Source organism: Xenopus laevis, chromosome 1L (assembly GCF_017654675.1).
Source record: "Xenopus laevis strain J_2021 chromosome 1L, Xenopus_laevis_v10.1, whole genome shotgun sequence".
Classification (NCBI taxonomy): domain Eukaryota; kingdom Metazoa; phylum Chordata; class Amphibia; order Anura; family Pipidae; genus Xenopus; species Xenopus laevis.
This window is the reverse complement of record NC_054371.1, coordinates 79,127,309-79,199,397: the sequence shown is the minus strand read 5'-3', so window position 1 is coordinate 79,199,397 and position 72,089 is coordinate 79,127,309. Positions and strand designations below refer to the sequence as shown.

The 72,089-nt window shown below is 38.4% G+C and overlaps 2 protein-coding genes across 3 annotated transcripts in view; both read right to left on the bottom strand.

Annotated features, from left to right (window-relative positions):
• The window catches only part of LOC108710849 (alcohol dehydrogenase 1), a 13,612-nt gene extending 521 nt beyond the window's left edge, over positions 1-13,091 (bottom strand). The window contains exons 1-10 of one of the 2 annotated variants that reach the window (XM_041590725.1): positions 12,687-13,090; positions 12,279-12,373; positions 11,317-11,418; positions 8,079-8,220; positions 6,848-6,935; positions 6,547-6,766; positions 6,165-6,425; positions 5,446-5,581; positions 2,198-2,336; positions 1-99 (exon numbers count right to left, since the gene is read on the bottom strand). The exon at positions 1-99 is cut by the window's left edge and continues 521 nt beyond it. In XM_041590725.1, the coding sequence (XP_041446659.1) occupies positions 75-99; positions 2,198-2,336; positions 5,446-5,581; positions 6,165-6,425; positions 6,547-6,766; positions 6,848-6,935; positions 8,079-8,220 (1,011 nt within the window). In that variant the 5' untranslated portion in view covers positions 11,317-11,418; positions 12,279-12,373; positions 12,687-13,090 and the 3' untranslated portion in view covers positions 1-74. Of the gene's footprint in view, positions 100-2,197; positions 2,337-5,445; positions 5,582-6,164; positions 6,426-6,546; positions 6,767-6,847; positions 6,936-8,078; positions 8,221-11,316; positions 11,419-12,278; positions 12,374-12,686 lie in introns of both variants that reach the window. The other variant, XM_018252029.2, reaches the window with a different exon arrangement.
• A 4,277-nt stretch (positions 13,092-17,368) lies between these two features.
• Positions 17,369-62,408, bottom strand: dapp1.L (dual adaptor of phosphotyrosine and 3-phosphoinositides L homeolog). The gene is made up of 9 exons (XM_018252020.2): positions 62,134-62,408; positions 30,340-30,462; positions 27,504-27,637; positions 23,345-23,475; positions 21,229-21,276; positions 20,446-20,508; positions 19,086-19,171; positions 18,264-18,351; positions 17,369-18,050 (listed from the first exon to the last, which is right to left on the bottom strand). Exons 1-9 carry the CDS (start codon positions 62,403-62,405, stop codon positions 18,024-18,026), a joined length of 972 nt encoding a protein of 323 aa, XP_018107509.1. The 5' UTR covers positions 62,406-62,408; the 3' UTR covers positions 17,369-18,023.
• Positions 62,409-72,089: the final 9,681 nt, after the last annotated feature.

Below are 72,089 nucleotides of genomic sequence, written 5' to 3'. Positions count from 1 at the left end.
TCCTTTAACACCATTTTCAAGTGCTGTAAATAAAATGAATGTATCAGCTACACGAAAGCTTCCAGTTCAGCCAATCAGAACATCAGGATAGTGCGGATGCTTTGGGAGGTAAAGAGACAAAGAAATATATTGGTAAAAAGCAAACTAACAATTGTGAAAAATAATTTTAGATTCTGAGAAAGTCATTATGGTATAGTTTTAACTTGTGAGCTAAGACTCTGGATATATAGTCCAGAATTCTATTGACCTGGGATTTTCTGGATTAAAGTTCTATCTACAACATTGGAGCACAAGGGCTTAAGACTACTAAGAAACAGTCAAAAATTCCACCCCCACCATATTCACTACATTTTCATTATCTGTTAAAAAAAAATGCAGAGGAGTGCTCTTCTGTAAGCAATCACTGACACTGAGTGTAGTTGAAGCACATGCTCAGGAGCACATTTAACAATGTGAGATGTGTCCTTGAACTTCGTTAAAAAAGAGGGCATATGGGGGGCACCATTTCCTATGGCCCCTGAATGCTTTTAGATTTCCTCCTGCTTTAACCTGCCCTGATGTCTTGTCATTTATATATAGCAGCAGCTAATATTTATTTATGCTTAATATATTTCTATAATGCTATAAGTAAACACTACGTCGGAGGTGTGCCTAATAATATATTAGGGATGCACTGAATCCAGGAATGATTCGGCCTTTTTCAGATGGATTCGGCCGAATCCTTCTGCCCGGCCAAACCGAATCCTAATTTGGATATGCAAATTAAGTGTGGGGAGGGAAATTGCATGACTATTTGTCACAAAACAAGGAAGTAAAAAATGTTTCCCTCTTCTCACCCCTAATTTGCATATGTAAATTAGGATTCGGATTCGGTATTCGGCCAAATCTTTGGTGAAGTATTCGGGGGTTCGGCCGAATCCAAATATGCATCCCTAATATATATATATATATATATATATATATTCGGGATGTATATATACATACACATATATATATATATATATATATACATACATATATATATATATATATATATATATAGATATACTATACAAACATAAAAAAGAGACCAGTACTCAAGGGGTTTCGGTGATCAGTTAATCCATATTCAGTGCATATACATTCAAATAATTTAATGTTCTTGTTTTTCTAAAAGCATTATAATTGCAAAATATGTTTAAATTATTTTTTAGTACCCTTATTTTTCAGGGCATTTACACATGCTTAGCACATGAAAGCTCATATACTTCAGGCCATTTCGGAAAACGGTGCTCCGCGTGTGCTTTAGTGCAGGCGACTTTTCATTATAGCAGATGGGAAGACACGAGGAGGCAGTTTGGGGATATTGTCGACAAGAAGTCGAGGCGATTAGTCGCCAGGCGACAAAATCTCCCCATATCTCCTTGTGTGAACTAAACCTTAAGGAGTACTTCTAAGGGCATTTTTTGTGTGCTTGCATCTGAGAAGCAGGTTTAACAAAAATGCATTGGCTAACTGTTGCCATTATATTCTGCGTAATTTATAGATTTTTTATTGCAGTCACGTTTATTTGTATTTGTATGGAACATGCTGCATTTTAAACATAATATTTGTGGGTTTTCATGCTCATTATGCATTTATAAATGCAAAAGAGCCTTAAAGGAACAGTTCAGTGTAAAACTAAAAACTGGGTAAATAGAAAGGCTGTGCAAAATAAAAAATGTTTCTAATATAGTTAGTTAGATAAAAATGTAATATATAAAGGCTGGAGTGACTGGATGTCTAACATAATAGCCAGAACACTACTTCCTGCTTTTCAGCTCTCTAACTCTGAGTTAGTCAGTGACTTTAAGGGGGCCACATGGGAAATAACTGTTGAAGTTTACAATTGATCCTCAGCATTCAGCTCAGATTCAAAAGCAACAGTTATGACCCACGTGGCCCCCCATCAAGTCACTAATTGGTAACTGCCTGATAACCAATCAGTGGAAACCAAGAGAGCTGCAAAGCATGATGTAGTGTTCTGGCTATTATGTTACACATCCACTAACTCCAGTCCTTATCCATTACATTTTCGGCTAACTGACTACAATAGAAACATTTTTTATTTTGCACTATTTACCCAGTTTTTGTTTACTGAACAATCCCTTTATGAACAGTTACAATTATTTATAATAAATGATAAGTATTTATATATACATAAAACAAAACAACTCACCTGTTTCCTGAACGCAAAAGCTCAAACCCTTTATTTATCTGATGAAAGGGCAAAGTGTGGCTCACCAATCCATCAAGATTAAATTTATTTGCCATGAATTCATCAACCAGACGAGGGACACTTTCCTTGCTTTTCCAACCTGAACCAAAAATAATATATACTGTATATACTAAGGGTATTGACTTCAGAGCAATACTATAAGAATTAGTGCATGAGAGATCTCTAGTGACCAACCGAGGTAATTGCCAAACTCTGAAAAAGTAAGGTAAACTACATAGTCCCCACAAAGACGCATTTCATGGTTACCTAGCACATAGGCAACCAAAAACAAACAATGTCATATACAATATATATATATATTCAAACAAACCCTCCCATGATTAAAGCATAATTTAAGACATGTGTTGCATAAACAGCTCCTAAAGCCGTCACAATCATTTTCCCAATAGGCAATCACTAGCAACAAGATCCAATATCCATATTTTGAGGTAAACTAAAATTTTTAAAGTTTTTTTTACAGTTCACAGTTAACAAAAAAAGCACGATCAAGGAATATATATTACCAAGCAACTCTAACTCTTTGATCATACAAAACAAGTCACATCAAAAGTAAAATTCATACCTAATGGTAGACGTGACTGTAAATAGAAAATCCAATAAACGTCCCATTTATTTAGAAGGGTTAAAACATCCCCCCACCTCTTACGCCTGTTCAATTGCCTGCACCAAGAAGTATTTCAGATCACTGCTATTACATTCCATAAAGTGGTGACATTTGTTTTATTGCAGAATTTAGTGGCTAATTTGATTGACATTGTCTCTAATAAGATATTTTAAAGAATGCATCGTACAACCCAAATATTGTTTTCTGCATTTGCAGCATGTGATTAAATAAATCACTTCTGCACTATTACAATTAACAAATTATTTATTTTATATTTTTTGTTAGTAACTGTGGACTGAAACTCCTGGGAAAACTCCAAAAATTTACAGGTGCTGCAGCAGGCGGCAGCTATCTTTATCTGCATACAAAATGGGCCTCTGAGGAAGCTGATTGGACCAGCGAAACGCGTCAGGCAGTGGGGACAAGACGCTGACAAGCAGGAACGCAACCACGAGGGATAGGAAAAGCCGGCTTTTCTATTCCTACCCCGGAAAGACCTGGGCAACCTGCAAAGGACAGCTGATTTTATAGAAATGCTTGTAAAATCCGATTAAAATGTGAGTGCAAAATCTTTTTATTTTTTTAAATATTTATTAAAACTTACTACACAATATAAGTCTCTATTCCATGTGGGAGTGATTGGATGAAGTGAGAGAAGAGGAGAGGGACGTAAAGCAATATTACATGTGAGCCAAAGATTAAGGTCTTGTAAGTAGGCACTTTAGCCATCTCTTGGTGGAAGGCACAGATGTTTGTCGTAAAGGGAAAGGAAAACACTATTATATGTGATTGAAAAAGTAAACGTCTTGTAAGTAGGCACTTTAGCCATTTTTTGGTGGAAGACTCACATGCATGTTGAAAAGTAAATATAAGTACAGCCCCCGAAGTGGAGGACCAAAATAAAGGGGAATTTGGAAAAGGGGAACTAACATAACACAATATAAATTCTGTACACAAGCACCTGGTGTGAAACTACCATTTCAAAAATACTACACTATATGTCGATTTATTTTTCCCCACTTTTCTTTGTTTCTGGAGAGTTCGACTCTGTTGCCAAAGGCGCTGATCCATTTTTTACCCTATATGATACAAAATGGGCTAACCTTTTTTAATAATACCTACTATTTTGTTATATTGCCTACTGTATCTTTTAATAAAGGATATTTTATTACTATACTGTTTATCTTCTCTCTTACTTTTAGGCATCAATAAAGAATCTCTATCAGTCCCAGCTGCTCTCAAGAAGACCTTCCTAATGTTGCTTTTGTCATAGTCTCTCTCACTAAAGTGATCACTCATATCTTTAGCCAATTTATAAAATTTCCCTTCAGTGGAACAGTTCCTTCTCAACTGGAGGAAGCGGTAAACTACCATCAGATATTATATTCCTAGGAGGGCATGCAACAGGGTATTCCCACTGCGCACTTTACGATAAATAGTACAATGGAACGCATTCCCCCTAGACATTAGTCTCACATCCAGAAATTCAATCTCTGTATGTGAGAATTTATCTGTAAAATGTAAATTCAATCTGTTATCATTTATGGTCTGTAAAAGCAACTGAGCTCTTCTCTTCCACCCTGCCATAGAAATAAGCAACTCATTAAAATACAGAATATGTAACTTCAAGTGTCTCTTCCACTCAGATGTGGGACACCTCCCACCAACCCATATATAGGTTGGAGAAGAAGGGGGCAAATTTGGCCCCCAGTGCTGTCCCACATCTCTGCAGGTAGAATTGTGCATCAAATACAAAATAATTGTGTTCTAAGAGATACTCTATAGCTGAGAGGAGGAAAGACTTGAGTTCTCCTGAATAATCGCTATATTTAGAAAAATGGTAATTCACAGCTTCTAAACCCTTTTTGTGGGGAATTGAGGAATATCACGTCTAGTGTAGCCCAGCTAAACCTCAGTAAAGAAAAATGCCACCATTCACTACCCTCCACTAGCCCCCCTTCCTGCTTCCTCCCTGCAGAGTCGGGCCAGGAGCCCTAGGCAACCTGGCTGGCTACAGCGCTGACTGGGTGTGCGCATGAACGAACAGACGCTGGAGTGCATGCGCGAATGGACGTGGAAGCGCAAGCAGACAGCCGACAGCCCAGAGAGGAGACCGGACCAGGGGTAGGAGCCAGAGAAGGTACGTGCACATGCCTACCCTTAGTTCCAGCCCTGCCTCCCCACATAGTTTTTTACTTGAAAAAGTGTCCCCAGCAGAGCTCATGGGCAAATCTTCAGTATCCTCGGATCCTATTCTTTCTCTTTGCTCCAACTGTGCATGTGACAAAAAAGCTCATTGTCGACGGTGCCTTAATAAAGAAATCCAAAGATGCAGAAGATGGCACCCATGAGCTCCCCTGCACTACTCGGATAGGTCAGCACTACAGCAAGGGACACTTTTTCAAGTAAAAGACCATGCAGGAGGGGGGCAAGTAGAGGGTAGTGGTCAGTTAATGGAGGCTTTTCTTTTTAGGGGGTTTCTTTCTCCATTAAAGCAAACATTGGTTGCTCTATGTCAGCAGAACCAATATATTGCTAATAGATTGCTAATAGATTGCCTAAGTATTAGTTTTTTTAGCTATACCTCCAAATATGCTCCCCTTCCATGTACGTCCTGTAAACAGCAATATTGGATCAAAAGAGATTTGTGCCGCTGATGGAGCCTCTCCAATAATCACACTGGTTCCATATCCTATGTGACAGCATTCCAGTGCTGCTTTCTGTCAATAATAAGGCAGATTTTAGGAATAATGCTAAAGGGAAGGTCACCTTTAAGTTAACTTTTATTATTTCACAGAATGTCCTAGTCTTAGCAAGTTTTCAATATCCCCTCGGATCTTCCTTTTCTTTTGCTCCTGCTATTTGCTTCTACTAACCACATTTTTTTCTTTCACCTTGCATTCCACAGTTAAAAAGCAGCGATTATATTTTTAATTAGTAGAAAGCTAATGGCAGCCCTTCAATGGCTATTGACCTTAAAGTTACATCAACAATCAACCAAGAATTCTTCAGGATCTAGCGTGCTATCATTATTTGCTACAATTGTACTGATGCCTATGCCATTGAGAATAGTTTTACATTGCCACTTTCTTCCTAAGCTTATAGAGGGCACAGGATGTTATATATAAAAAAGATCCTATAATCCTACCGTATTTCAAGAATTTTGCAAGTAAAGTTGACTGTTGTTGCTTAAGGTTATTGCTTAGTTATTCTTTAACTGGCAATGTACTCCTTATTAAAGATGTAAAGCCCCAGACAACCCTGACTTTTCTGTGAAAAATTATAGTACAGCAGGATGTTTACCATTGTATCTGTGTTTCCAATACATTCAAAGGAATAATGTACACCTCCATTTGTCATTTCAGTGATCACCTCCTGGATGGGCTTGGAATAATTCAGAGGATTGATACATTCTGTTGCCCCAAAATCCTTGGCGATATGAAATTTACCACTGTTTATATCAATGGCTATAATTCTTTCAGCTCCTGCAGATTTGCAACCTATTACAGTTGAAAGACCAATTCCACCTAACCCAAACACAGCACAAGTAGAACCAGGCTCCACCTACAGGAAAAAAGAAGATTCAGTACCATTAGTCACATTTTAATCACACATAGGACTGGAGGTCATGGTGCAAAGCAAAGTAGATATGATCACTCATACATGAAGGTGATATTTGTTCTACCTTAGCAGTATTGATGACAGCTCCATATCCTGTTGAAAACCCACATCCAAAAAGGCAGGCTTTATCCATAGGTGCTCTGTTATCAATTTTTGCAACTGAATCTACTGGAACCACAGTATATTCAGAAAAGGTGCTTGTCCATAAAAAGTGATAAGCGGCTTTGCCTTTGCACAAAAATCTAGATGTCTTGTCAGGCATTACATTTTGTGACTCACTGAGACTGTAAAAATATATGAACATAATTATATATCCGATGACAGTAACAATATGTAATATGCTATGACCTAACAAAAACACTTACTGAGTTTTAAGGCAGCAGTTTGTATTTGGATTAAGGCAAGAACTGCATTTTCCACACTGTGGGATGCAAAGTGGAATAACTTTGTCACCTTCAAAAAAAGAAGAGAAAACATGACAACCTGTGTATCCACTAAAACTGTTATTAACATGATTCACAGTTCCTGTGGGAAAAAGAGACTTTAGTTTAGCTATCTGGCATTCAATTTTCAGTAAATACCGTACATGTAATGATATTCGATCTTAAAGACAGTGATTCTCAACCAGTAGCTCGTAAGCAACATGTTGCTCTCCAACCCCTTGGATGTTGCTCTCAGGTGCCTCAAAGCAGGTGCTTATTTTTGAATTCCTGGCTTGGAGGCAGTTTTGGTTGTATGAAAACCAGGTGCACTGCAAAATAGAGACTCATTGTAGGTTGACAATCCACATAGGGGCTACCAAATGTCCAATCACAGCACTTATTTGGCACACCAAAATATATGTTGCTCCCCAACTCCTTTTACTTCTGAAAGTTGCTCACGGGTTCAAAAGGTTGGGGATCCGTGTGATAAAGCATAGGTTACATTGAACTCTTCAGTCTTAGCCAGGCAGGGGAAAGTTTAGTTCTACACATCCAGGTTCGACTGTGCAGTGGCCATGACCCACTGTGTGCAGATGCCCTTGAAACAATTGAATGTTTTTTCACTTAAGACCCAAATAAACCAATAAGCTGCAATAGTTGTCCAACTTGAGCATAGTTTGCAACTCCTTTGGATATATGCATCTTTGCCAATAACTACACAGATGCACAAGTTAAAACGGTATCATGAAGGCAGCCCTGACCAATGTAAAGATAATATTACCACACTATGAGCAGGCCCGGACTGGCAATTTGTGGGTTCTGGCAAATGCCAGAGGGGCTGCTGTATGGTTCCATAGAAAGTTACCATATAGTGGGCTGGTAGGGGGCTGTTTGGGCCTCTGTGTACTTGGAATGGCAGGGCCTAGTTTGACTCCCAGTCCAGGCCTGACTATAAGCACAGCATTTGGTCTAACTGGAGATGAAAGAAGCAGGAGTATGATTCAGGTATTCATATAGCGTCATTCCAAAGAAAACAACCAATATATATGGATTCTAGTGCTCTTCTTATAGGGACCTAAAAATGAACCTTAATGGCAAACTATAGCTTAAAGGGCCACAATGAGGTTTTCACCAGAATTCTGCTTATTATATGTTATCTGTCTGCAAACTGTACCTGGTTTTAGTCCTGTCACACCATCTCCAATGCTTTCAATTATCCCTGCTCCTTCATGGCCCAGAATGACTGGAAAATCAATACCTTTTAAAGCCCCTTTCAAAACATGGTCATCGGTGCGACAGATTCCTGTTGCAACCATCTGAAAGAATTGAGATTGAACAAACAAAAAATCTTCCATTACATGACCTCATTTTGTAAGTGAGTAGTATTATAATAAAGCAAATATGCTCTAAACATAACTGGTTTGTATTTATTTATACAAAACAAAAATTCTGAAAGCATTATTAACCCATCCACTAGCCTGCAAAGTAGCCCTAAAGTTTAAACAGACACCAGATACAGGCCCGGATTTGCGGCAAGGCAGCATAGGCCTGGGCCTAGGGCGGCAAAAAAATAGGGGCGGCATGCCGCCCAGCCGCATTATGGGGACGCGCTGCGCTGGCGTTTTTTCGCCAGCGCGCTGGGAAGGGGAGGTGAGGTGGGCGCGAGGACCGCGCGGCCGCCTGGTCGGAACGCGCGGCCTAGGGGCGCGCCTCATTTAAATCCGGCGTTGACCAGATAGTGTCTAGTTCCTTTGTATTATTGTTGATGGAGCTAACATTCCTCCCATCCTTGTGGGCAGATACACTATTTGTGGCCAATTAGCATTTGCAGTGTAATGCTTCCTAAACCTTAGAACAATGTCATGACTGTGCACCAATCATGTCAAACAATATGTGGGATGCACCACCAGATCACGTAAAGAACGGATCAGAGAACACATTAACCAAGTCAGCAATACTAAATTAAGTAACAAAACTAATGTCACTAGACATTTCAAAGAGTGTAATGGTAGTGACCTAAAGTATTTCTCCATACAAGGAATAGAACAGATTAAGACAGGTATCAGAAAAGGAGACCTTTTGACAAAACTGCGTAAAATGGAGGTTTATTGGATTTTCCACTTACAAACCAGGTTGCCACTTGGATTGAATTATACCTTTGATGTAACTTGCTATATATAATTATATTTATTAACTTTTTATATTGTGTAAATTGCATTTCTTCGTAACACCCCAAAACATGGATTGTTTAATATTTAGATCATCTGGGGATAACTAAAGAAATTGAGCCAAAAGCCCTGGTTCTAATGGATGATATATACAACACATGTGTAAGATTGTGATTGGTTTTATTGTGGGGAGGGTCTATGAGAGCTAGTATTTAAGGACTAAAAAGGAACTGATTTGTCAGAGATTGCCTATGACTAAGTGCTAGGTAAGCATGAAACGCGTTAGACGCCATGAGGGGATTATTTGATGTTTTATAAGATTTAATTAACTTGTACTTTTTAACTTACAAGCATGCTTTGGAAAATTTCTTAAAGGAGAAGGTAAGGCTAAAATTAAGTACGCTTTATCAGAAAGGTCTATATAAATACACCAGTAAACCCTCTGAGCCCTCTGTCAAAAGAAACACAGTATTTCTTTCCATCTATTGTGTACACATGGGCTTCTGTATCAGACTTCCTGTTTTCAGCATAAATCTCCAGGGCAGTGTTTGACCATGCTCAGTTTGCTCCTCTCCCCCTCCCTCCTCCCCTCTCTGCTGTAATCTGAGCCCAGAGCTATGAATGAGCAGGGAAACTCAGGCAGAAAGTGATGTCACACCAACTGAATATGGCAGCTGCTATCCTAAATAAACAGAGAGAGTGTCTAGAGCCGTTTACTCAGGTATGGTAAAGCATTCCGCAGGATAACAAGTGTTATAGCTTGCACTATTGTGGCTAATCTATTAACAATAAACTGCTGTGGTATCTTTCCTTCTCCTTTAAGCTATATAGCTATACCTCTCAGATCCATGTCGTTGCAGCGCACTCCAAAGTCAAAAGGATCGCTCAGATAGATTATTAGTTAAAAAATCATCCTTTATTGGTTTACATCAGTTTAAAAAAAGAAATGCTAGCTCATGGTCTGACGCGTTTCGTAACTATGTACTTCATCATGGGTCTCTGATGAAGTACATAGTTACGAAACGCGGATGATTTTTTAACTAATAATCTATCTGAGCGATCCTTTTGACTTTGGAGTGCGCTGCAACGACTTGGATGTGAACGGTGAAAACGTCTCCCTTAGCGACAGACTCGGGGCGGCAGCACCCGGGTCACCCTGTGGAGAGGGTAAGCTGATCCTTACTTATATTTATCTATGAATACAAACAACTGTTGGAAAGAACGTGGGAAGGATTGTGTAATAAACGCAGGGCTCGGGGCAGGCGCACCCGGGCCAATTACTACCAACGGTGATCGGATTTTAACCGCTGTAAATCTCTGTGCTATAGAGGATCAAGCGGACAGAAATTATTTATACCAATTTAGAATCTCAGAATTGGTGTTGGGATATACATTTTGGACTGTTATATAGCTATACCTCTGTTTGGTCACTAGAGGACTCCAGCATGCTACAACAATTTTACCAGGCTCTATATCCAAGTTAACTGAAATAGATTTGAATGACTACAAAAGTCATGCAGAAGATAAAATAATGATACCATGGTCATCCACTAGTCTGCAAAGTTGTTCTTAAGTTTAAACAGACACCAGATAGTGTCTAGTTCCATTGTATTATTGTTGATGGAGCTAACATTCCTCCCATCCTTGTGGGCAGCTACACTATTTGTTGCCAATTAGCATTTGCATTGTAATGCTTCCTAAACCTTAGAACAATGGCATGACTGTGCACTGGCTACAAAAGTCATGCAGAAGATACAATAATGATACCATGGTCAAGGATTACTGTCAAAGTCTATCTAAATATATGAAATATGAATTTATACAGATTATCTGAACTACTTTTTTCAACCTGATATTTTCTCAACCTGATATTTTGCTTCCCTTGCCTAAAAATTCTTAAATCTTGGCAGTTACACAAAAGCACTATCACTTTACCATTGAATTGTTTTGAAGTTATTGTATGCTGATACCAGAAGAAGATATGAGATGTATCAACTACTTCTATCAAATGGAAACAGTTTATGGAGTGGGTGACCCCCTTCCCAGAGCTGCTAAAAGAATAACGGAGGCTATGAAAAATGTTAGTTAAGCCAGTACCACATTCATCTAAGGACAGCTTAGAGCTCTTAATATTTCCATTAAACCAATAAAAAAAGGACATAGTTTGTGGTGAAAAGGGAATATTCAGTGCGATTTTATTTTTATTAAGGGAACATTAGCAATATTTTAATATTTGTCCCGTACCTTGATTCGAACTTCATTGGCTTTTGGTGCTTCGACCTCTATTTCTTCAATTGAAAGGGGTTTTCCTATCTCCCAGGCTACAGCAGCTTTGCATTTTATAATCTATTAGTTGGAAAGCAGACATTATATTAAGAAAAAATCTAAATAAATACCTAAAAAACATTATTAGGGAAATTATTCAATGTCCTAGAACTATGGCTGAATGAGCAAAGGGGTCCCAGACCAAAGGTTGGACCTCAAATAGGGACCTGAACTAAAAAAGCCTGACAATCAGTACTCTAGAATATCTATGTCAGGGGGCTTACCACCCCTGTTCAACACCAACTCCCTAATCGAAGATGATATAACTTGCTCCTTACGTCGTATGCTAATGGCACATGGGACTGTGTATCTGCTTTTCTTGCCTGCATTTTCTCTGCGGGTGGAGATGAGCCAAAGTACTCCCATTGCCTTATTTCTACAATAACAGGCATAGAGACAGACTGTGGTTTTTGCAACAATATTAGCTGGATGAACCCCCAATGTGTTGGTGCAAATATAGGAAGGACTGGATAGGAGTGCATCACCTTTTCTTTGCCTGTAGGGAAATGAAGGCAGAAAAAAAACAGACGCACAGTCCATGTACCATTAGTGTTAATCTTAGAGCAGGAGATATTTGGTTAATTAGGAGATAGAATTTGAATAATAGTTAATCTAATGTCCACAGTAGGATATTAAGGTTACTGATTTACTGAGCTAATGTTTATCAGAGTAATTCAGAAGCTCAAGTAAGGGAGCATCAGCGGGCATAGGTCGCCCTTTGGAAAGAGATAAGGACAGGGCAGTCCAATTTAGCACTAGGTGCAAAGTGCACCAGACCCTCAATGCAAGCGCACCCCTATAGTATTCGAGCATTTGCCTCCCGGGTCATATTAAAAGAACCTTATAGACTTTAATTTCAAAACAAACTTATCCACCCTCACCGACTTGTGACCTTTGCTGCAGTTGTTGTAGCTTACTGCCCAATGCACTGTCCGAAAGTCCACATGCAATCCAATAGAGCAGAATAGAATAGAATCTAACATGCAATAGAATAAAATAGAATTAAACACAGTAGAACAGAATAGAACACAGTAGAACAGAACAGAAGTGCATGCAGAACCTTATTCTATAAACCTTACACCTGCTGTGCTTTTTTATAATACAGGCATCAAGACTAGTTATATTGGTAAATACTATTTAAAAGTACAAAAGTACCATATAAATGCTCAGGCCTTGCTACTTAAATAGTTATGTTGTCTTTATCAGAGTAGGGAGATGATGCAGTGCAGACACAGTTCTCCTAACAGAGTATGTAAATAATACATAAACATTAAGATAACAGAACTTACTTTCCCTGCAGTGTCCATAGTTCCTCCTCCCCTGGTAAATTCTTCCAGCCAGTGCTCAGCTGTACTGTCTCATGCTTTCACTTCCTGGTTACACCCCTCCCTCCTCACCATGATTCCCTGTCCCTGCAGCTGAGGGGACAGTTTCTGCCTTACACTGAATTCCTGCCTTGCATTTCTGATAGATTCAGCTTTTACAGGGAATGTGCACACACAAATACTATTTACAAAAATAAAAACATATTGAAAATTCAGTAGTTTAAAAGTTGTTTGTGAGTGCCATTGAAAGCAGTATCTGCTTGGCTCTGCACTAATAGTTCTGACTCCTGAAACAATGTCAGCTGATTGACAGAACTTGAGCTGATCCCCCAGGACCATGAGCGAGTACAGAATAAGAAAATGGATAACCAAATACTGCTATTATCATACCTCCCAACATTTTTTTGGGGGGGGGACAGTCCCGATTTTGACAGCCCGCAGTCCCAGTTTCTTACTGAAATGTCCCAAGTTTCTCTTTGATCTCCTGCACTGAACAGCCAGAAAAAGATGTTTAAAGGGATGAGGTGGCACTCTAAATGCAAGTCCCTGTGAAAGGTGAAAAACATTACTTTTTACCCAAAAAACCCATGAAGTTAATATTAAGGTAAGAGTTCTTCCATTTACTATATGGAAACATCCTCTAGAAAACACAAGGGCATTCCCTGAATTCAGGAAAATAAAGGTTTCATCTCATGAAGGTATTATTTACCTTCTACCTGTTTACTAAAGTTCTACAGTACATATTAGCAAATAAAGCTGTTGATGAGTTTAGGGTTTGCAAGCATGTACAGAGGATCCAGCCTTCAATGATTTACTTTTCGCTGCTACTTTATAAACAAGTTTATGTGACATATTTTGATCTGGCTGAATGCATGAAATTGCATGATATCTGTTCAGATTCAGGGGAATCCTGTTTTGAGTTTTGTTAACTCATGTATATTATATTATTTGGGAACCATGTAAATATCCCAATTATGAAGGCAATTCATACATCTTATTATACTGGATACACTTTTTTTTAGATGATAGCAACAGGTACTGTATCTGTCGGCAACAGGAACTGTATCGGTTTTGAATGCATAGACTTTACTGGAGTCTTGTTATGCCACTGGTTGCAGCTAGCCCAGTTAGAAAATAAGCTTCACTCCAATCACTAAGCATCATTTAAAAGGATATGTTTTAGTTGTATTTTTCTTATTAAATAAGCAATCATGTAGCCCCATTGTAAAAAGAGGAGTTGTGGTCACAGAGGCCACAGACCAAGTGCTTTTATACAGCTCAAAAGAGTCTTGTTAGTTACCAGGAGCGGCATTTTTGCCTCATTGGTGGAGCGCCCCTGCCCTTAATACTGTGCCGATAATGGAAGCCAGTGTTAGCCACTCCCTTTTTACCGCAAAGACCATGTCCACATTAATAGCACACCAAAAAAACAGATGGGATCATGGCCAGGGATCATGGCCAGAACTAGGGGATCATGGCCAGAACTAGGATTAGGCAGCTGTCTAGGAAGCCATCATTGAGGGGCACACTTTTACTGTTTTTTTCATGTTTTCGTTTTTTTCAAGCGTTTATTTAATAATTTGTTTCAGTAATCATGGTCAATCAGTCGGGTGGAATCCCCCTCCTTCTACCTCTTGCCAGCAATTAATAGCTCCTTCTGTGCGCGACGTGAGTAAACGCGTCAATGACTTCACTTTTGCGGTTGGGTGGCAGAGAGCGGCCTGCTTGGTGTCTGCTCTGGCAGGACAGGGGGAGGGCTGATTGAAGGTCTTGCCTAGGGTGCCTCATATGTGAAAAAAGTTAAGTCATATTAAGACCTATATGCCTCCTCCTCCCCTGTGTATAATACAGTACCTCAGTATATGATTAAACACCTTAGGGGCCCCTAACAATAATTTTCAAATGCTAGCAACCCCCCAGAACAAATAACAGGCTTATGTTATGTTGCACAGGGTGCAAAAAACAAGCAAAGTATGACAAACATAAGATGTACTACATACAGTGACACAGTACTGGTGCTCCATTAGCATTTTGTATAAGGAGTGAACAGGTGAACAATGTGGGCAGTTTCAGTCTGGGTCTCAGGTGTGAACAGTACAGGGCTTTAGAGGTGCCACATGTGTGAACAATGCAGGTTGATGCAATATCATATATTTTGTCCTTTGTTTTATTTTCAAATCAGCAATTTACACCATTTTATTTGAATATATTTGCAGCCAACAGTGGTGTAACAACCAGGACTGGTGCCCTGTTCCCTACCTCACGCTCATGAGTGAGTCACGGGCCTACAGAGGGGGAGTTTTTTTGCAGCAGGCCCAGCAGTCTGGGCTGCCCTGTCCTCCCTCCCCCCCCCCGCGAACGCAGGGTGTGCTGTCTCTATAGTTACGCCACTGGCTGCCACCTAATAGGCATTTTCAGGAACAGATATCAGCATGAGACACTAAGGTGGCACTAGGATGGAGGTGTAACTACAGACTTGTATCCTGATACAAAATTTGGTCCTGGGCCCTCTTTTTAGTTCATTTCTCCATTATATAACATCAAAGGACTTTGGCATCCAATACATTCCATAACTCCCAACTGTTCCGTTTTTTCACAGGACAGTCCGATTTCGACAGCTCAGATTGCAGTCCTGCGTTTCTTACTGAAATGTCCAGAGTTTCTCTTTGATCTCCTGCACTGAACAGCCAGAAAAAGATACTTTGTTTCTGAAATGTAAGAGGCTTGTGTAATGACCCTTTAACCGCCAGAAATGTATTGAAACTTTCCATAACATGCCACATTTTGTAAACTGGAGAGCTGCTGAATATAAAGCTAAATAACTAAAAAAGCACAAATAAAATGAAAACCAATTACAAATTGTCTCTCTACATCATACAAAAAGTTAATTCAAATGTGAACAATCCCTTAGAGGCACTGAAAAATTGTTGTAAATATTAATGAAATAAACACCAACAGACATTGTCTTAAAAAAAACATGTACCAATTTAATAAACACAATTGCTACTGACAAAATAAAATACCATTTGATGTACAATGCTAAACATACAACAGTGAACATATATATGACTAAAACATTTAGCTTTGTTAAAGGAATTGTACAGTGTAAAAAAAACTGGGTAAATAGATAGGCTGTGCAAAATAAAAAAAATGTTTCTAATATAGTTAGTTAGGCAAAAATGTAATGTATAAAGGCTGGAGTGACTGGATGTCTAACATAATAGCCAGAACACTACTTCCTGCTTTGCAGCTCTCTTGGTTTCCACTGGTTACCAGGCAGTAACAAATCAGTGACTTGAGGGGGGGCACATGGGTTATAACTGTTTGCTTTTGAATATTAGCTGCATGGTAAGGATCAATTGCAAATTCACTAAACAGTTATATCCCACGTGGCCCCCCTTAAAGTCAGTGACTAACTCAGAGTTAGAGAGCTGAAAAGCAGGAAGTTTTATTATGTTCTGTTATGTTAGACATCCAGTCACTCAAGCCTTTATACATTACATATTTTGCTAACTAGGAAAATCTGTTAAAACTCAAAGGAGTTGTTCACTGAACTATTCCTTTAAGGTGTAACAGAGTTTCCTAAAGAGTTACAGTTGATACTTAATGATTTGTAGATGGTTGGAGGATTTACTTTGTGTAGGGATTTGTCTGGACTTTTTGCTCATGTTTGTTTTACAAGGTAACATTTCTAGAAAACAATGCTCTACACTTTTAATAAATACCCATGGCCAGCTTGCGAGGCTGACCTGTTCTTTCAGAATGCCAATCCATGCTTTTTATCCATGCTTTAAAAAAACAATGGTTAGAGAAGTCCAAGTGAATACTGGATTGTTTGTGTGCATACAACATTTTCTGTGTTTGTTATGTGTGTGGCATGTGGCATTAATTATTGTAATTATGCTTGCCTTTGGAAGTTATTTAATGGTTCAGTTTGCTATTGGTCAGTTCAGAGTAAGGGGGCTCTTAAAATCTTGCTTTCCTGTCCTGCTAGAATGTTTACTAGTACTTCAGTATTTCCTCTAAGCTATGTGCAAAGGAGCAATCAAGGTGTATGTAAATGCATAATTTGCCCAGGTTTACTGCTCTGCACACAGAAGAAATTGTATACACAGCCTGCAATTAGTCAGACAGTGGTGGTTTTCAGTAGAATTCCCTAGTATTGTGATATATTAGGTTAAATGTTTACTGCTATGTTAAGTCATATAATACAAATTGTGTAACAGTTGGGGGCACATTTACTTAGCTCGAGTGAAGGAATAGAATAAAAAATACTTTGAATTTCAAAGTATTTTTTTGGCTACTTCGGCTACGACTTCGACTCGAACAATTCAAACTAAAAATCGTTCGACTATTCGACCATTCGATAGTCGAAGTACTGTCTCTTTAAAAAAACTTCGACCACCTACTTCGCCACCTAAAACCTACCGAGCATCAATGTTAGCCTATGGGGAAGATCCCCATAGGCTTTCCTACCAATTTGGGATTGAAGGAAAATCGTTCGATCGATGGATTGAAATCCTTCGAATTGTTTGATTCGAAGGATTTAATCGTTAGATGGAGCGATTTTTCCTTTGATCGTATGAACGAAGGCAATTCGGTAAATCCTTCGACTTCGATATTCGAAGTCAAAGTCGAAGGATTTTACTTCGCCGGTTAACCTTTAACCCATTAATTAACCCTCGATATTCGACCCAAAGTAAATGTGCCCCTTAGTGATAGGCAAAAAATATAGCGAAACGTCAACAAAATTAGTGAAACGACGATAAATTTGCAAAACATTGAAGTCAATGGGTGTCAAAACTATTTTGATGTGCGACAATTTTTCTACTATTTTGTCCAAATGCATTAAAATCAATGGGCGTCTGAATAATTTTGAAGCAACAATTCTTATGCGCCTGACAATTTTGACGAGCACCAATTTTTTTTTCTGTTGCGCCAAATTTTCGCTTCAGTTTTGCAAATCTATTTGTGGTCGACAAAATGCAGAAATTTGTCGCAAACCCATTTATTTGCCTATCACTAGTAACAGTAGGTGACACAAGCGGACATAAGTGAACTGCTGGTAGACATAATTTATCTTTATACAGATTTATACATTTTTGGGTTGCCTGTCAATTGGTCTTAGCAGATGTCAGTTAAAATAAACAGTTACTCTTTTACTAAATTGTAGTACCAAGTATTAGTCACTGTGTGGATTTAGTTACGTAAGAGGTACCGTTAGTTTGACAGGAAAAAGTCACTGAGGTTGCGCCTTCTTACTAATGGGCATTTTCCAGGAGTAAGGATCAGCTGTTTCCTTTATTGTGCCTGTTTCTTTATCTGTGACTATGAGAAAAAAAAGAGGGGAATTTCACAAAGGGCACTTAGATGAACCATAAAAACAGTTTGCTACAACTAAACCATGCTATTGTCATAGCCAGTTTTGGTGCAATAGGAAAAAACCCCAGTCTTTCATAACCCTAAATGATACACATCAGGTTTGCACAAAGCTTGCTGGTGTGTGGGTGAGGGCTCTTTCACAATATATCATTTACTCACCATTTTCCATCGTAACATCTTAATCCATTCATCAGCTTCTGCTCCGGTCTTTGCACAAAGGTAATATGTCCTTAAAGGAAATACCATACTGGAAATAAAAAATATAAATATATATTATATTATGCCCTGGTGTGCTAGGGTGTACAGAAGAATGCTTTAGTAGGAGCAATGTAGATATTTGCTACATCTTTCTGTGTGCCAATTGTTGGGATACAGGCCAAATGTCTCCTTGTTATTCAGGGGTGTAACTATAGAGGAAGCAGACCCCGCGGCTGCAGGGGGGCCAGGAGGTATAGGAGCCCCATGAGGCCCTAATTCATATACAATTTCAATTAATATTGGTAAAACAAGTCAACCTCTAAACATTTTGGGGGCCTGAAAAATAATTTGTTACACCACTGTTGAGTGCCCACAAAAATACGATTATTATTATTATTAATAATAAAACAGGTCCCTACTCTTGTACATCTGGTGGAGGTTTAGTGGATAACATCATTGGTGATGTTGGCAGCCTTAGTTAATGGATCTTAATGTTAATCTGGCAAACACCAAGTCACAAGCATTCCAAACCAAGCTTCCATTCCTGTACTACTGCTTTGGAGAACCAGGGCAGATTATAAAACTGATTTACTTTATGCTAAAGTGTATTTAGAAAACTGTTAAAAATCTCATGGAAACCATATTTGATTCTGCTAAATAATAACACTTGTTTTTTTGTGGATTCTGTTTTATTGAACAAACATTTATGTAGGGTACATCAATTTGGCAATATACATTATATACATTATATACATTATAATTGTGAAAAGAATTGTACATTACCAGAAACAGTTGACCTTCTCTTGTGAATAATCAAACTGTACAGCACTGCACTCTGTAAGGTCAAGCGTTCTAATTGGCTCTGCAGACTGTAGAATGAGAAAGTACCACAAATTATAAACCATTATAGGCTAATGTATATTAAGGTGGCAGCAGCCCTTATGCCCCAATCAACGCTTGCCTCATGGCTGAATCACCTCTTTTAAATTTGGCTTCAAATATTTACAGCTTTCATTCCCAAACTGACTGTATACCTAGGTCCATTATTTATTGTCTTTTCTTTGCTGAACTGCTGTTCTGTTTCAATTTTGCATCTTGGCTGGTGCAGCATTGACTGCTATCTGTCCTGAACCATGCATATGTGTGGATTTACCTTTATCTTGGCCTGTGCTACAGTTTTTGTTTGAATTTCATTGTGGTCCTTAGTACCAGATTTTGAAATTGCTCTAACCTTAGGGGAGCTACCTCCCAACCGGTCCTTGCTTAACGCTGGTCATACACAAGCCACTCTGTTAGTTATCCAATCTACACTTGGGCTGAATGGTCAGTTAATTGTGTAAGTTGTCCAAATAAATGATGGTCAAATAGCATTGTTTCATTTTCAGTCTCATAAAATAACTACAATGCAGTGGGATTGCAGGGTAGTTTGTTGAATGTGGACCTCTAAGATAAGACTGTGGGTAGTCTGCAGGACTCTGCACTCCAAGCCTTTTCTTGTACTTCGCACACTGCATTGTAGATGAGGCCTTTTAGGGGGTCTCCTTGGGCATTGAAAAATCATCTGGAAAAGTCATGATGCTTTGCTGGCTCAGTATCCCTTTTAAATACTTTATTTATACTTAAAAATAATATATAAAATTAAAAGTTTGACAATTATCATGAAAAAGGTAACACCAATGCCATTTATTGGAGAACCTTGTGTTACTCCTACGATTATGTTGCCCATGGTCAACATTTGTTTGATCTATGCCTTTCCAAGCCACTAATTTACTCTGGTTATTCTGACACAGCAAAAATGTGATCAGATATAGGCAGCAATTCTGAGTGACTTTCCAGAGTTGACAAACAGGATATTTCTAAATAAAAACAGAGGAGCAACGTTGTGGTGACTATTAATGAAAAATGAACTGCTTGACACATACAATATATAGAACAGTGGAATTAACATAAAAAAGGGTAACACCACTTGCCACATTACTCACAAGTTCTAGTTATAACGATAACAACCAATCCACAAGAAACAAATATTGGTGGCAAACATTTGATCAGTTGTTATGAGTTACTAGACCTGGTGTGGTTTTATGGGTTTTATTACATTACCCAATATATGTTACAATGTGTAAACTCTGGGAGTCTCACTTACCACCTTGTCTTTAAAGTATTTCAGCTCATTTCGACTCAGTATAAACCATCTGTTTTTCCAGCTCTGAAATGGATTAATGGATGGCATCTTTTAGTGATACAATATACACTTTAAACAGTGATTAACACATTATTGACTGCCGGGATGTCACATTCATATTTGTCCTACCCCCTGATCTCCTAACAACCTGTTGCACCAGCTTGAGTATCTGACAGTTTGTTATTCCAGGGAAATTAAAGGTACAGTAAATGCCCTTGGCAGGCTAGGTGTTATCTTGTTCCTTTAACCGCTGTACAACCTTTTAACTTAGTTGGCAGGTAATGAATTTAGTTTTAGGGCACCACTAGCTGATGCTTCATAAACAGTCACTCTTTGCTATCATAACCTCAGACTGGTGGATTAAGGAGTCATCAGAAGTGGTACAGTCTAAACAGTGCAAACAATATAACCAGGGGATATACACAAACATGTTCACTATTTTTCATCCTACAGAAGAAATACACTTCTAATATATATAAATAACACTTACATTTTGTTTAATGGAATATTTACTATAAAGTGTCTGTTTCGGCTGACACAATCTAGGCAGGACATTTTGAGGAACTTTCCATGAAATGCAACAACTGGAGATGATGAGAATTTATAGCATTACTTGGTCAGAGTTAAGCTCTCCATTTTCAAGAACAGTTGATCTGTGTATGCTTATTCTTTTCAGTGAGAGTATATGACATAGTTAATTCAAAAATAATGAAATTTGAAGTAAAAGTCTTCAGTAAGTCTTACCTTTACACGTCCTCCTTGTTTTGTAAGATATCCTTCTTTGGTACCCAACTAGAGGAAAAATATATAAAATCAGTATTTTACTTTGTTACATGTGCCTCTCCCCTCTGCAGTCTCAGCAGGCATAATAACCTTCAAATATTTAACCTTCTTATGATTATTATGACAGTGCAATCTAATTTAGGCTTAAAGAACATTCATTGGAAGCAGCAAAAATGGTTTCTTGCAGTGACGACCGTGAGGTTTTAGAATGGCCTAATGAATGATGTTGGGATGGCAGATTCTTTTTATGCCTTTAAGAGAGGCATGGATGATTTCTTAAAAAAGCATATTGGCAAATGGGATCTAATTATAGTTTAGAAGAGGTATAAATATATGTTTTATGTATACTGTATATATAGCACTCCAAGGCCTCAAATTGTGGAAAAAATAAAGGAAATTGTATTTATTTTCACCACATTATGAAGCCCTGGAGTGTTGCTGATAAACCTTACCTATGATATATGAGACAACACCCAGGCATGTGCTGATTATATATGTATATATAATCTGCACAAATTAGGTCAAATTACCTATGTAAATACTAAAATGAACTATGTTGTAGCTGGAAGACATATCATTGTCTTTATACTCCGACATAATGAATTTTTTGAGGTTGGAGCACAATAAAACCATCAAGTTCAACCTTTATAAAAACAATTACAACTTGAACCTGACTAAGTAAAAAAAAAATCTAATAATTATTAACATCAACGTGCTGTTCCACAAATTTACACACAAAAAACAACAGATTTGATCTGCGGATTCTTGATAATCTGAAATGTTTTTTTAATAAATTGGCAGAAAGAAAGAGCTTTCTTCTGGTTAGGAAAGATTTGAGAAAGGTTTCTAATTTTTTTCCTAACCAGAAAAACATCAGCCCGGCCCTCTTTCTTTCTCCTGACAACTTCCTTGACTACTTGACTACTTGGTGGTCAGAACGGTCTAAAACTGACCAGCAGGTGTTGCTGTTCATTCATATTAACAGTACATACTGTATATATCCCTTAATATCTTGGAATGAAACAAAATAAATGAATGAATATTCATTGTAAAAGTTCTAAGAATAGCACTTTCATCAATTTAACAATAACTAATGCTAAATGTTTAGTTATCCTTTAAAGACATCAGTTATATGATACAATAAAATAGTTGCTAATGTTAAACACATGCTGATGAGCATGTAAAAGTTCAGAATCTGCATCTGGCTCACTGAGCTGCCACACTTTAAACTTCAATTCTAGAGTGACTGTAAAAATGAAAACATGGAAAGTAATTGAAAAAAATCTTTAATTCTGGTGAACAATTTGAAAAAAAAAAACTGCTGAAAAAAGTGTTTGGAAGGTGAACAACTCCTTTAAGAAAGAGTATTACTGTGTAAGTATTGGAAATGCTAAGCAGCCCTCCTAGTTAAAAAGTGGCATGAGGACTACTAAAAAGCTTTAAAAATTTGTGCCGAAAACTGAAAGAGCAAGGGGGCGAGTAGAGGGGCAGAAGAATGGGAGGGGGCAGAGTATATTTCCACCAGTATGGTGTTACAGCTGATATTTCTGTGTAACAAGCAGTTATTAAGCAAAAAAAAAAAAAGCATTTTTATTCCAAATAATTTATACAAAGATAGGAGTCCATGTGCCAGATTGTAATCTACAAGTAGAAATTAAAATAGTAATCTCAACAGTAGAATACTGCCCACAAACTGATCAAACCACATCGCTAAGACTTTCCCATTATTCATGGTTTTAAAAAAAGTGATGTTTTTTTAATTTTAATACAACAAAATGTTGTCTTGCAGCTTCAAATCGTTACTGTGGCCTGGTAACAGAATATCAATGCATTTAAGTGTTGTAATAAGTTAAGTAAGTATAATGTAGAGACATCTGCTGTACAAATCTGTACAAACCGCTGTAAAAAATGCAAATATCTAGCTGTCCCTTTTTATCATTTGCACACTTTTAATGTTAAAATTAATTTACAAAAAAACAGCTACTCACTAAAAGCTCTGACCCGCATTGTAGTCTTAATACAATTATGGTGGCAGGTTCTGCTAATAGAAGGCCTGTAAAGAAAAACAATTACGTACTGAGGGTGCGACAGAAACAAGGTCAGATTCAGAACGTCCAGTCTGCATTGCTGTATGAACACGGACAGACTCATATATTGAAGGCTCTTCTACCGTACAAGGATAGGGATGTTTCAATAAAATTAAGGTGCCTGGAAATGAGGAAGAGAAAACAGTATTAGTTTCTTGCTGTAAAGTTATTTCTGTAAGTTTTAGGTAGGCTTGTACTCATGCAAAAGATCTCAGTTCAACATGTTTTTTTTGTGGTTGACTATAATCTCTCAGAAATTTTAAAGCAGAATTAATTATTATCCACTGAGCTGATTCCAACTGCTTTCAACTGATTCCAAAATTTATTTCTGAGTCTTCTATATTCCCAAAAGTAGCCTATAGACTGAAGTTTACTCTATGGGTTTTAAAGGAGAAGTAAACCCTAAAAAAATTGAATATGGTTAAAAATGCCATATTTTATATACTGCACTTATTGTACCAGCCTAAAGTTTCAGCGTCTTATAGCAGCAATGATCGAGGACTTCAAACTTGTCACAGGGGGTCACCATCTTGGAAAGTGTCTGCAACACTCACATGTTGTGTGACTTGAGCAGCTGTTGAAAAGCTAAGCTTAGGGGTTGTGACAAATTATCAAGCAGAAGCTGATGCTGCAGGGCTGATTATTAAATTCTGATGTTAGTTGTACTGGTTTCTGTGCTGCCATGTAATAATTATCTGTATTAATTACTAATCAGCCTTATATTTTGACATTTATATTAAATATATTTATATGTACTGTATATTTTGAATGGGTCCCTAACTTCAGTAAGTGACAGCAGCACAGAGCATGTGCAGTGAATCAGCAGAAAAAAATATGGGGAGCTACTGGGGCATCTTTGGAGACACAGATCTTCACTGCTAAAGGGCTGTGGTTGCCTTGAGCTGGTGCTTAAGTCCAAAACATAATGTACACCATTTCTAGTCTACTTCTTTAGATAGGCTTTAGTTCTTCTTTAAAGCACAGGTCTTCTCTTGCAATAAACTGCCAAAATGGGTAAAAATTTACTTTTTTCAACAGAACTGATCCCAAATTGTATTTTTGCCCTAATACATGATCATAGTATTCTTTTCCGTGATTTCCTACAGCCTAACTGTGAGGCTGTCTCTGTTCATGCATGACTGATTTGTGTAGTATAATGATTCAGTGATCATCATCTGTTTAGATTTGTGCATCCAAACAATGCATGGACCCTCTGGTGGAGGAGAATGCACTTCTGTCCACAGTTGTCCTAGGCTGATGTTGTTCCCGCTGACATTATTGCAGCACCAGCTTATTAAAAATACTGAAACAATAACATTTTGAAAAGTTTTTGTCACTGAATTTGTATTGCTCATTTCTTTACATGTGCATTACTTTTGCTTGTTTTCCAGACTGTTGCTGGTTGCTCTTTTTTGCAAAAACAAACTTGAAAACTAAATCTAAAATGCCACTTCAAACCAAAAAATAGCATAAATGGGGTTGTTCACGTTTAAAAAGTAGCAATAACATAGCATTGCAGAGCATTTGTATTTTCAATGGGTTCAGTGACCCCCATTTGAAAGCTGGAAAAAGAAAAAGAAGGCAATTCGAAAACTACAAAAAAGAAAAATTGAAAAGTTGATTAGAATTAGCCATTCTATAACATACTAAATGTTAACTTAAGGGTGAACCACCCCTTTAAGGCATCAAACATCAGTTTAATTGCTATTAACTCATATTCTCCTTATGTGTTTAATAATCAAATTTGTACTGTGATGAAAAAAAAAATGATTAGTAATATTTTAAGGGCCACAAAAATTGCATCAATGCTAATGTTGCATATCTATAAATGTAGTGAATAAATCTTAAATGGTATAAATTATTCCACTAGATGGCAATGAGTAAGCTGCACTGACTATTTTTTTCTGTTCTACAGCATGTTTTGTTTTGTCAAACTTATTCACCCATCTGGAGGCCACAGTCTGCTATTCTTAATCTTAAGTTTTTGGCCTCTGAGTTACATTTTAGTATGATGTAGAGTGGTATTCTGAGACAGTTTGCAGATGGTTTGGATTTTTTTACAATTTGTGGATTTAAGTAATTTAGCTTTTTATTCAGAGGCTCTCCAGTTTGCAATTTCAGCATTCTGGTTGCTAGAGTCCAAGATACCCTAGCAACCATGCATTGATTTAAAAAAGAGACTGGCAAATGAATAGGAGAAGGCTTGAATAGAAAAATGAGCAATAAAAAGTAGCAATAACAATACATTTACAACCTTACAGATCATTTACTTTTACATTGGATCAGTGGCTCTGGAAAGAGTCAGAAGAATAAGGCAAATGTTTAAAAAACTATAACAAATAAATAATGAAGTCCACTTGAAAAGTTTCTTAGAATTGGTCATTCTAAAACACATTAAAAGTTAAGAGTAAACAATGCCATTAAGTGACAGTATAACTTGTTTTCCCTCTGGTGTTGCTCAGTTGAGGAGCTGAATATATATTTCTTTTCGATTTCCTTTATTCTCAAAAGACACAATGAAGGTGTTACTGGTACAGATTCTAATCAACTCCTACAAACTCATATGAGGGCTTAACTAGCCAGTAAATGTAACTCTTCATAGTAACTCCCCGAGTATCCTCATAGCCTGCAGATACCATATGCAAAGGTGCTCTATTCTGCTGAAAAACTGGAGGTGCAGTGGCTCGCTAAAAAAAAGACTAATTTACTAATAAGTGTAAATATCTGTTCCATACTTGTACAAAGAAGAAATTCAGGGTCATCACAGTGCAATGCTGATGAAAGACAGATCACTGTGACAACTGGTCATTATTCTAGCAGCTAGCTTTGTCTCTTTAAGCGGCTAACTTGCAGTTAACTTTTACCTCTAGGAACCAGCTTCACTTTGACCGAGGTCAAGTACAGCACAGAATTAGTAGATGATAACAGCTGTTTCTTGACTTGTGTGCAATGGGTTGATATTCTCAGTCCAGTTCCCAGCAAACAGGTGTCCACAAAAACACTATCCTTGTTGGCACCTTCTAAAGCACTGTGACTGAATGGGCACGGATGCAAAACCACCCACTCACTGCTGGTGTTGATCCTGTTTGACCGGGTATCTTAGTACAGAAGTACGAACTAAACTGCTACTATCCAAGGCAAATGCTTGGCAAGCCACCCATTGATCGGGTATGTGAATAATACAATTCTGCTGAGTGTAGCTGTATTATCAGACTTATGAATTAACACCTTTGCTATCAGATGATATTCTGCTGTAGGGCTTGTTCTCCAGAGTGGGATGGTGGGCAGGCTATAGTTTGTCTAAGTGTTTGGATATGAATTAAGAGTGTATTAGCAGTGATTATCACGTTTTCAGCAGAAAAATGACCTTTGCCAATGCCTACCATGGGTAGGCAGATCAGTTATCCGGAAACCAAATAATTAAAAATGTTTTAAATGATTTCATTTTGCGCTGTAATAATAAAACAGTACCTTGTATTTTGAACCAAACTAAGATGTAATTAATTCGTATTGGAGGCAAACCAAGCCTACTGAGTTTAATTAATGTTTAAATCATTTTTTAGTAGACTTAAGGTGTGAAGATCCAAAAAAAATGGAAAGATCTGTTATCCGGAAAAACCCAGGTCCTGATCATTCTGGATAACTGGTCCCACACCTGTATTAAAATGTAAGCATAAATGAAGAATGATATATCTAGCATTCTAACTTTAACTTGTATATTTATAGTATGGGCAATCGACAAAGTGATTTTATTTAATTGATGCTTCTTTTGTTCTTTGCATCACAGCCATGTAACCATACTGCCACCTGCTACCATGCCTTGTATGCACTTTTAGTGAGTGTGAATGCCAAGCACATAGGGGGCAAAAGTGGTGATATTAAGACAAAATAAAAGTGGAGATAAAAAAATGATTTCCCACCAAAGTCACACAGTTTTATCTCCACTTTTGTGAATTTGTCCTTTAAACAGACAGTTTACAGATTTTGTCTTTCAAACGACAATTTTTCTGAATTTGTCTTTAGCTCTTACTAGACCTGTCAGTCAGCCATTGATGAGGCATTCGTTAAGGCAGCTCGCACTTTAGTAAAGAAAGACTATGCACACAATAACCCCCATACATTACTCTGAATAAACCCTGATAGCAGTACCTGATTCACTTCCAATCAAAGGTTGGTTTGCAAAATGCTCTACAAATTGTTTTAACGTAGGGAATTCATTGAAGCCGAACTTGAAAAAAGATCCACATTGCAGAACCTCAAAATGCTTTACAGAATCCCTGGCCCTGAAATGAAATGGTAAATGGAATTAGTGGATATTAATGGACCCTCCTTAACTCCCAATTCATTTCCTCTGCTAGAACTGCACTGGTTTTACTGGAAAGAACAGAACAACTCCCCAGCATTTCTATTCTCAGCATTTAATTGCCTCCCTCGAATTACTGGGCCCCAGTGCAGCTGTACCAAAGTATGATCTGGTGAATGAGAAGTTATGTAGGGATCATAGGTCAGCAAGTAGAGCTGCTTCTCTTTCTGGCGTTAGATAACAGTGGGGTTAATCAACATAATGGTAGTACTACTAACTATGCCAGTATACTGTATGTATCCTGTGGGCTGAGGCAGAACAAACCTGTATCTTGTTAAGTCCAGCAAGGACATTGCCTTGCCTATCAATAAAGCTAAGACATCCTGATTTAATTCAAATAATTAGAATAACAAAACTGACTCCTCAATATATGCACCCTTCTTGAATTGATATGCAATATAATATAGGCATTTATACACTTTTAAGTTTATGCATACATCAAATTCACAGCTTACAGCGTACCTCGAGAACTGAGAAACACAGTTTTTTTTTTTACCTAATGATGTTCATCTTCTCATAAATGGTGTAAAACATCATAATACATGGCATAATTACAGTAAGATCTTTGGCATTCTATTCTATATGCACTTACTCACAACAAAATACATTTTAATGTAAAAAAAATTGCAGCAAATAGTAAATTGTGCAAAGATCCATTTTTTGTAGCAAAAAACAGGCAAAAAGATTTGGAAAAATATTTTTGCTTACATTAGTAATACTTTTTAGGATTTTAGGAATTTTAAAATGTATGCTTTTAGAATTGTGATTGATCAATACCTGTAGCATATGTGCTCATTTAGGAGTTGAAAAATGAAAATAAAGTACCAAAAGAACCTTCTTAAATCATAAATTTAGAGATTTAAAATGTTATTTTGTTATCACAACCCTCATCTTTATTTTTTCAGGTCTGTATATGTATCAGAAACCACAAGCCTATTTTGCGTACATCCTGCCATTTGAATAGTGCTTGATTTAGAATATAGGGGTATGTACAGTATCAAGAGAAGGATCCATGCATGATTAACCATGCCTGAATCGTAGCTTTGAAAACTGTTACTCAAGTTTATTTTTATATTATGTAAAATCGGTGGTGTATTTTATTACTAATTTTGGCATAACGGTTACTTATTTGCCTTAGGTCATGTCCCCTCACATTTTTGTAAAACCTAGCCACTTTCCTTCAACCCCCTACTAGCCTGTCTGCTACCTAGCAATCTGTTTTGTCAGTGATCATTCACTGACTCACTTAAATCAGGAAGGAGGGCATTGACCAGTCTGAGTACTTGTTTAATATAAAGTCTAGGGTGTTAGAAAGATTTTATATCACCCAAATGACCCAATATTGAGTGCATAGTAACATGGAGAACTTGGTTGAAGAGCATATGCCCCATTCATCCTGAACAATGCTGTGAGCAAAGCTAGTTTTATTACTTTGGAGAGCTTTGATCAGTTTAAGTATATTTTATTGTTACAATGGTGCAGTTAAACAATGTCCACCCCCAACTTTTTATATCACCCTCTTTTTACATTATTGCGTCAGACCCTGGCAGCTATCATATTAGGTTGCTGGTGGTGTGGGGTGGCGAAAAAATCAAGCAGGCTGGTGGACCATGTACACATGAATTCCAGGTCAATGGATCTTTGCAATGCCACCAGTCCAATGTGACTCTAGGTAGAGGTTGCTCTAGGTAGTAGGATGGGTCTGTAAGAAGTATTGGTGTATCTTGGTGTAGAGTCCTGCAGGTACCCTGCGGGTTGCAGATAGACATTTCAGGAGTGGGTATAGACGTGAGTCACTGGTTCTTCGGGTTTGCAGGCCGCTTGTCGGGTCACGGGTCTTCTCAATAGCGAGCTTTACTCCTTTTTTTCTGATCATGCCTACTTCTAATGATGTCACTTCCGGTTTACAATGACAGCACTTCCCGTTTTACTCTTTTTTTTCTGATCACACATACTTGTAATGATGTCACTTCCGGTTTACAGTGACAGCACTTTCTATCTCTTGATGGTCAGCGGGTCGCCGATCGGGTTGCGGATAAGGTACTTGCGGGTCGGGTCAGGTAGTGGGTTCAAGCGGGTTAGTATGCGGGTTGTGGGTCGGGTTTAACAAATTGGTTCCACACAGGACTCTATCTTGGTGTATGGATGTCGTGTGGGTGGGTAAATCATTCATATTGTATAGTGAAAGTTGGGAGGTTTTTCCTAGCAAAATAAAGAATAGTGGGGCTCTTTATACCTAACATAAGTTTATTGCTGCAGCACTGATTGTGCAGTGGCTAAAAACATACATACCCCATGCATGGGGCCAGCATTAAATTGGCAATTGGCACAAAATATATTAAACAGCTTCAATGCAATTCAAGTTGTCCTCTGTTCAGCACAAGCTTTAAACATTGCACAACCACTGACCTTACTTACAGTATCTAAACATTTCCTTTCTTCTTATAGTACAGCCACTGTACAGGAAGAAAGAGGAACAGATCTTTGTTTGTTTCTTTGCCTCAGCTCCTATTAAGGTTAAAATAACCTTATTTTTACAATATCTATATTATTGTAACAGAATTCATAAAGCATAGTCAGACTCTATCTTTCTATAAGCATTGCTGTGTAAATGGCACTTACCTGACAGAGAGTGAGTAGCTGTTTGATTTGGAATTGCTGTTTCTCAGGAGGTAGCTTCCATCTTGTCCATTTGTAAGCAGCAGAGCTTCAGCTGCATGGCGAGAGAGGTTTGCATGGTACCACCTAGCAGGAAATGAATTTTGTGATTTACTGACAAGTAACCAGCAACAAAGGTTATTATTGCATATGTTCTGCTTTTTCTTAAAAAGATTTCTGACTGGTATTTTTTTCTCCATACCAAAACTACCAGCAGTGCTTTTTATTGCATTGGCATATGGAGTCATATGGTCATAGCTCTTTAAGCTAAAAAGGACACACTCCTTTTTATATACTCATGCCACACCCACTTCTGTGACATCACAGCGGGTGGGTATATGAGTAGGAGAGCACGACAGATTAGGGTTGAGTGTGGGTTCTCGGGGGTCAGGTTAGGGTTGGGTGCAGGTCGAGATTTTCTCGACCCACACATCCCCAGTACTTTCTGATGATAAATATGGTCCTTACTGTGGTGTAGAGAAAGAGTAATAAGCTGAGGTTATATTACTATGCAATAAGGAATGTGATTTAGAGGCTTGTTTGTTTCAGATATAACTACATGGTAAACTACAGTATAGCAAACATTGTGCACAATGTGACATTATATAAAACATGGAGGTGAGTTTTGTATTTTTGACAGAATTAAATGGAATTTCAATGCTGGTCAGCTTTCTTAAAGGAACAGCAACACCAAAAAATGTGTTTTAAAGTAATGAAAATATAAAGTACTGTTGCCCTGCACTGGTAAAACTGGTGTGTTTGCTTCAGAAACTGTACTATAGTTTATATAGACAAACTGCTGTGTAGCCATGGGAGCAGCCATTCAAACTGAAAAAGGAGAAAAGGCACAGGTTATATAGCTGAAATCAGATGAGCTCTGTTATATACAATGGGATTCTTCAGAACGTATCTATTGTATATCCTGTGCTTGAATTGCTGCCCCCATGGCTACACAGCAGCTTGTTTATATAAACTGTAGTACAGTTTCTGAAGCAAAAACACCAGTTTTACCAGTGCAGGGCAACAGTACATTATATTGTCATTCCTTTAAAACACTTTCATATGTTGGTGTTACTGTTCCTGCCAAACAACAAAGAGGCTGCTGATTCAGAAGAAGGCAAGGAAAAAAGGATTTGCTTTTTTTTATGGATGTTTTTATGTAAATTGAATGTTCTCCCAGATGATTTATTAGCTTTCCTTGATTTGCTGCTAAGAATTTGCATTGCACACGGAAGATGTCTCGGCAGACTTAAAAACAATACGTTTTAAAATGTATACTTCTATATTTCCATATACATGTCCCATGCTGACTTACACAAACAGATCTGCTCATTTGGCAAAATTTCCAATGAGCAGATCTTTGTCCAACCAACATTGGGCTGATATGATTGTCTGGGACCCAGGTTGATGTTCAGATCTTATGCTGATGTTCAGATCATACTGTAGATCTAAGGAGATCCATTGGGAGGGAATGGCATTAATGTGCCCATGAAGTTCTCCTTCAACTTGATTTCCTGACCTGTCCAATTCTAGCCAAATATAGGTTGGGCAAGTTATCAGAAAGGCCCTATTCATAGGCCATTGGCTGCTGACTTGGTCTGAAGAGTCTGAGAAGGCAGCTTTTCATCAGACTGTATATGACTGCCTGTACTTTAGTCAGGTTCAGAGAAATTAGCCCTAAATGTATATGTCTGGATTTTGTTAGTCATCTCCATATTTTTTACCACATCCCAGAAAGCAATTACTGTATATTATCTGTATAAATCCTTTTCAAATTAGACACATTTATTTTCATAATATCTTAACTTTTCAGAACATTATATTTATATAGTAAATATTGGTGCTTTATTTAAAGGCCTCATTGGATTTGTAGGTGCTTTCCTGACTTATGTCACTGAGCATATTGAAGCCTGTTACAACCATGTTTCTGCTGCATTATGTGCCAAGAGGATTGATTTCTCTTCACATACACACACAAACTCTTAGACACTTGGCTTCCAGAGCCTGAGAAGAAACTGGGAAAACGATAATAGGCTGCATCAAACAGTGGTGATGCAAAATAAGCAGTCAACACATACATAGCCAGTAACTTAGGTGAGCTTCACTGGGGCTGCCAGTGTGTTAGGCTCACCTAGTGAACATAATTGGTAACCTTAGATCCTGTTAGATTCTGTCTGATGAAAAGTGAACCAGCCTGGGATACTTATCCTGTCATGCCGCCATCTTTCCCAATGCCCAAAAGATGTTCCGTGCTGTCCCAAAAGTGCACATGCTAGAGTAACATGTGTGACTGCATATTTGTGGGGTTCAGGACACAGAAGAGGATGATGGGGTACTGGTGATGCTGTGAGGCAGGAAAAGTACCCGGGACACTTTATGCTTAGTTATAATATTCACTGGGGGTGTCCTAACAGTGAAGTTCACTTTACTTGTCCTTTAATATAAATTATAAATATCTATTACAAGAGAGGACATCATATATGTACCCACATGTTCTAAAAAATGTCCTTGTGTTGATTCCTGTTATATAGCTGTAGTAGGTGCAAAGTTTGCCATTTAAATTCCTCCAGTTTGAAGAAGGAACCACAAATTCTTATTAAAATATGCTTACATCTACTCTCCCCCACATAATTCTTAAATATTTTGGTCTTTCCCAAGCCTCTTATCATGATCTTTCCACAGAGGAACTGCATCATTCTACAACAGAAACCCCTCCACTAGCAATATCTACCCCTTGAGATATATTCCCTTTGAACTACTTGCAGACAACCTTACTTGCGGCAGTTCATCACAATAAATGTAGTTCTAGTTATGTGCTTTACTGTGGTTATGCAACATTTTACTGCAGCAAATCAATGAATACAATAAAGTACTGTACTGAATCCTCTTTAATATATTTATGAATACCAAAAGAAATGCAACTCATAATTTGCAAATTAAACTTTCAGATAAATAAAAACTTATCATCTGTGAACAACTACCTCCGCGATAAGCATATAACCAAGAGATCGCTTTGTGAGTAGATCCGGTTGTTCTAGATTTTCCCTGAAAGAAACGTAATACACTATATATTATATTCTTTATTTAGGTACTTGGGATTTTACGTGCCAATCGCTAGCGCACTGAATCTCGAAATTACTTTTGTTTTACTCTGTGGACAAGTGGATCCACAATTACCCTTGGTGCTGCTAATCATCTCCCTGATTGGGCTTTGTGCAGAGCTCACACCCAATTGCAATTTCTGCTGTATTGTAGTTCCCCTCAACAGTGTATTTTGTCACCCACAAGTAAACGAGACCCAGGAGGCTGGCCTCATATTTGAGGGGAGGCGGTTGCTGGTAGTTACACCACTGTCTCCACCACAGTAATTTTTGCAGGATTTGGATTCAGACAAATCATACTACATACTGGATTTGGTGCATGCCATCAATATTTTACAGAAGTTGGTATGCATAAGTTATTTAACTGTGTATTATTATAAATGATTCATAATTTGGCACATCTCCCTCATCACCACAATAGGATTGGGAAATGTAGACATTGTAGATGCTACAACATATCTTAGGTAGTTAATTACACCTCAATTTCCTGTATCCCTTGGTAGAGAGGAAGACTATTTGGTATTATGTGATCTTGGGTGAGGCTGACAAACACACAGTGGTATGTAGAAAAACAATTTTGCCCAAAGGTTTTTACAAGGGATCTCTCTCCATTTCTAAACCCCAGGAATACTGATGACTTATTGACTACTTTGGAATATATACAGTAGGTACAAGGTTCCACATGTTCATAGAAGTTTAGATAGCCCCAAAAAATGTGCTTTCTGTGATGGGGAATATATTAAAAGGTTATATCTCTAAATCCTCTGTACCTCCTACTGAACCTGCAATTAGAAATGGGGAAATTTGATTTTAAGTAAAAACTATTTCTTACTAAATCTTACTATCCATTACAATTCACGTGAAAAAAGTATACTGGTGCTGATATATGACAATTCAGCACCATAATACATGTGAATAAAAATTACTAAAGATACTAGGTTTTAAAGGAGAAGGAAAGGTTCAATCATTGGGGGGTGCCAAACATTAGGCACCACCCCAGGGATTTTAATCACTAACCTAATGCCCCAAACTGGTGCTCCTGTTAGCAGAAAATAGCACCAGTCCTGGGTGCTTGCAAGCGATTCTCTTTCTCCCTTATTCTTTTTTCAAAATCCCGTGGCTGACACATCTGCAGTAGAGTGTGCCTACTGCAGTAATTGAACTGTTCCTTCTCATTTAAGCCTTTTGCATTTTATATAGTCAAGAACAAGGATACATAATCCTAAAAAAAACAGTCTGCATTGGTTATATGCCTTCATAGATGGACAATATTGGCACAGTGTTGAGCATCCTATTCCCTCAAGATGCTGGAACAGTCTGGCGAGTAACAGGTTGTCTATACCCAGTCTAGCAGGATAGAGGACATAATTCACTGCTGGAAACCTGATACAGGTGGAAATTCACTCCTCTGCACATCTTCTATATGATATTTCCAGGCAGGAAGCATAAGGAAGCGGGCAAAACACACAAGAAGCATGCGAAAAAATTTTTTACATAACCTTTTCACAGAAGGAAAAGCTTAGATGCAGCACTGGGCTTATTTATACTTTGTGCAGAGGCATGTAAAGCAATATTCTTTGTAACATGTTCCTGTCCTAGTACTAGGACGTTGCTTATCCTGTGCTGACAGATAGAAACTTCAGAAATTCATGACATTAGTCCAAGCAGTTGAGCATTGAGAGGTTTGCATCTCTTCCACAATTTGCCTTCTAATAAATTCTCACATCTCAATACCACTACTTTCCTCATCTGCCGTCTTCTTCATTAGAAGAACAAGAACTTTCTAAAAATGTTCTTGAGTCAGTTGCAAAATAAACTTGCAAAAGAAAATATGCCCTAATACATATTTACTATTTATAGCATGGTGTTTTGCCACAATAACGTGTTCAAGATTATTAAAGTCAAAGGCAGGTAATGGCATATAAAGCACAAAGCTATTTGTAGTCCAGAATGATTACATACCCACGTTCCTATCATGTCACCTGTTGACTGTAATGGTATCCAACAAAATATTCCTCCTTTGCCATAAACAAGATGCTTATGAAAGCAGCTATTTTACTTGCCTCTGCTGTCAGAGCCAACAAAATAACCATACACCTATTTGATAGTCCTGTTTTGGTCTAGGAAAATGAATGGATTCATGGTTAGCAATATGGCCAGTTCCACTCATGCATATAGAGACAAAGGTGGTGTCTTGTGTAAATAAAAAGCTAAAACTAACAAATAGCTATTGAACATACAAACATGCATACAATAATGTAACACCAAAAACTGAGGATTTTAATTGAAATGAACGTGTGGTATGCGTTAGGAAAAATCAAGGGGTATGTACAGAATTCTTGAAACAGAATTGCACAATAACTTCATGAAAATCAAAATCACAATAAATAGAATTCATTGGGGCAGATTTACTAAAGAGAGAAGTGGCTAATGCTAGCGACTTTTCGCCAGCATTGCCACCCGCAGGGACATTGCCAATTCACTAACAGGCACCAATTCGCTACGAACGGGACTGTCACTAGCGGTCATTCACACTCTATCGTCAGGCGACTTTTCACTCTGGCGAATGGAAGTTACTCTGCAAATTCACTAAAAAGCGGATTTTACTGAACATTAGGGATGTCGCGGACTGTTCCCCCGTGAACTAATTCGCGCGAACATCGACAGTTCGCGTCCGCCGAATGTTCGCGAACGTCGCGCGACGTTCGCCAATTTGGGTTCGCCTTAGCTGGCGCTTATTTTTGCCCTCTCACCCCAGAGCAGCAGATACATGGCAGCCAATCAGGAAGCTCTCCCTCCTGGACCACCCCCACACCCCCTGGACCACTCCCCTTCCATATATAAACTGAAGCCCTGCAGCGTTTTTTCATTCTGCCTGTGTGTGCTTGGAAGAGCTAGTGTAGGGAGAGAGCTGTTGAGTGATTTGAGGGACAGTTGATAGTAACTTTGCTGGCTAGTAATCTACTTGATACTGCTCTGTATTGTAGGGACAGAACTCTGCAGGGATTTGAGGGACATTTTAGGTTAGGTAGCTTTGCTGGCTAGTAATCTACCTTCTACTGCAGTGCTCTGTATGTAGCTGCTGTGGGCAGCTGTCCTGCTGCTGATCTCTCATCTGCTGACTGCTGCCTGTAACCCAATAGTCCTTGTAAGGACTGCTTTTATTTTCTTTTTTGTTTTTTTACTTTGCTACTATAAGAGCCCAGTGCTATTAGTCTAGCTGTGTTGGGGAGTGGGACTGGTGTGCTGCTCCTCCTAGTAGTTCACCACTACCAGCACCAACCAGAGTCAAAATTGTTACAAAGTATCTTATTTGCACCTGTTAGCTGTTCTGAGCTCTCTGCCAAAAGCTAATTAAGTTAGAAACTGTTTTTTTTCTGGCTGTTCAATTCAGAGAAAAGAGGGACTTTCCAGTACAAAAGAGGGACAGGGGGTTGAGTGGTCAAAAGAGGGACAGTTGGGAGGTATGCAAGTGCCACCTAGCTGTGTGAGCTTTTTCACATTCTGTCTAAATAACAATAATAATTCCGTGTCCATAAACATCACCTGAGTGATGTTTTTACAGCAGCAATAATATATTCCGTACCCACTACTGTATACGTTGCCCTTGCAGGCATTGTTTGCCCAGTCTTTAACCAAGTGCTACCTAGCTGTGTGAGCTTTTTCACATTCCGTGTCCAGAAACATCACCTGAGTGACGTAGTGTGATTTCTGCCCTTTACAGCACAAAACGCAGCGCTGTGTCAACAATGTATTTTTCAGATACATTTTTGCCCTTGATCCCCCTCTGGCATGCCACTGTCCAGGTCGTTGCACCCTTTAAACAACTTTAAAATCATTTTTCTGGCCAGAAATGTCTTTTCTAGCTTTTAAAATTCGCCTTCCCATTGAAGTCTATGGGGTTCGCGACGTTCGCGAACCGTTCGCATTTTTGACGCAAGTTCGCGAATATGTTCGCAAACATTTTTTCCGCCGTTCGCTACATCCCTACTGAACATTAGCTCTTTCGCCAGAGTTGCCTTCGCCACCTCATACCAGACGAGGGGTTAAAAAGAAGCTAGATCTTCCTCAATCACATACATCATATCCTGTGTGCTGAAAATGCTTTAAAGTTCAAAAAACAATGACGACTTTTCCTTTTTTAAGAGGGATTGGCTGCAAAAGTCCTAACTTACTTTTTTGGGTAACCGGTTTTCTCCACACATTTTATTACATATGGAACATTAATTTTACAGTGGGCTCATTTGAAGGGCATTATATTAACTCTCTTGTCTTTATTAAGGTTCCTTGGACATGTGTAATATTAAACCAGTAACTTAAACCATTTGCACCAACATTTATAATAAAGATGTCCATACAACTTTAAATTTCCTGCCCTATGCAAATTGACCTAAGCGCAAGATTACTAGCGAAGTTTTGCTAGGCACAAATGAATGCTAGCGCATGTTCGCTATGAAGTGCTCTCACAGCCGAAGTAATGCTAGCGAAAAGTCGCCAACATTCGGTGCGCGGGACGAAACCTCGCATTTTAGTGAATTTATGCCAACTTCCAATCAAACCTGCTTCCCAATCATTAGTTGTGAGAGTAAAATATTGTACATTACAGGATTGTTGAAATAAAGTTGCTCCAGGGACTGGTTTGATATGTTACTATGTATGGATTACCATCCAATAAACCATATATGGCCCGCTTCAGACATCCCCTGCCTCTCAGATTGCTCACAAGCAATATTTCAGCTTAGTCCACTTGCAATTTTTTCTCTTGGTCTACCTGTTTCTGATATTCAGTCAACCGCTGATACATCTTAACATGTACAGTATGTCTGCTAACTTCTTTGTGATTCTGTTGTAAGAATTGTCTACAGTAATTAATGGACAGGATTTGACCATAACCCTACAAGGTCCAAGGCAGGAATCCTTGTGTTGACAGTCGCATTGGAAAAGGAAACTATACATTTTTCCAATGAAATCTACCATTTCTATACCCTAAGGGGTAGATTTACCAAGGATCGAATAGTAAATTCAAATTTGAATTGAAATTTTTTCAAATTGTTTTTTGGTGTCAAAATTCACACATTCAAATTTTAATCCTCCAATTCAAATGTAATCGACAATGGAAACAGTTATAATTCAAATATTTGCCACCTACAACCCTCTGAGTTAATTTACAACACAAGTCAATGGCAGAGGTCAGTTGAAGCTTTTGAATATGTTAATTGCCTTCCTGACATTCAAGTTTTTTTCGAGGGAAAACTTGATTCGAATTTGATTCAGATTTTTGGGTCGGGATTATTCGAACGAATATTAGACGTTCACATTTTTTTTGGCCACAGAGAGTGCATAAAGCTACGTGTATAATGTTTTGGGCACATCATCAGACATGTGTTTGATTACATACATGCCCCACATAACAGTGCTCTATTCAGAATCAAACCCAAGTCTTCAGAGCTGTGAGATGGAAATGTTCATTGACCTCTGCAGAAAAAAGGGAGCTTAAAAGTGCACCCTTAAAAGCACCCCCCCCCCCCAATGTATGCAGTATAACTATAGCAGGAATATAGTACAGGTATGAAATCTGTTGTCCAGAATGCGCTGGGGTTTACTATTATTTGGATCTCCATATCTTAAGTCTGCTAAAAAACCATTGAAACATTAAAGGGGAACTCTGGCTTCCAAACCAATATTTGGGCCCACATAACACAGAAACCCCTAATATACCCATCACAGTTTCTTCAAAAAGTATGAATAAATGCCATTTTCTATGCTGAAATCCAGCTGTTTATCAGTTCTTCGCTTTCTGTATTATTTGAAATCCTGGCAGGGAAGGAGGGACTAAACACTTCTCCACAGCTTACAGACAGCATGCAGGAACTACATAACCCACAATCCATTGCACTGTAATGGTCTATTCTTAAAATCATGTGTGCATGGAATTGTGGGGTTTGGAGGATGCAGGCTAAGGACAGATGGCTGCTGATACAAAGTAACAGTAGTCAGACAGCTCAGCAAAGTAGTCAGACAGATCAGCAGGAGGCAGGGGGCTGGGCTTAAAGGGAACTGTTCCAAACCATTAAAAATCATGAAAAGTCTGCATATTTTTTAATTGATGTATATTGCAAAGTTGCTTGAAATCATGTTTACTTTTTCAAAAGCTTACGTTATGTTTATGTGGAGTTCCCCTTTTAACAAACCATTACCTCCAATAAGGATTAATTATATCTTAGCTGGGATCAAGTACAAGGTACTGTTTTATTATTTGGATAAGATGGAGTCTATGGGAGATGTCTTTTCCATAACTTGGAACTTTCTGGATAACAGGTCTTTGGATAATGGATCCCATACCTGTATTAAAATCCTTCAGGACTGCCAAAGGCAGCAGGTGGTTGCAGGGGAATTGATCTCAAGAGTTCCTTACTGTTCCTTACTTACTCTCACATCTGTTCCATCCGCCAGTAGAAAAAAAACACTCTGCCGAAGAGTCTCATTTCTGGGTGTCCTTCAGGTGACATTTAATTAAGTTTGCTCCAGTTTATCAAGGTGGAGGGTTGCAGAGAGTTGCACTGATTAGCAAAACAAACATTTGATCTGGTTCATATTGGGTTACTAGACCCCTTTTTTCAATACCATGTAATTAATTTATTCTTTGCATTCTATTATTGGAAGAAAAAGATTACATTGTGGTGGTCAAGAACAGCATCCAATTATTGCAGTTGATATTTATATCATTATATTATTACAGACAAGTATCCACACAAATGGCCATGTTAGAGCAGAACTTTCATGTGGCACATTGGCACATTGCAGGCGTGATAGGGCAAGTACAGATGGTTTCAGGTATACTTCTTTGCAAATATGTAACTGTCTATTTATGATGCTAACGAGACACTTGGGATTTTTCTGTATTTCTCAATAACCAGAAGAGCCCACTTCCTGGAACATAAAGGGACTCACAGCTCAGACTAATGGTTTCTATATAACAATGCAGCTCCACTGCATTATATAGTGAATAAAGTACCCCCTCTTGTAAATATAAGGATATTATAAGTTACCGAGGAGTTTCATGACCATATAAAAACACGAGGCCGAAGGCCGAGTGTTTTTATACAGGTCATGGAACTCCGAGGTAACTTCTAATATCCTCATATTTTGCAACTGGGGGTACTTTATTTATTATAATACACATGTTTTAGGGAGTCATGTGACAGAAATTACATCAGAACTCACCGTTTATAACTGATGACATCAGAACTCACCGTTTATAAGGATATAATTTACAAGATATTCATGGCTTTTGTGTATTATAAGGGCAATACAGTACTTCCATCCAGCTGGTGCTACAAATTCATACAACTATCTTACTGCAAAGGTATTTACATGAAATTAGTTATTAAAGGAAAACTATACCCCCCAAACAGTGTAGGTCTCTATTAAAAGATACTGAGTAAAACAGCTCATGTGTAAAACCCTGCTTCATGTAAATGAACCATTATCATAATAATATACTTTTTTAGTAGTATGTGCCATTGGGTAATCATAAATAGAAAATTGCCATTTTAAAAAATAAGGGCCGCCCCCTGAGATCGTAAGATTCACTGTGCACACATACAAACCACATGTAAGGTCACATGAGCCAATTAACAAACAGAGTTCTGTCTTTTGCTTCCTCACTTCTTCCTGTTACAGTTAGTGTTGTAGTATTACTGGTCAGGTGATCTCTGAGGCAGCACAGATAGAGTCATGAAATGGTGGTTCAAGGCAAGAGATGTAAAAGGGTAATATTTATGTAAATATGTATTCCAGTTTGGTAAGATTCTTTAATATGTCATTCAATTTGATATAAACTATCTGTTGCTTAAGTATTCATTTTGGGGGTATAGTTTTCCTTTAAAGCAATAACCTAATAAAATGTAACTGCTGTTCAGATTCTAAATCATTGGTAGGATTTATTAACCTAATAAAATAAGTAGGTTAGCAATGTTAGAAATGTTGTACATAATGTTTTGGGTTTCTGTACCAGCTAGGGTTGCCACCTTTATGTCTGGCTGAGACCGGCGGGGGTCCGTGACGTAGTGGGCGTGTCTGTGATGTCAGTGGGTGGACCCGTGATGTCAGTGGGCGGGGCTAAGGTGTGGCAATCAGCGATTGGCTGTTCGCCGTGTCAATCAAGGGAATCCCGCCCGGTTTTCCTTATTTGGAAAACCGGGAAGGAAGTATAGACCCGGGCAGCCCCTCAAAATACCGGGCTGTCCGGGTCAAAAACGGACAGGTGGCAACCCTAGTACCAGCCCAAGGCAACCACAGCCCTTTAGCAGTAAAGATCTGTGTCTTCAAAGATGCCCTAGTTGCTCCCCATCTTCTTTTCTACTGATTCACTGCACATGCTCTGTGCTGCTTTCACTTACAAGGCTGATTAATAACTAATACAAATAATTACTACATGTCAGCTCCGAACCCAGTGCAATTACCATCAGAATTTAATAATCAGCCTTGTAGCATCCGCTTATATTACAGACAAATCTCATTTTCTGCTTGTAAATTTGCAACACCCCTAAGCTTAGCTTCTCAACAGCTGCTCAGAGCATACGGAGCATGTGAGTATTGGAGACACTTTCCAAGTTGGTGACCCCTGTGACAAGTTTGAAGTCCTGGATCATTGCTGCTGTGGAGATGCTGAAACTTTAAGCTGGTACAATAAGTTCAGTGTGTAAAACATGGCATTTTTAACCATATTAATTTTTAGGGTTTAGTTCACCTTTAAATCTGACCAGTTCAAGCACCAAAATAATTTCTCTTTTTTGCATACACTGTGCAATAGGGCATGTCCTGCATGTAATATACACTATTAATAAGGGAAGTATTAACAATTTTGCTTCCTGGAACTCATGAACCATGTACATGCAAAGTACTCCTTAACATGAAAACATTAATGATGAACGGAATAAAATCCTAATTTAGTTACTATTGTCAGCTCTAAAACAAAAGTAAAGGGGAGTTGGTAGGACTCAACATGACTGAGGCCTAATTGGTCTACGGTCTTGTATTATGGTTATCCCCAAGTCTAAATGGGAGAACTACAACAGGTTTAGCTACCTACTGTAAGTGTAACAGAACATTTTAGTTTAAACTCCTAGAACAACTTCCACACTTCAACCTAAAACGTAATACCTGTTTAAAGGTCAAAGACCCCCTGTTAAAACATCTGCTGGCAAAAACTGGAATTCAAAGAGCAAGATTAATTAACAGTAAAAGGTCACATATCCATATCAAAGCAAATGGCTTACCAGTTCCAGTGTAATTTCTTGGTAGAGACTAAAAATACACAACATCCTACCGGGAATTAGGGGATTAACAAGAGCAATGTACAACAGTAGGAAGCCCTACTGAACTGAACTTCCAGAATAAGATGCACATCCATAAAACTAAAGCACTGCTACTTTTTTTTTGCAAAAATAGAATTTCGTTTCCTCTCATTTCGTTTCCATCTTGGGTTATATTTGTATGTGGGCCAAAAAAACAGGTAGGCTTGTTGCAGCCCTATTAATTCACTAAAGTACAGGGAAAGGATGAATACTTTCTCTAAAACCACACTTATGCCATGGAAATTATTAAAAAAAAAAAGACAGAACAATGCGCTAAATAATATGATTACTTCTAAAACCTAATAATGTAAGTTTTCCGGATATACAAAACCTCTATACGGTAAGTCTTAATGGTTAAAAAAATGGTCCAATAGGATCAGCACAGCTCCCATTGACTTTATTTTTACTTGGTGAACTATTGTATTACAGTTTTTTGTGGTTTGTACACTTATAAGGGGCCGATTCATCAAGGGTCGAATATCGAGGGTTAATTAACCCTCGATATTCGACTAGGAACTAAAATCGTTCGACTTTGAATATCGAAGTCGAACGATTTAGCGCAAATCCTACGATCGAACGATCGAAGGATTATTCGTTCGATCGAACGATTAAATCCTTCGAATCGAACGATTCGAAGGATTTTAATCCAACGATCGAAGGAATATCCTTCGATCAGAAAAACTCAGGCAAGCCTATGGGGACCTTCCCCATAGGCTAACATTGAGTTCGGTAGCTTTTAGCTGCCGAACTAGGGGGTCGAAGTTTTTCTTAAAGAGACAGTACTTCGACTAGCGAATGGTCGAATAGTCGAACGATTTTTAGTTCGAATCGTTCGATTCGTAGTCGAAGTTGTAGTCGAAGGTCGAAGTAGCCCATTCGATGGTCGAAGTAGCCCAAAAAACACTTCGAAATTCGAAGATTTTTTAATTCGAATCCTTCACTCGAGCTTTGTAAATGTGCCCCTTAATAAATCACATATGTTTTGAAATTTTTTTAGTAAATAGGCCCCCAAGTCTATATATTATTATTATATATTTATTATATTATATTTTATTATTTTTTTCTTTTTCTATCTTTTCTATTTTCTGAACTGGGGAGACCCAATCAGTGCAATCCAAGAGTTCAGACACGGGGCAGATTCACTAAGGGTCGAATTTCGAAGTTAAAAATACTTCGAAATTCGACCCTCGAATTGAAATCCTTCTACTTCGAATATCGAAGTCGAAGGATTTAGCGCTAATCCTGCGATCGATCGATCGAAGGATTTTAATCCAATGATCGAAGGAAAATCCTTCGATCAAAAAAAGGTTAGCAAGCCTATGGGGACCTTCCCCATAGGCTAACATTGACTTCGGTAGGTTTTATCTGCCGAAGTAGGGGGTCGAAGTTTTTTTTAAAGGGAAAGTACTTCGACTATCGAATGGTCGAATAGTCGAACGATTTTTACTTTGAATCGTTCGATTTCGTTCGAATTCGAACGAATTTAACCAATTCGATGGTCGAAGTACCCAAAAAATACTTCGAAATTCGAATTTTTTTCATTCGAATCCTTCACTCGAAGTTAGTGAATCTGCCCCTAACCTCTAGGTAAGTAGGGCAAACACAGTATTACAAACATATACTTTATAACAACAATTCTTATTTTGTTGCATATTAAGCTTTAAGTAACAAAATAAGTCAAATAGGTAACATTTTTTGAACTATTCCCTAGTTGAAGTACAAAAATTCAATTTTTTTCAATTCAAAAATTCACCTCGACCTTTGATAAATCTGCCCCATACTATCAGATTAAAATGAAAATATCTTTATTGGAACATGTTAAAATTATTCTAGACACATTTCATATCATACACTTCATATTCGTATTCATTACCATCAAATTTATACTAACCCCATATATTCTGGCTGTTTGGATTTTCCCACTTACTATAGGCTCTGGGCCATTAATGTCCTAACCTGATTAGAGAAGTTAATTGTTTAACACTATGAGATTAGTCCATTTTTTAAGTGATGGGCTTGGGGCTTGAGCCACAGTATAAACAGGGAGTTCATATGTAGCACCTATTTTGCTGATTTTAGACAAATACCAACTAGAGGGGTTGAGCTTGGGCTACACATGACCCTCTTTCACCAGGATGGGCTTTCGCTACATGGAAATAACACGTGTTGATGTTGTTAAACTACAACTCACTACTGCGAAAGATATGAAATAACAGATTTGTTGGACGCCAGGGGTTCTTTGCAAACAGATAGAACAGGCTTTATTCAGGTACAAAGCCCCACAGGGTTAAAATACTCACAACTGATGTAGATCCTAGTACATGCCAGGTACGTTCAAAGGTGTAGCAGACACAGCATGGAAAGGCACCATAGTAGAAATAGCATGGGGAGTTGATAGGATCACCTTCCAGGGTTTAAGTACCTCATGTGGTTGTCCCTTTAGGGCCTAACACTTCTGGGGCCTTGTTGACTCCAGGCTCAGTGGAACCACTGCCCAGGTCAACGGCTGCAGGCACCACACCGCAAAGCTCTTTGTTAGAGCACTGCATGAAGTGGTCACTACCTAGAACCAATAGAATGGGTATGCAAATAATGTGTAATATACTACAGGGGTATAACCAGGGCCGCCATTAGAAATCACGGGGCCCCGTACAACAAAATTTTTGGGGCCCCCTGGGCCCCGCCCACACTGACGACCAAGCTCCACCCCATATTCCGCCCACTCCACATCGCAGTTAAAAGACCACACAGACATCAGCGCTAAAAAAGTAACCCCCCCCCACACAAGTTGTAAAAAGCTATTGATGGTCAGGGCCCCCTTATAAAAAATTGGGGCCCCAAAAAAAAAAAAATTAAAAAAAAAAAAAATAAATAAACAAACATTGGTGGCAGGGGCCCCCTTATAAGTTAAAAACAAATTGGGGCCCCAAAAAAATTTTTTTTTTAAAAAAACTAAAAAATAAACAAACATTGGTGGCAGGGGCCCCCTTGTGGGGCCCCAAAAAAAATTTGAAAAAAAATTAATTTTTTTTTTGAAAAAAAAAAACATTGATGGCAGGGGCCCCCTTACAAGTTAAAAACAAATTGGGGCCCCAAAAAAAAATTTGAAAAAAAAATACTTTTTTTTTTGAAAAAAACCAAAAAAAACTGGTGGCAGGGGCCCCCTTACAAGTTAAAAAAATTTGGGGCCACCAAAAAGAAAATTAATATTTTTTTTTAAAAAAAACAAAACAAAAAAATACAATGGTGGCAAGGGGCCCCTTACGAGTTAAAAAAAAATTGGGGCCCCAAAAAAAAAGTTTTAAAAAAAAGATTGGTGGCAGGGGCCTATAGAATATTAAAATAATACATTGGTGGCCAGGGGATTAAAAAAAAACAAACCACAAACTGGTGTTCAGTAGGATTGAACTCATGGCTTCAGTACTTCAACTTCGCCTCCTTTCGTGACTTCGGGTCTTTGCGCTGCTTCAGGACTTCAATTTCGGCTGTTTTCGTGACTTCGGGTCTTTGCGCTGCTTCAGGACTTCGGCTTCGGCTGTTTTCGTGACTTCGGGTCTTTTCGGCGCTTCGTGACTTCGGCTTTTTCCGTGACTTCGGGTCTTTTCGGCGCATCGGCTTCGGCTTTTCGGCACTTCCGCATTCTGCACGCAAGAGGCAAGACGTACGGCTCGGGCGCTCGTAAGGGGGGCCCGGATCTTCAAGAAATGCAGCGCTGCCGGGCCCCCCTTCATGCCCGGGCCTGGTACGCTTGTCCCCGCTGTCCCCCCCTGATGGCGGCCCTGGGTATAACCCAGCAATGGGGAAAGGAGGCACTGGCAGGGAATGAAGCCATAAGGGCCATTTCACATATGCGTCCCTCCACATACAGTAGTTTTAATTATTTCTCTCCGGTTTAATATCTATTTATCCACACAAATCCCCAAATTCTTATCATTTAAAGCAGTGATCCCCAACCAGTAGCTCGTGAGCAACATGTTGCTCTCCAACCCATTGGATGTTGCTCCCAGTGGTCTCAAAGCAGGGGCTTATTTTTGAATTCCAGGCTTGGAGGCAAGTTTTGGTTTCATAAAAAACAGGTGCACTGTCAAACAGAGCCTTAATTTAGGTTGACAATCCACATAAGGGCTACTAAATGGCCAATCACAGCACTTATTTGGCATCCCAAGAACATTTTTTATTCTAGCGTTGCTCCCCAACTCCTTTTATTTCTAAATGTTGCTCACAGGCTCAAAAGGTTGGGGATCCCTGATTTAAAGGAACAGTAATACTAAAAATAAAAGTGTTTTACTATAGTTTATATAAACACACTGCTGTTTAGCCATGGGGGCAGCCATTCAAGCACAGAATACACATTAGGTAACAGATATGCTCTGAATAATCCCTTTGATCACTACAGAGTTTATCTGTTATGTACTGAGTATCCTGTGCCTTTTCTCCTTTTCAGCTTTGAATGGCTTCCCCCATGGCTACACAGCTGCTTGTTTATATAAACTATAGTAGAGTTTCTGAAGCAAACACAGCAGTTATACCAGTGCAGCATAACAAGACATTATATTTTAATTACTTTAAAAAAAACTTACATTTTTTGGTGTTATCGTTCCTTTAAGGAGTCAAATTGCTCTGTGAAATTCTTTCCCTATATTTCTAGCGAAAATGTTAGGTAAATCTAAAATTATCTACTATTAATTCCTTAACTCCTGGGATGCTGTTACCTGAAGCTTTAATCTTATCTAAACTGCAATTTAGGTAGTCTGGCTACCCACATGAGGGTTGCCATGTTATCCTATATTTATATACATATTTTTGGAGATCTGATTTAATAAACTTTTTAAGGAGATAGGGAGTAGATATTAAATACTGAATATTAATTGCTATAATATGTTGCAGTTTCCCTTATTTCCCTTCAGGTGTACTGTGACCATATACAAAGATGCATTACTGAACAAAATGTATATAACTGTCTCATTTATGCAAAAATTACATGAACTACACAGAGCTTCCCAAAGAAGCCTCCCACAAGACTTCCCAAAAACTCTCAAAATCAAATTATGAATTATCCAAACTCAAATTTTAATTCAAATTTGATTCGAGTTTTCCAGTCAGTAAAATTCATGCGAGTTTAAGATATTTAATTTTTTTTATTAAATAACCACCCCATCAAATTGTAAGTATATTCAAATTTATTAGAGTTAAAAAAAGTCATATATGGGGCCGATTCACTAACTTCGAGTGAAGGATTAGAAGTTAAAAAACTTCGAATTTCAAAGTTTTTTTGGGCTACTTCGACCATCGAATGGGCTTCTTCGACCTTCGACTACGACTAGGACTTTGAATCGAAGGATTCGAGCTAAAAATCGTTCGACTATTCGACCATTCGATAGTCGAACTCTTTAAAAAAAACTTCGACCCCCTAGTTCGCCATCTAAAAGCTACCGAAGTCAATGTTAGCCTATGGGGAAGGTCCCCATAGGCTTGGATAACTTTTTTGTTCGATTCGAAGGATTTAATCGTTCGATCGAAGGAATTATCCTTCGCTCGTTCGATCGAACTATCTGCGCTAAATCCTTCGACTTCGATTTTAGTTCCTAGTCGAATATCGAGGGTTAATTAACTAGGGATGCACCGAATCCAGGATTCGGTTTGGAATTCGGCCAGGATTCTGCCTTTTTCAGCAGGATTCGGATTCGGCCGAATCCTTCTGTCCGGCCGAACCGAATCCGAATCCTAATTTGCATATGCAAATTAGGGGCGGGAGGGAAATTGCGTGACTTTTTGTCAGAAAACAAGGAAGTAAAAAATGTTTTCCCCTTCCCACCCCTAATTGCATATGCAAATTAGGGTTCGGATTCGGTTCGGTATTCGGCTGAATCCTTCGTGAAGGATTCGGGGGTTCGGCCGAATCCAGAAAAGTGGATTCGGTGCATCCCTATAATTAACCCTCGATATTCGACCCTTAGTGAATCGCCCCCATATGAATTCGAAATTCAACCTTTGATAAATGTGCCTCTTAGGGGTAAATTTATCAAAGAGTGAAGTTCCGCCACTAGAGTGAAATTCCGCAGCTCACAATTCATTTCTATGGGATTTTGAAAGGCATATTTATCAATGGGTGAAAGTGAAAGTTCACCCTTTGATAAATACGCCTTTAAAAATCCCATAGAAATGAATGGAAAGTGTCGGAATTTCACTCTAGTGGCGGAACTTCACTATTAACTTCACTCTTTGATAAATATACCCCTTAGAGTTGTTTCTGTATATGCTGCAGCTTCAGTCAACGTTTATTTTGTGCAGACAACTCCCTACCTTCTTGCTGGTGATTCACAATATACCAATGTCTCATTATTGCAGAAGAGCATCACAGAAACTGCTATGTAAACACAATAGCTAAAAGTATATAAATAATTGGAGAGACCACACAGTCAACCAGTATCCTCATTAGTATGATAATCATACACTTCTGAGGACACTATAACAGTAGGAACGCAGATGTGTATATATCCCTGTATCCTTTGGTCTGGTTTCCAGATCAATAAAACTGGGACATTCCTTGTAGATGAATCAGAACCTGTAACAACTGCACGGTTCAGTTTAAAACCAGTCAAACCGCTAAGAGAGTGGCTAGATACTGTGTGGCAAATTATCTTTAATATGTGATGATGATATGAAGAAAAAAATAGGCACCATTTTCATTAGCTTGCTTAAAGGAGAACTTTGCAAAGTATTAAGCTAATAATGCTGCACCTTTTGTTTTGGATTTTTGTACCAGCCCAAGGCCACTGTAACCCTTTAGCAGTAAAGATCTGTGCCTCCTAAATAGCCCCCCAGTAGCTGAATTGTTCTTTTCTGCTGATTCACAGCACATGCTATGGACTGCTTTTAGTTACCGGAGCTTAGGGACTGGTTTACCATGTACAGTTTATATACACCATATAAAACTTAAGCCACAGGGATGATAATTAAGTTGAATTCACAGCATATAAACCAGTCAGTTTGTATCAGTACTTTAATCAGCCCAGTATTATAAGCTTCAATGACTGATGTAACCTCATTTTCTGCATGTTAGGGTGATTAAAACAAAAAACTAAACCAGTGATCCCCAACCAGTGGCTTGTGAGCAACATGTTTCTCACAAACCCCTTGGACGTTGCTCCCAGTGACCCCAAACCAGGCACAATAGAGCCTCCTTTAGGCTGCTAGTCCACATAGGGACTACCAATAACCAATCACAGCCGATATTTGGCTCCCCAGAAACTTTTTTTATGTGCATGTTGCTCCCCAACTCTTTTTATATTTGAATGTGGCTCATGGGTAAAAAGGGTTGGTGATCCCTGCCCTAAACTAGGTTTCTCAATAGCAGCCCAAAGCCAAAAAAGCATATGCAGTGTCTCTGACACTCAAAATATGGCCTGGAATGGTAAAGTAATTCTTTCAGAATATGCAATTGGAGGAAAACCACAAATTTTTATACATGCTAAAATTGGGAAGAGGGGCTATTGCTTCAGTTTACAGCTTACCGTTGGAAAGACATCCCCTCTGCCCCCACTCTGTTGCACTAACCATATAGAAACACATAGTAACTTGACTCACAGATGGTATCAAACAATATCTTCAATCTCACAAACTTGTTGAAGACAATGTGGAAAACAAGGAACACTGTTACATATGGGGTGATAGTGTCCCACAATGCTACCCTTTCAGCAAGATGTTTTACTATGATATACATGTGATTTACCTTTGCAACCTCAAGTGGCATTTTTTTGACTGTATGCGCTGGGCCTCCCATGAGAAACGAAAAAAGTAATTTGCTTACCAACTACATTTTAGCGCGACTACGAGAATATAGTAGCAACAACAACAGAACTCAAGACTAAATACACGAAAATATGGAATGCATGGAATCTTCAGTACCTTTATTTGTCTTCTTCCTTACTGAAACAAATGATCTTACACTGATCAGTATTATATAAATATGACCACTGCATAACCATGTACAGCAATCAGCATTCAAAATACACATATTTCTTTTGATTTGCATGTGCCTATGCTTTACTAAAAATCTCAAATTTAAAAAAAAATGAAAAAGCATTCTGCTCATGAACAAACAGAGGTAAATCCCAACAAGTCTCAACAAGTAAATCATAAAAACCAACATAATCTGTCATAATATGTGTTTTTATTAGCTAAACACAGTACATTAGTAAATAAGCATCTGAGTGCTTTATTTATCGGGTTGTTCTTAAATAGGACTGAGCTCTACAGACTATTGTCAGAACTTTATTTACCGTGTGTGACACTGACAAGATGCCTCAGTGCCAGCTCATTAACAATTAGGTTACTAATGTCTTCTTAATTTCTTTTTGCAATTTTTACAAGTGCTCTTAAGTAGTTATTTAAAAACTGAGACAGTGGTGAGCCAGTGGCATGTTGACATTGAAAGTTCAAAGTCTGAGCTTGTAACATTTACATTAGCTGAAGTTAGTGCCATAAATTCACAGAAATGTACCCATCCTGCATAGATAAGGCTTAAAATAAACATTACTTTGCATATTGTTCCAAAAGAAACCAGTTTGCAGCCACCTTGCTTGTATTTATCAATATTTACTTTCTTGAATAAATTGTTGAAAACAGTCTGAAGATAATCACATCTTGGAATCTGAGCTGCAGACTCTAAGGGGTGAACTTGCAGCACTGAGAGCATCGGCAAACGAGGGGGAGGAAAGGAGGCTCGCAGAGCAACCACTGGCAGGGGCTAGTGGAGTGGGGGGAGGAGAAGGGGCAGTGGAGGCTAATGAGGGAGGAAGGTTTGTGACAGTCAAGAGGGGAAGTAGGGGACAGAAGAGTAGGGGGGCTGGTCCACAGTTTGTCCAAAACAGCAAATTCGCCGTTTTGGCTGAAGATGCTGGGGAGGAAAACTCAGAACTGGCGTGTTTGGAGCAGGCTGACTCTCGGAGCACCCCGGGAGGCAGTGGCTCTAATACGGGTGGGGGGAGTGCAAGGAAGGAAAGGCAGGTTCTAGTTATAGGGGATTCAATTATTAGAAAGGTGGATAGGGTAATCTGTCGCAAGGCCCCTACATGCCGAACAGTCCGCTGCTTGCCTGGTGCTAGGGTTCGGCATGTGGTGGAACGAGTTGACAGATTATTGGGAGGGGCTGGGGAAGACCCAGCGGTCTTGGTACACATAGGTACCAATGACAAAGTTAGAGGAGGTGGTGAAGTCCTCAAAAATGATTTTAAAAAACTAGGTTCAAAGTTGAGGGCGAGGACTTCCAAGGTAATTTTCTCTGAGATATTACCTGAGCCACGAGCAACGCTAAGGAGACAGCGGGAGCGTAGGGAGATTAATGCGTGGCTAAAAGATTGGTTTAGGGAGGAGGGTTTTGGGTTTTTGGAGAACTGGGCTGATTTTTCAGTCGGCTACAGGCTCTTTGCTAGGGATGGGCTGCACCTCAATGATGATGGGGCAGCTGTTTTGGGAGAGAAGATGGCTAGAGGGTTGGAGGAGATTTTAAACTAGGTGTGGGGGGGAGGGTTCAGTAAAAGATTCAGTGGTAGACAGGTTAGATGAGATAGTGGGCAAAGAAAGGGAAAATGGGGGAGGAGATTTGGCTAGGGAAACTGTTAAGGATAGGGAGGACCACATGTCATATGTTCAATATGGTGCCCGTATTAAATGTATGTTTACAAATGCAAGAAGTCTGACTGGTAAAATGGGAGAGCTGGAGCTGCTGGTGATGGAAGGAAAATATGATGTGATTGGTGTGGCCGAAACATGGCTGAATGAGTCGCATGACTGGGCAGTAAATATCAGTGGCTATACTTTGTTTCGGAGGGACAGAGGCAATAGAAAAGGAGGAGGGGTATGTCTGTATGTTAGGCAGGATTTAAAAGCTCATATAAAGGAGGAGGTTATGTTAGAAAATGAGGGGCCAGAAGTCGTATGGGTGGAGTTCTTCACCAATTGTAAAGAATCCAGCAAATTAATTGTAGGAGTATGCTATAAACCCCCTAATGTAAGTGAGGAGGAAGAGACAAAGCTCCTAATGCAAATAGAAAAGGCTGCTAGTTTAGGTAAAGTAATGATAATGGGGCATTTTAATTACCCAGATATTGACTGGAGCAACGATACTGCTAGATCAGTTAATGGGAACAAGTTTATAAACTTATTGCACGACAATTTTTTAGCACAGGTTGTTGAGGAGCCTACCAGAAAAAATGCTATTCTTGATTTAGTGATCTCAAATGACCCAGAACTTATAGCAAATGTGCAAGTCATTGAACCCCTGGGTAATAGTGACCATAATGTTATATCTTTTAATGTCTGGTGCAAAAAACAAAAATATACTGGGGTAACAAAAACCATGAATTTTGCCAAAGCTAATTTTAGTGCCTTGAGGGCTGCCCTACAGAGCATTGATTGGGGCATTAGGTTTTCAGCTAAAAACACAGAACAGAAATGGTTGTCCTTTAAAATGATATTAAATCATTACTGTTCTCAATTTATTCCCTTAAGGACTAAACGTAGAAGCTCTAAGAATCATCCTGTGTGGCTTAATACAGAGGTAAAGATGTTAATGGAAAAGAAGAGAAAGGCATTTAAAAACTACAAATCTGTAGGGACAGAAGCTGCATTTAATGAATATAAACACTGTAATAAATGTTGTAAATCAGCAATCCGGAAGGCTAAGAAAAGAAATGAAGAGTTAATTGCGGTGGAGGTGAAAACTAACCCTAAAAAGTTTTTTAAATATATTAATAGTAAAAAGATGCAGGTTGAGAGTGTTGCTCCATTAAATAATGGTACCAGTATGGTTGTAACAGATACAGATAAGGCAAATGTGTTAAATCAGTTCTTTTCTTCAGTGTATACAATAGAGGAGTCTGGGTTCACAGGCTCACTTAATAACTGCACGAATGGTTCAGCTCAATCTAGTCAGTGGCTGACTCAGGATATGATTCAAAAAGCTTTAATACAAATTAATGTAAACAAGGCTCCAGGGCCTGATGGCATACACCCCCGGGTTCTAAGAGAGCTTAGTTCAGTTTTAGACCAGCCCTTATTTCTGATTTTCTCAGATTCACTGTCATCTGGTATGGTGCCTATGGATTGGAGAAAAGCTGATGTTATTCCAATATTTAAAAAGGGATTACGATCTCAGCCTGGCAATTATAGGCCAGTAAGCTTGACATCTGTGGTGGGCAAATTATTTGAAGGCTTGTTAAGGGATCACATTCAAAATTTTGTCCTAATGAATGGCATTATGAGCAACAATCAGCATGGCTTTATGAAGGATAGGTCATGTCAGACGAATTTGATTGCATTTTATGATGTGGTAAGTAAGATTCTGGATAGTGGGGGGGCAGTAGATGTGATCTATTTGGATTTTGCCAAAGCGTTTGATACTGTGCCCCACAAACGACTGCTTTCTAAACTAAGGTCTGTTGGGCTTAATGAAGTCGTTTGCACATGGATAGGAAACTGGCTACAGGATCGGGTACAGAGGGTGGTTGTTAATGGGACATTCTCTACTTGGAGTAAGGTTCTTAGTGGGGTCCCCCAGGGCTCAGTATTGGGTCCACTTTTATTTAACTTGTTCATTAATGACTTAGGGGAGGGTGTTGTAAGTAATGTATCAGTGTTTGCAGATGACACAAAATTATCCAGCCCAATTAATTCCATCCAGGATGTGGCATCCTTGCAACAGGATCTTGACAAACTGGCAATCTGGGCAGCTAAGTGGCAAATGAGATTCAATGTTGATAAATGTAAAGTCATGCACCTGGGATGTAAAAATATCCAAGCCACTTATACCCTTAATGGGACTGCACTAGGCAAATCCATTATGGAAAAGGACCTTGGAGTCCTTGTAGATGAGAAACTTGGCTGTAGCAAGCAATGCCAGTCAGCAGCATCAAGGGCAAATAAGGTCTTGAGCTGTATTAAAAGGGGCATAGAGTCACGGGAGGAGGGGGTCATTCTTCCACTGTATAGAGCACTTGTAAGGCCCCATCTAGAATATGCCGTACAGTTTTGGTCTCCATCACTCAAACAGGACATTATTGTATTAGAGAGGGTACAGAGAAGGGCAACTAAGCTGGTAAAAGGTATTGAAAATCTTAGCTATGAGGAAAGACTGGCCAAATTGGGGATGTTCACGCTGGAGAAGAGGCGCTTAAGGGGTGATATGATGACTATGTATAAATATATAAGGGGATCATATAACAATCTCTCTAATGCTTTATTTACCAGTAGGTCTTTCCAGCTGACACGAGGTCACCCATTCCGATTAGAAGAAAAGAGGTTCCGCCTAAATATTCGGAAGGGGTTTTTTACAGTGAGAGCTGTGAAGATGTGGAATTCTCTCCCTGAATCAGTTGTACAGGCTGATACATTAGATAGCTTTAAGAAGGGGTTGGATGGCTTTTTAGCAAGTAAGGGAATACAGGGTTATGGGAAATAGCTCATAGTCCAAGTTGATCCAGGGACTAGTCCGATTGCCATTTTGGAGTCAGGAAGGAATTTTTCCCCCTCTAAGGCAAATTGGAGAGGCTTCAGATGGGTTTTTTTTGCCTTCCTCTGGATCAACTGGCAGATAGGTAGTTAATAAACAAAAAAAAAAAAAAAAGGGTTGAACTCGATGGACATGTGTCTTTTTTCAACCTTACTTACTATGTTACTATGTTACAAAAACACTGTACATAAGGCATGTACACACAGAATTCTGTGGCAGAACTGCCACTTCCACAAATTCCCACAAAATTAATTCTCCAGATGAGCCTTTGTGGAGCTGTATCTCCTACATCATCAAAGCACATGCCAGCAAACAGTAAATCAAATGCCAACCATAGCATTTTTACTTCTAACACCATGGGTGGCATTAACCTAAAGCTTTTACTAAACATCTGGTCACCCTAGTCCTTAACTGCATAAGATGAGCAGAGTGTGAGGTGTCTGAGTATGGACAAAAAACGGACAGGCAACCTTATGTTATATTTAATTAGTGCACAAAATGTGTTGAAAATGAAACTGATTTCCCTAGAGGAAGATTCACAAAAGTGTGTATTAATATAAAAATTGGCTAATGAATCTGGGTGCAGGATCCCAAAGACAATGGGTGATTTTTTTTGTTTGGGGAAATTCCATGTCCAATATAAAAAAAAAGCACATGGCAGGATAAATGCAGTTGCAATTTCATGTAAATTATCTCCAGTTACACCATGTAGGATAATTGTTGTACCAGTTTCTTATATAATACCCCAGAACACATGAAAAGATAAATACAACAACAATTTCATTCATTTCAAAATATGCAGTGTCGGACTTGGACACCAGGGGCCTACCCAAAAACCTTAGATCAGGGGCCCACTCTCAGTACTATTATTTTTCCTCTCCTCACTCAACGTCTCCTAGACTTTTCTTTACACACTATAATCTATTATTCCATCTATTTAGCCTCTTTGTTCTCATACAAATAGGGAATGGCCATGAAATAGGCAAAATTTTTAGAAGCAGGAGGGCCCACTAACACCTGGGCCCACCTGGAGTTTTCCTGGTATCCCGGTGGGCCAGTCCTACACTGAACACATGGCAGTATAAATACATTGCCAATACAATATATAATATCCTGAACACATGGCAGTATAAATACAGTGCCACATGCATGTATAATACTCCAAACTGTTCATTTATTGATGTGGGAAAGTTTAGCCTCTTCAAGCCTGTGGAAGGGCCTATTGATCCATTTGATCTATCAAATGGGTAGTATACCTCATATAATGTAGTGTTCATTTTGCCAATCATATCCATCTTGCCCATTCTTATGTCTCATGTAGCTTTATTACACAGGTCATATCTGGCCTAATTCAATTGATTTTAAAACTGCCTGGTTGGGCAATCTATAAAAGTAGAGCAAAGTAAGAAGACAAATGAGGATCATCAATGGGAACATAAAAATGCAGTTATCATAATACATAAGTTCTGTTTATGCCTCAAGATGATTAAAGTAGTTTTATTTACTATTTTTCAGATTTCTTTTGAATTCTTTGGATAGCTTACTTACTGGTATTTATGTATTTAGTGAAAAAGTGAGTGTGTTATGGATATATCACAGGTAGCCTTTCATCTGCCACTGTTTACTCAGTACGTGTTATTAAACTCAGCGACAGGAGGTTTACCTCGGAAAATCCCGTTAAATGTCCAATCTTTGTAGGGCTCACTTGCAGAAAAGGGCTTAGTACTGAAGGCAATGAATGCATACATGGAAAGTCTGGTCTGGCCCACCAGGACACAAGTTAAGCTCCCAGTGGGTTCAAGTGTCAGTGAGCCCTCCTGAATACTGGGCATACTAGCCCTCTACCACAGCTATTTATTTTTCTTTCTGTGAGACTAAAGAAGAAATGAGAAGAGACAATAGGAACTGCTTTGGAAAATAGTAGTTGGGGAATAGACAAAGGGTGTATAATCAAACAAAAGGAGGCAATAATCAAATAAAAGAGATGGAAGTTTCCCCAGTGTGAAGAAGCGGCCAGCTGGCATAAGAAACACACAACTAAAAGGTTATATTAAAATCAATAGAACATCATTTGTGTGCTAATATTCCACATAATAATAAAGTTGATGGTTGGTATTGATGATGCATATTTTAGTGCCCTAGAATGCCATACCTTGACAGTGTACCAAATGATTTTCCAATATTCTGTACCCTCTTAAATGTCACAGACAGAACCTCCATTTTCCATTGGTCTTCATATTTAATAGTTTTTCAATGATTTGCCTTCCTCTTCTGCCTCTTTCCAGTAAGGTCCCTTACTCTAGCAGGCAAGAAACTACTTACATGTGAGCCTACGATGTGACTGTTATTGTTACATCTCTTTTTTTATTCAGGCTCTCTCCTGTCTTTCAAGCTACACTCAATATTATTAATACACGTTATATGCCAGAACTTATTTTCTGCCTAAATTTGTCCTGTTGCCTTCAGTGAGTTTGCCAGATCTGAGGTGCTCTAAACTAATAAACCTCCCCAAATAGTATTAGATAGTATTCACACCGAGGGTATAAATCCAATTACTTAATCTAATACTAAACTGCAGCCTATCAATCTTCTGATTTCTGTTCATCCATACAATGAACATCTGTCCTATCTACTAATCACAGCTACAGTATGAAGGCATATTGCAGAAAGCATTTGAGTGAGAGAACCTCTCCTTATTTGCATGCAAAGCAGAAGGAATTCTGGAAAGAAACCCCAGTTTCCTTCCTAAAATGTTAATTTAATGAAATACCCTACAGGCTAAGGCTCACACACTTGGTTTTAAAGCACACTTAGTAGTTGAAGAAAAGCCAATATTACATAGCTCAGTGTTTATTTTATAGAAAGTGGTCAAAGAGCCAAAACACATAGGGAGAAATTGTGTGTTTAATATCCACTCCAAGTGCCGACCTGGTCATATCTTAAGAGTAGAGATCTCTTAGTGACTGCCTTGCAGCCTTACTATTCTGTGAGACCATTCTGACATGAGGAGTATTGCAGTATTTCTTTATAATACACAAAAGCCATGAATATCCTGTAAATGATATCCTTATAAACGGTGAGTTCTGATGTCATCAGTTATAAACGGTGAGTTCTGATGTCATTTCTGTCACATGACTCACTGAAACTTGTGTATTATAATTAATAAAGTACCCCCAGTTGTAAAATATGAGGATATTAGAAGTTACCTCGGAGTTCCATGACCCGTATAAAAACACTCGGCCTTCGGCCTCGTGTTTTTATATGGTCATGAAACTCCTCGGTAACTTATAATATCCTTATATTTTACAAGAGGGGGTACTTTATTCACTATATAATACACAAAAGCCATGAATACCCTGTAAATGATATCCTTATAAATGGTGAGTTCTGATGTCATCAGTTATAAACGGTGAGTAGTGATGTCATTTCTGTCACATGACTCACTGAAACTTGTGTATTATAATAAATAAAGTACCCCCAGTTGTAAAATATGAGGATATTAGAAGTTACCTCGGAGTTCCATGACCTGTATAAAAACACTTGGCCTTCGGCCTCGTGTTTTTATATGGTCATGAAACTCCTCGGTAACTTATAATATCCTTATATTTTACAAGAGGGGGTACTTTATTCACTATATAATACACAAAAGCCATGAATATCCTGTAAATGATATCCTTATAAACGGTGAGTTCTGATGTCATCAGTTATAAACGGTGAGTTCTGATGTAATTTCTGTCACATGACTCACTGAAACATGTGTATTATAATAAATAAAGTACCCCCTGTTGCAAAATATGAGGATATTAGAAGTTACCTCGGAGTTCCATGACCTGTATAAAAACACTCGGCCTTCGGCCTCGTGTTTTTATATGGTCATGAAACTCCTCGGTAACTTATAATATCCTTATATTTTACAAGAGGGGGTACTTTATTCACTATATAATACACAAAAGCCATGAATACCCTGTAAATGATATCCTTATAAATGGTGAGTTCTGATGTCATCAGTTATAAACGGTGAGTAGTGATGTCATTTCTGTCACATGACTCACTGAAACTTGTGTATTATAATAAATAAAGTACCCCCAGTTGTAAAATATGAGGATATTAGAAGTTACCTCGGAGTTCCATGACCCGTATAAAAACACTTGGCCTTCGGCCTCGTGTTTTTATATGGTCATGAAACTCCTCGGTAACTTATAATATCCTTATATTTTACAAGAGGGGGTACTTTATTCACTATATATACTAAGGGTGGTCAGTGGACAGTTATATCTAACTGGAGCAGCTACAATAGATTTAAAAAAGTGTACCAAGTCTAGGAAGTTACATAAGTTCACTCTTCTAGAAACGATCAACTGCTGTGCAAATTGCTCTTGTGTTTACTTTCTTTAAAATACTAATGTTTGACATACTGACTGCTAGTACGTTCTATTGCAGATTATTTAATGTGGCCCTGCAGTATTTGAATTAGGTTCACCAGTGTTTTAACAGTCCATTCCATCTGGGAACTGATCCATGCTTTAGACACAGCACTTGCCAGGTAATATTAGACAGGGCTGATTGGACAGCAGCAAAACTGAAAGCAACGTGTGAGTCATAGGCCTTCCAATTATGTTTTTAAAAGGATAACTTTAAAAATAATTAGGCATGCGCCTAATCCACTATTTTGGGATTCAGTCAAATCCTGAAATCCTGAAGCCTTAGTGAAAGATTTAGCTAAATACTGTACTGAATCTGAACCCTAATTTGCATATTAAAGGGGAACTGTCTCAATGAAATTAAAATTTAATATAAGCTTCATCATAATGAAATAAGAAATGTAAATATTCTGCATTGTTTCTAAAATAATCAAGTTCATGGTATCTATTCCTCTTTTAGCATCTGTTTCTCTTCATTCTGTCTTTGTGTAGCAGTTGGGTGTCAGACATTCATTGACAGTTAGATCCAATATATCTTATAGTGGGGCTTCCTTTCCTAGCAGCTGTGTTAGAGCTGACTCAAATAACTGATTCCAGTACAAAAAAAAATAACTGCATTTTGCACAAATCCTGCATGTAGAGAGACGTGATGTCTGGTGATTTTAATAGTGAGCCAAAATGGGTAGTATACCTCATATGATTTTAAGAGTGAGCTTTAATACATCTTCTACACAAAAGGAGCATCTCTCATAAGATATATTGGATCTGTCAATGATTATCTGACACCCGCATGAAGAGACACAGTTGCTGAGAGAGGAAGAGTGAAGATAAACTTGATTATTTCCGAAACAGTACAGAATATTTAATGGATTGTATTTACAAAGTTTCTTATTTCTGTATGCTGAAGAGTATATTAAATTTTAAATTGCAATAGTTCCCCTTTAAAATTAGGGCCAGGAAAGGCCAAATAGAACATTTTTTTACTTGTTTACCATGTTTGTGGGACAAAAAGTCACATGATTGTAAGGATTTGGTGTGATTAGTAATTAATTCATATAAAATTACATCCAGCACAGAAACTAGTGCAATCTGCATCAGACCATTTATAAATCTGCTTCTTCAACAGATGTAAACTCACTTTCTGCTAATAATAAGATGCTTGGCCCCTCCCTCTTGTGACCCCCCTTTTTTCTGTAATGATCACTGTTTTTAGCCTTGCCCTTTTTAGTTCTTCTTTAAGAAAAATCGTCCCTTCGGAAAACCCCAGGCTTCAAGTATTCTGCCTAATAGATGCCATGTATTATGTTCATAGATTCCTACATCTATCAGTCCTTTAGCTACAATATTAAAAAAATACATGATTATGAAGCTGTCAATAATTTGTTTTGATGAAGATGATGGCAGCCTTAAATTCATCTGCTGCTACACCTCTTCCTTTTCATTGGCACTCACAGTTTTATAGGTGCCTTATAGAGAAAAAAATCTTCTTGTGCACAGACTGCAACTATATAGCAAAAAAAAATTGCTCTAAAACTTTAAACAGAAAACAGTTGCCAATCCTTTGTATAAATAGCACCACTTTTTGACATTACTCTGGGAAATGTTAATTTGATATTTAATAGTTTCAGTTTTAATAAAATACAAAGCTGTGTTCTCGTGAATATTTTGAATGCGTTTCTATTTTCATTTCCTTGCTTTCTAAGTAAACTTCTGCAGGGTTTTTCTGACCCACAAAATGTGCCCTCAAAGAAGCTTCCTGACATTTTTCCCCAAAAACTTCATTCATACCAAGGATTATTAACATTAAGCAAATCACTTCATGATAAATAGCTAATTACACTTTATTAGATACAAATAGGGACCAATTAGGGCATTAGAAAAAAAAACCTGATGCCTATCTGTCGCCGCCCAGTTTCATAATGATGCCACTTAAGCAGGCAGGAAAAAATGGCAACTAGTAAAACAGAATTATTAACACAAGTGTCAGTAGTCCCAAAACAATAGAAACTTTTAGATAGAGAATTTTTTTAGATATTCTGACAGTTACACCATATGACACCAGCACACACCAACAATTTTGGAGTGCACAGAAAACGGCACACACGAAATTCAGCACTTCTGTTTTTAATAAGTGAGCACCAAATAATTTTCACCACAGACAAACAAAAAAAACAAATTAGAGGGAATATTGCTTTAAAGTGGAAACACATTTAAATACATCTGGATGAAAGGGATCTCTATAGAGAGTTGGTAAGAATGCTGCAATGTATAGATGGTACCTTTAATAGCCATGCGAAATTATGGGAACTCCTCATTTACTGTCTGCATAATTCTCTAGTTTATGAAATAATGAATGGCGTAATTACCCAAGTGAAGACAGTCCATTGCCTGCAGTTTGGTTTTCAAACTCGGTCTCCTCCTCATCCTCTTCTACCTCTGCCAGCTCCACTTCCCTCCAACTCGCCCTGTGTGCTCTGAAGGTCATGATTTCAGCTCTTCCATGGGACCCCCCCTCCTTCATCAGGCTGCCTGAGCTCAGAATTCTGATGTCAGTCGTACTACCTGAGCGCACACACACACTGTGAAACCCAGCCAGCCAGACCTGCTTAACGTAACTTAACAAAAACAAGGAAGTCATGCAGGCACCTCCCACTGTCAATGTGCAGTCCCTGAACAACTGCAAGGGAGTTATTGTTTAATTCCATCCTATTCTAACAAGGAAGCAGGTTGCAGATGTAATAAATACAAGGGGGGACATTTTTTTTTATATTTGTGTGCAGACCAAATAATAGGAAGATTAAATAGAGGCATAATTCTACATAATATCAATCCAAAAAGTGCTCAGTACAAGAACTAAACCACAAATTATATGGAACGTGCCTGGTTCATTTTATGTTTACGCATAATAATGTATCCTTCAGTGGATGACAGCTCTAATTAGAAATAATGCTTTGGTGTTTCTAGCTTTAGTGCAGTGTTTCTTAAAAGAGAAAGAAAAGTGAAATCCCTGGGGGGACCAAGTATTAGGCACCCCCCAGTAGTTGTAATGATTTAACTGATACCGGTGCTCCTGTTGGCTAAGAGCAATAGCCTGGGGTACTTCTGATTGAGCCCCTTGTTGAGATTCTCTTCCTGATTCTTTTGTCTTTGTGAAAAAAAAGCTGACTTTTTAACTTGCAAGTGTCGGCCCAGGTAATTGAAGAATGAAGATTGCTCCATGGTGTCTGCTGCGATGTACCAAGGGCCAGTGTAGTTTTTTGCTAACAGGAGCACATCAGGTAAGTGGTTATAATAAATGGTGGAGTGCCTAACATTTGGTCCTTTAACCTTTTTACCACTCTGACCCAGATTACCTTGGGGAGTTAACTTTGTGCCCCACAAATTAGTTTTAAATGCATTATGCATCTTATTTTAAAAGCCACTGTATTAAAGGGGATCATGGAGGCGCACATAAATGCGTACCCAACTTTCAGTTGCTCTTTTCCAGCCAAATGGCACACATATCTTCATAGATATGACATACTGTATAAGCCAACATTTGCCGTGTTAAAATAGGAAGTTTCTGCTGTAATAATGTCTGACTAATCCTACTCGTAGTTTCTGTTGTATAATCCCTACAGCTCAATAAGGCTACTAGGAATGGAAACGGTACGGTTAAGCAATGCTTAAAAAGAGTTTATTTCACAATCTGTATATTGCAAGTGGGACTCTACTGTGGACATGTGGACATTTGTTAAGGACCAGAGTGCGTGTTGAACTACACATGTGGATAGAAAAGACTTTCTTGAAAACAAGTATTTTCTACCTATTTAAAAAAAAACATTTCAAACTTCAACATTAGTTTGTGCTACTAAAAGTATAAAGGAATATGCATACCTTTAAAGCTGGTCTATAACAGCACCATTTCTGGTGGGGAGAATTTGTAGGGCTCTGGCTGAACTTCATTCTCTAATACTATATTTCATTTTTCAGACTGATCCCTGTGCCCAATATACACCTTCTGCTTTTTGCCCTTTTCTGCTTAGATTGTACGCTCTTATGAACCTACCTACAGCCATATGAAAAAGTTTAGGAACCCCTCTCAGTCTGCATAATAATTTACTCCACTTTCAACAAAAAAGATAACAGTGGTATGTCTTTCATTTCCCAGGAACATTTGAGTACTGGGGTGTTTTCTGAACAAAGATTTTTAGTGAAGCAGTATTTAGTTGTATGAAATTAAATCAAATGTGAAAAACTGGCTGTGTAAAAATTTGGGTACCCTTGTAATTTTGCTAATCTGAATGCATGTAACTGCTCAATACTGATTACTGGCAGCACCAAATTGGTTGGATTAGCTATCTGAAGCGTTGAACTTCATAGGCAGGTGTGTCCAATCAAGAGAAAAGGTACAGTATTTAAGGTGGCCAATTGCAAGTTATGTTTGACTCTCCTCTGAATAGTGAAAGCATGGGATCCTCAAAGCAGCTCTCAAAAGATCTGAAAACAAAGATTGTTCAGTATCATGGTTTAGGGCAGTGCTGTCCAACTTGTTATCGAGGGCCGAAATTTTTCTGGCCTACATGGTGGAGGGCCGATAATGGAAGCCAGTGTTGACCCGCACCCACTTTAAACCACACCCATGTTACCACAAGACTATATCCACATTAATTGTGGTAGCACAACAAAAGACCAAATGGTTGGTGCTCACTGCAGGGATATCACTTATCATTCATATGTTAAAAAAGTTATCATGTTAAGACATACCCATAAATACATATACCTCCTCATCCCCTGTGGATAACACAGCACCCCAGCGAATTGGGGCGAATTTGTCCGATTCGCCACGAATTTTGAGAAATTCGCAAAACTGGTGAAAAATCTATGAAACTGCGATTTTGACACCGGCTGCAATTTGTCAAAGTTTACGCTAGCGCTCATTAAAGTCAATGGGCGTCCGTTAATTGTCACCAATTTATTCGCCGTCTGCAAAACACGCAAATTCTTTGTGAATTTGCATCTGGTGAATAAATTCACCCATCACTAGCCCCTAGCAATAATTTATTTTCAAATGCTAACAAACCCCCAGAACAAATTCCACAGGCAGAGTATGTCACACACAGGCAGAGCAGGGCACACACAGGCAGAGTATGGCACAGAAGATGTACTACAAACAGTGACACAGTGCTGGTGCTCCATTAGCATTTTGTATAAAGTGTGAACAGGTGAACAATGTTGGCAGTTTCAGTCTGAGTCTAAGGTGTGAACAGTACAGGCCTTTAGGAAATAAACAAAAGAGGTGTCACAAGTGAGAACAATGCAGGGGGATCACAGGTGTGAACAATACAGGGGGATTTAAACTGTCCATTTCAAACTGTAAGGAATGTAATCAGAAAATGGAAGGCCACGGGCCCAGTTGCTGTAAAACCCAGGTCTGGCAGGCCAATAAAAATACAGGAGTGGCATATGCGGAGGATTGTGAGAATGTTTACATACAATCCAAAGATCATCTTCAAAGACCTGCAAGAACATCTTGCTGCAGATGGTGCATCCCTGGTACCTAGTGGGGACCTGCCGCCAGAGGCGAGTTACTTAACTCACCTCATTGGCGGAGCACCCCTGAGTGATGAGAAAGAAGCCCTTTCTGCACTCACGCCACAAACAGAGTCACTTGTTGTATGCAAAAGCTCATTTAGACAAGCCACAGTCATTTTGGAACAAAATTGATAAATTGGTGTATTTTCAAGGTTTTGAGGGTTAGTAATTATGCCTGGCAAAAAAGGCAGAAGTAGGAATGTTAATATGAAGTTAATAGACCAAAAGTTATTGTGTTCATGCTCTAGTAAATTGCTTATGTCAAGCCCAGTTTTTGGATTTTGTGGAAGTTCATCAAATTTTACATTTCACACTTTAGTAACTATATCAAATATGTACTCAGATGAAAAAATATTGATTGATATTCATATTTATCATTGCATGGGTCTTCAGGATTAAAGGAGAACTTAACTAAGCTTAACTAAAGAAGTAGCTAGAAATGTTGTACAGTAAATTATGTTTTGGGCTTCTGTACCAGCCCAAGGCAACCATAGCCCTTTAGCAGGGAAGATCTGTGTCTCCAAAGATGCCCCAGTAGCTCCTTCTTTTCTGCTGATTCACTGCACATGCTCTGTGCTGCTGTCAGTTTATGAATGCAAATTTCAAAATATAAGGCTGATTAGCAATTAATACAAATAATTACATTGGCAGCACAGAAACCAGTGCAACTAGCATCAGAATTTAATAATCAGCCTTGTAGCATCAGCTTATATTACAGTCAAACCTTATTTTCTACTTGATATGCTTAGCTTCTCAACAGCTGCTCAGAGCCAACTGAGCATGTGCGTGTCACAGACACTTTCCAAGATGGTGACCCCCCTGTGATAGGTTTGAAATCCTGGATCACTGCTGCTTTTGAGAAGCAGAAATTTTAGGCTGATGCAATAAGGCAAAAAAAAATTGCCTTATTAATTTTAAGGGTTTACGTCTTCTTTAAAAGAATAACTGGTCTGGGATGTCAGATCCCAAAGAAAGCTAAATGATGTGATAAAAGTTTTTCAAGTGTATTCAGTCAATATACTTGCAATGAATCAGCTTTCCTGGAAGCACAAATGCAATTACCAGCGTGATCGTTAAAGTTTGATAGATTCATAACAAAACTATCTATCAATTCAATTGACTCTGAATCTATAGTTTTCTTCCTAAATTCCAATGATCACTATGGATCAATCAGAATCAATCATTCCACAATGATTATTCAAAAATCTTTCCTTTTGTAAGGAAGCAGAGGCAAAGATGTTTTGTGTTCTGCTATGAAAAATATTCTGCTGACTCTCTGGCCCATTTAATAGTTTGCAGTCACCTTGTCATTGGCTATTTCACTGACAAATAAGTGTGTTCATTTCTTCTGCTTGAAAATTAGCACAGGGCATCTACAGTATATCAGAATTAATAACTACAGTTGACATATAACATTCTAGCTCTCCACCCCTGCATTTCTTGGGGCTGGGAGGCCTTGAGTCCCCTGGAGCCATGGATCAATATTATAAATTGCCTGGATTGCCATATTGACTATTATAATTAGGATTTTTTTCTAGGTTGGCTTTATACCTGCATATACATGAAATCTATTTATGATATCCAATTAGGGTTCTCTGACATGTAATGTAATCACTTGATCAGCCTGTTTCGCTGCGGTTCATTATAAACATTCTACCTTAACAATGATCACAGTACAAGATTATTCCCAGAAGTAGCCAGGTGCTTTCCCATTTTTTGTCCCATTGGAAAGCAGCTTAGCAATACTTGAGAAGCATGTTTTTTACGGCTTTCTATATTCTGTTACACCGAGTAGAATCATCTGAAGCCTTGCTGGCAGTGCTTTCTCTAGATACTGTACATATCACTAAATGTACTGGGGGATTATCAAGTAATATATACTTTAAATCCATGAAATGATTCAGCTGTTCAAAAGTATCAAGATCAGATACTAAAACAGCCAATTCAATCAGTACTTATTTGCATCATTTTATTTATGTTTACACACTTGACATAGTAAAATAATAGTGAATCTCCTCTCCTATAATACACTAAAATGTGTGAGATGAAAACCCTACTCAAAAAAGTGTATTTGTTTTTTTTGGGGGGGGGGAGGTTGACTGAAAGATTGAAAAAGAGATATAATCAGAGTTTATTACTGTATACAAAGTGTTTATGTGATGAGGCTGGCTTGTAAATTAAATGAATGAGTAAATATAAAAGGGTAGGAAGGAACATTTGCTAATAAGTTAATTATTTGCAGAGGTAGTTGATTTTATATTGCTTAGTACATATAAAATATCCATTGTACTAAATCATAGGAAGAGGTTATGAAAAATATTGAAAGAAGTGGGTCATGGAGTTGGCCAAAGTTCATTTTACTTAAGAGACTTGAAAGAACAGACCTTGACAAGGGGTGGAACTTGAAACATGTAGTGTATGTTGGCACAATAATACATATTTGCAAAGAAGGCTCTGCAGTAAGGTCTGTTTTTTCAAGTCTTTGGTTACAAGCGACTGCTCCAGATTGTGAGACAGTAACGTTGTTGAATCAAAACAAACCATAAAGGGCACCTGAGGGCCGACCAGGGCATAAGTACTGTATACAATGAAGTCTTATTTTAACAAGACAATATATAATATAGTGAGAACATAAATAAAACTCTTGCTCTACCTACTAACCTATCCTTTCTCCCCTCTACTATTTTTATCTCCTGCTTCCTTCGTTTTCCTTCTATACCCACTTCCCCACCTACCTCTTGTCTTTCTTTCCTTCTCTCACTAATCGACTTATACCCCACCATCCTCTCTCTCTCTCTCTCTCTCTCTCTCTCTCTCACTCTCTCTCTCAGTGCTGCTAACCATACTGGTTTTGTGCTCTTTAGTATTAAAGTGAAACTGTCACTACAAACCATATTGCTAAAACTGCACCAGCAACCAGCAACCAGATTGCTAAACCTGCAAACTCTTTAAAGGAGAAAGAAAGGTCCAATTGATGGGGAAGGGGGTGCCACAGGCTGTTGCTCCACAACTGCACAGTTTGCAAGAAAGCAATCCTCTTCCTCCCTTCTTCCCTCTTCCACTGGCCAACTCATGCGCAGTACAGTGGAAAAACTGTCTGATTTGTTAAACTCTGACTTTTAACTCTACACCCACCCACACAAGGAAAGAAGGGAGGAAGAGGATCACTTGATCACAAGTACCAGGAGGACCAGATCGAAAGGTGCGCGAACATTTGGCACCCCCCCATCAATTGGACCTTTGTTTCTCCTTTAAGAGCCAGATTCAGTTTGATGAGAAAAGTTTTTTCAATAAGAAAAAACGTACTTAAATTGTTTCACCGTTCACAATAAAGTCTATGAAAGTCTATGAATTAGGAGAAAAGGATTTTTTCCACCCATCCAGTCCAAATGAGCTGAAGGTTGCCCTAAATGAAATAAGCATTTTGCTTATTTTTGTAAGCATTGCATATTTTGGCCCACATTCAATTTGATGAGTAAAGCTCTATAGCTAATCTGGAAATGAATCAGCAGAAACGTCTCATCAAATTGAATCCGGCCCTTTATCTCTTAACTGATTTTATTGGACCATGTTTGAGATCCTATTTATAATGTATGGCATTCAAATTACTGGAGATGTGTCATACAGTTGTGAGAATTAATTTGTTTGCTGAGCTCCATATAAGTCACTGCTTTTAACACCATTGATATAGTATTTGAGGGCACTGCATGTAGCTTGATCAGTGTCGGACTGGCCCACCGGAATACCATTAAAACCCCAGATGGGCCCAGGTGTCAGTGGGCCCTCTTGCTTCTAACCATTTGGCATATGTCATGGCCATTCCCTATTGCTTTTTAGGAAAAAAGAAGCTTAATAATGGGTCAATAGAGTATAGTAAGTAGATATAAAAGACTTGGAGAATAAAGAGGTTAAGTGAGTAGAGGAGGAATAATAGTTTGGAAAGTGGGCCCACGGTCTAAAGTTTTCTGGTGGGCCCCTGGCATCCCAGTCCGACACTGAGCTTGATGCTTGCACGCCCAGGACCAGAAGATGAGGCTGCACAAGATCTTGGGGCTGTGCCTTCTTCAAGTGAAGCTCTTGCCTCAAATGCCCTACACCAATACCACTTACATGTGTCTGTGATTACATCAGTTGAGAACTGAAAATAATATATCTTACCAAATGTCCTTATAGGTTGCAGTGAATACGTTATTGTTTAGGGAAGCTTAATCAATGCATCTTAATTAATCAGTCATATTATAAATCACAAATTTGTTTCTAAAATCTCTATGTCTTAATTGTTCCCTATCACTTTAGTTTATAAATTCTTGTGAGTAGGGGCCTCTAATCCTGTTTTACTCTGTAAACCCTTGTTTGTTATTTACTGTTTGTTCCTTGTTCGTTATCTAATGTAAAGCACTGCGCAGCTTGTTGCCGCTATATAAATAAATGATGATGATGATATCCAATGGAAAACCATCAGTAGACTCACCAAGCAAAAATGTAATTTATCCTCCTCCCCTGGATGTGTCATAGTTCTGAATGGTGGTAGCGTAGCCTTTTACATTTTTAAATGAAAAATCAGGACAATTTTGGTCAACTCCACTAGATTCAGACATATATTCACTTCCTGTACGCCTTGATCTGAGACCTGAGAAAACAGGACTGGCGGGAGGTATAAATTAGTGGTATATCTAGTGGTAGTATCATTTAAATATTCATTATTCATTAATATTAAAATTCAATTGTGGTTTATGGCTTCAATATATGCCTTTATATATGGTATATATTATTACTAAAAGTCTACTAGCACATTTTTTGTGTTGATCTGTTACATAAATATTACATAAAAGCTATCAAGGGTCAAACGCCTAACTACCAACATTACCAAGTGATCCAGCTACAGTTACTCTTGTGAACTCTAGTTGCAAATGGAGCACTTTCTGAGGATATGAAATTCATATCCCCCCTAACTTGTAGCCTCATCATGTGATGAAAAACCATTAGGAGCACCACATTTACTCTTCTATTTGGACAGCTGTCATCTGTGATGTGGAATGGCAGTATTCAATCTTTGGTTGGACTTTGTTTTTGCAAGTAGCACTATAAATATAGAATAAATATTCTATACTGGTGGTTCAAGGCATAAATGCAACTACTGCTAATAAGTAAATAATAAAGTTGCTGTACAGTATAGTATTTTGTTTTGTGTGCAGGCTGTGTGCATCTGTTTTTAAATATGAAAACTGTAAAAAGACCCTTTTGCACCCACATTGATTCAGGAAACCCATTGACACATCATCCTTCCCAGGGATCCAATTCAAAACTCATTTGCAACTTTGGATGAATTACCATCTAAATCAACTGCTGATGGATGAATGTATGGCTATCACCTGCTTTACTGCTTTCCTGTATCATGTCATACGTATTTGCACATAAGCATTTTTCATTTTTTTTTGCTGAAAGCTTTTTCCTGTGTAAAGTGTTCTGATCCATTGGATATGTTCCCAGTGGTCATGTCCTGGCTAATCACTTGATGTTTTATATGTCTGCACTAGTTATGAACCCAATGGTGTTGTCAGAAGTGATGGATCGTCTCTCTAGTCAAGCCAAACACTTTTCTTGGAGGTTTATAATGGCATGCTTGCCACCTGGGAGTTATCTTACTCCATTATAAAATCTTGATGATTCAAAAGACCTTTTGAAACCCACAGTTACCAGGGGTTTAAGGCAATATAAATGGCTTTAACCATTTACATTATAACACACACTGAAGGACTTCAATTTGCAAAGGTCAAGTAATGTGCCTTTATTATGGTCTTACCTCCATATATTATAAAAGTCACTAAGTTTGCCTGCATTTATTGCAGGTGACCAATAAATGCTTTCTTCTGAGGTAAAGTTTATTACATTACCACATAAAAGCCTTAACTTTGTGACCGTAATAAAGGTACCTTTTTCATAAAAAAAAGAAAGTCTGTAAAAATCTTTATTTCCTGCTATTTATATAGTGCAGACACATTTATGCTTTAGAGAGATTATACATCCTTTACATCAGTCCCTGCCCCATTGGAGCTTACAGTCTAAAGTCTTTATCACATTTGCACACACATTAGGAGGCAATTAACCTGCTTGTAAGTTTTTTTTGAGTGTGGAAGGAAATGGCAGTATCCAGGAGAAACAAACACAGAGAAACATACACTCCTTGCAGACCCAGCTATAACAAAACACAGAGGACCCTTTGCCACTGTTTACTATTTGATAACTAGCAGGGCTAAAAGAATACCACGTGGTTTCCGTATCCACAATATACCTACAATTGGGAGAACGAAGCCGGATTTTTGTAAATAATGGATCGGAGTACTGAATCTGTATTCCTTCGACCTCATGATTTTGGTTATAGAGGAGGTCTTGGGTGAGTGCGGAAGTGGTTGGCGGCCTTTGAAATGGAACATGCGAGATTGCTGAAAAGTGGAACAGAACAGCCAGTGAGTTAATGTCCCATATCATAACACAGGAGCTATTGTGGTTTAACCACTTAACTGCCAACACACGTAAGTACTAAGTACTGGAAGGAAAATGCTCTAACTGCCAAGCGCATAGTACCTACATGCTGCACAGTCAAGGATTCCCTCGCTGCACTGGCAGCTTTTGCCCAACCCCCTAGGCAACGAACCAAGTGGGCTGCCACCTCAGTCCTGCGACGCGATCTTCGCTGACCCGACTTTCATACAAACTGACTTTACATGGCACAGGAACGTGGCAGGAC

Coding starts and splice junctions, on each gene's coding strand:
- dapp1.L (XM_018252020.2), bottom strand. CDS start 62,405: ATGACTTCCTTGTTTTTGTTAAGTTACGTTAAGCAGGTCTGGCTGGCT. Junction 27,638..30,339: donor AGCTACTCACTCTCTGTCAG/GTAAGTGCCATT, acceptor ATTTCATTTCAG/GGCCAGGGATTCTGTAAAGC. Junction 19,172..20,445: donor AATACTTTAAAGACAAGGTG/GTAAGTGAGACT, acceptor CTCATTCTACAG/TCTGCAGAGCCAATTAGAAC.